At 39.8% G+C, this 72,089-nt stretch overlaps 1 protein-coding gene and 1 long non-coding RNA gene across 6 annotated transcripts; both read right to left on the minus strand.

Annotated features, from left to right (window-relative positions):
* Window positions 1-8,285: 8,285 nt before the first annotated feature.
* LOC133804441 (uncharacterized) lies at window positions 8,286-11,240 on the minus strand. Its single transcript, XR_009878477.1, has 3 exons — window positions 8,920-11,240; window positions 8,650-8,799; window positions 8,286-8,508 (listed from the first exon to the last, which is right to left on the minus strand). It is a non-coding gene; the product is annotated as an uncharacterized LOC133804441 (long non-coding RNA).
* Window positions 11,241-16,507: 5,267 nt separating this feature from the next.
* On the minus strand, window positions 16,508-59,787 carry LOC133804650 (uncharacterized). Of its 5 annotated transcripts, none has more exons than XM_062242794.1 (4): window positions 59,386-59,785; window positions 59,218-59,307; window positions 16,966-17,035; window positions 16,508-16,784 (listed from the first exon to the last, which is right to left on the minus strand). In XM_062242794.1, the coding sequence occupies exons 1-4, from the start codon at window positions 59,650-59,652 to the stop codon at window positions 16,771-16,773; spliced, it is 441 nt and encodes a 146-aa protein (XP_062098778.1). In that variant the 5' UTR covers window positions 59,653-59,785; the 3' UTR covers window positions 16,508-16,770. The 5 variants fall into 5 exon arrangements, with proteins under 5 accessions (XP_062098778.1, XP_062098777.1, XP_062098775.1 ...); XM_062242793.1 differs by having other exon boundaries at window positions 16,966-17,044; XM_062242791.1 differs by lacking the exon at window positions 16,966-17,035 and adding an exon at window positions 58,507-58,575.
* Between the last annotated feature and the right edge of the window lie 12,302 nt (window positions 59,788-72,089).

The raw sequence follows: 72,089 nt of genomic DNA on the forward strand, positions 1-72,089 counted from the left end.
GTTTCACCAAGAACCTCAAGTGCTAAACTTGACCCAATCCTCCTCTGAACCACAACTCCAAGAATTCACAGGAAATGATGCTAGAAAATGATAAACCGATAGAGAGAAAAGGGTAAGTCCCAAGTGTTTTGTTTTTCCTTCTTTCTCTCTTTTGTCTTTTCCCTTTTTCTTTCAGTTTCTCCCGTTTCTAAACATTCCACCAAGTGTATAAAGGCTGAAACAACTCTTATCCCTTATAACCAAATGACCATAATACCCTCCCATTAAATCTAAGCCTTTAAATCATTCCAAGGGCATTTTAGTCACTTACTCCCAATTCCCGCTAATTCCTCGAGTGTCCCTAATAATTACCGCTTACATCCTGACACTTAACCAATCACCAATTATTTTCCTCAATAACAAATAGTCTCCAATATATTCTCTAAATTCTCATATATACCCCAGACTCACCCCAAGCCGGATATAAATCCCCGCTGTGACTTTCCCGCTAAACCGCTTGCTAGGATCGCCTCGAGTCACAAGCTAAAAATATATCCACATAATAAAGTGGTCTCAACATTTTTTCACAAATATTTACATTTATGCCCTCAACGGGCAAAAATTACAAATATACCCTTATAACCTAGTCAGGGCCTACATGCATACTAATAAACGTAGTCATGCATCACATTTATCCAAATAATCATATAAGCATGTTTTTCACATAATCATGCATTTTCACCATTAATTCATATAACTTCCAGTTGTGCCCTCCCGGCACACTAATCAAGGCCCTTAAGCCTTATTAGTAATTTTGGGTCGTTATAGGTTTTATATCAGACAAGGGCACTAAGAGTGCTAAGTTATGATTTGAGGGTTTGATTAATGCTGAGTTGTTATGATGGATTAGATGAACAGAATATTCAAAGATTCTCTTAATTGGATTTGTGATCGTCTTGATTGATGGTATTGTGGTATACTCTCAGTTGGAGATTTGCCGATGTCAATGAATGCCTTAGAGGTTAGGAGTTTCCTTGGATGAGCAGGATATTACATGTGCTTTGGGAAAGAGTTTTGAGTTTTCTTACAGATCAGAATCAGTTTGTAGGTTGTTATGACACCTCAGTGACAGGGAAAAGTGATTGCCCAAGAAGCATGTTAGTTAAAGGATATGACCAGAACTATAGTAGAGTTTCTGGTGGGCCAGGTGGCCAGCTGTACACTTGAGTTTACTCTTTTAGAGAGGATCAAAAGGAAAACAATTAAGTGAACCACAGATGAGAAAATTGAGGGCAATGTCTTAGCTGGATTAGCTAAGGATTATGCATATTCATGTATGAGTTATTGAGGTAAAAAGGGATCGGACTTGGGATTTGATGGACACTGGGATTAAACAGGAGATTCTAGATGAATCTCATACTACCTCTTTTTCTCTTCATCCAGGCATCATGTGAAGGTAACAGAGTCTGAAAGCTTTATAATGATGGCTTGGGATGGAGAGGGACGTAATGGAATATATGACGAAGTTCTTAACCTGTTAGTAGGTCAAATCAGAGTAATAGAAACTAGTAAGGTCATTATAGCCTTTGTGCATTCCATAGTGGAAATAAGGAAACATCGTGATAGGTTTCGCAGTGGAGCTGCCCAGGATAGTGGGCCGGCGTGATTTGGTTTGGGTCATTATGGACCAGTATTTAAAGTGAGCCCACTTCTATCAGTAAGGACGAGTAATACAGCTGATTAGTATATAGACCACTATATGAGAGAGGTAGTACGCCTTCATGCAATTTGGGGTCTATCTTATCAGATGAGGACTCTGTTTTTACTTCTAATTCTTGAGGAAGATTGCAGAAGGCAATGAGTATATAGATGGAGTTTAGTACAGTTGATTATCCTCAGACTGATGGTAAATCAGAGAGAAAGTTATCCAGTTATTGGAGAGGCACCTTATGAGACGATGTATGGTAAGGAATGTTTATCACCATTCATTGGAATGAGATGGGTGAGATGTTGTATTTGGATCCTAAGGTAGTTCAGGTGATCATTGAGATTATTAAAAGATTAGAGCTTGGATGCTCGCTTATCAAAGTAAATGGAAAAGTTATGATAATCTGGAATGCAGGAACATGGAGTTCCAAGTGGAAGATTGTATCTTCCTTTGAATATCACCATGGAAAGGGATGAGGAAATAAGGGCAAGTTGAGCTTTAGATTAGTAAAAACCGTGTGAAATCCTGTAAAGGATCAATCAGGTTGCCTTTGGATTGGCCTTATCATTGGCATTGTCAGCAGTATACATTGTATTTTATATTTCCATGTTGAGGACATGGGTTAGAAGAGACTCATGTGTTGAGTTATGAGAACCTGGAGATTGAGGCTAAGTTATCCTGAGAGGAATAGCCATTTCAGATTTTGATAGAAAGAATAAGGTTCTGAGGAACAAAGTTGTATCTTTGAATAAGGTATTATACAGAAACAGTGAGGTCGAAGTAGTGACCTAGGAACTTGAAGCAGATATGCAGAATTTATATTCCGGGCTGTTCATATAAATTTCGAGGACGAAATTTCTGTAAGGAGGGGACAATTATAACGTCTCAAATTTCCTAATAAGGCTTAGGGCCTTGAGTAAGGGGTAGGATGGTAAATCTTAGAATTATGTGATTATGTGATATTTATGTGTATCATTATGTGAATATGTGAGTTATATCATAATATGACTAGATATGCATGTTTAGGTGTATTAAATATGTGTGTGGGCCCATTTCTGTTTAATTGGGCAATTTTCATATTTTGGCCATTTTGGGTATATTTGGCATATATGTGGTATATGTGTGGTGCTTCATTATTATTTGGTTATGCTAGGGTTACTCAACACGAGACGATCCTAGGAAACAAGCTAGTGGGAAAGTCACAATGGGATTTATACTTGACTCAGAGTAAGTCAAGAGGTATTTAGCACATTATCGGGATATTGGATAATGGGAATAAATATTTGATGATAAATTGGGAGTTAGTGAGATCGGGGGGAATTCTGGGAGTTTTGACTATTTTACCCTGGGGGCGTTTTCGGGACCCCAGGCATTAGGATTTGCTTGAGGATACTTAAGCTTGAGGTAACCAATTAAGAAATAAAAAGAACGTTCAGAATGTTCTCTCTCCCTCAAAGTTCCATTTTCGACACCCGATCACATTTTCGAAGGAAACTTGAGTTTTAGGACTCGGATTCAAGCAAGGATTGAGGCATGTCGATTCTAGGGAAGATTAGAAGCTTTTAGGCAGAGGATTTAGCTGGGAAACAACTCAATCGGAGGTAATTCAAATTTTAAGTTCTAAGTTTTTAAAGTTTTTGAGCTTGGATTGGATTTTGTGTTTTGATGAGTTTTTTATTTGATTGAGGCTTGGGTTTTGTTGGTTTTGGATCATGGGGATGTTTGGGAACTTTGATTTTGGGATTTGGATATGTTTGGGTAGGTTTTTGGAAGGTTTTTAAATTGAGAAAATGAGGTTTTTGGCTGGGTTCGTGGTTGGGTCGTGGCCTTGTTCTTGGGCGCCACGGCCCAGGCTTGAAGAAGGAGGAGGCTGGTTGTTGAATAGGTCTGGCCGCGGCATAGGATAGGTGCGCCACGATGCTTGGCATAGTCAGAGAAGAGGCTGGCTTCTGTCTGGAGGCGGGTCACGGCATATGGTTTGGGGAGCCGCGACGCTTAAGGAAAATTTTGCTCATATTTGGTTTTAGTCTTGGGAACTTAACTCTTAGGGCCTGGGATCAATCCTACTACCTAGTTGAGTGGGATTCGACGTCCCGAAGGCTTGGATTTGGTTTGGAAGTATTTATTTACTCATTTTGATGAGGTTTTATATTATGGTTGTGACTAAGTTATCGCTATGGGTTTGGAAATAGGATCGTGCTTGCGGCTCGTTTATTGGTAACATGTGCTTGGACCAAAGGTAAGAAAAATGCACCCAGTATGTGATGCATGAGATACATATGATTAGGGCATGACATAAATATTGAATATGGAATTGATCAGAGCTTGAGTCTCTGTAAATGTGCATGATCATCATTATGCTAGTGATTGTTAAGTAAGCATGTTGAATGCCCTGCATTTGGATATTTGACATATGATATATGCCTGGTTACATTGCTTACTTGTGTATGGCACTGACCCATGAGTCAGAAATCGGCACGAGTCGTAGGGTATTGGCTTAAGAGTCAAGAACGGCATTGATGTGTTCAACACAAGCCAAAATGATTAGATCTAATCAACATAAGCATTGAATGAATCATCATGAACATTAATGCTTGACCGACCTCAAGTTCGATGAAAATAAAAAGTGCTTGTGTAGTCTAAAGGCTAGTTACTTAGAGCAAGGGCCAAAAGGCTCAGGTGACCGCAATGTCACATGGCTATGGGTGTTGAGCCCAAGTTCGTGACTCACTCATCAGTCACTTATCTGATTAGGTGTGGAGCCCAAAGTGTGACTCTTTAGTCACCTATCTAATTAGGGTGCAGAGCCCAAAGTGTGACTCACTCATCTGATTAGGGCTACAAGCCCCAGTATGATTACCAAAATCATAAAGTTTTATTCACTCATCTGATTAGGGTGCAGAGCCCAAGTGTGTGACTTAATTGTCACTTATCTGAGTCACTTATTCTAAGATGGACACATTAACCATCTATTCTCAATATGACTTGATAGTCATCTATATAAAGGGCAGGGTCCCAATCATTATTTGTACTTATTTGCATGCATGAATAGGGTTATTATTGCTAGGCATGCCTATTATGATTTAGTAACATGTTATTATCTGTTCATGAGCATATTGAGTTTTCTTGCTGAGCTTCGACTCACAGGTGCTATGTGGTGCAGGTAAAGGCAAAAGAAAGCTAGACCATCCTTGAGTTGGAGAGCTTAGGTGACGATGTGTACATATGTGGCTGCTCGACCACCACGGCCGAGGGTTTAAAGAGGAACTAGGGTTAAACCCTATTTTGCCGCTTAGGACGGCTGGCTGTAAATATTTTACTTAATTAACATTTAAATTATATTTTGGGATCTCAATGTATACAGTAAATGTTTTAGTGAAACGTTGTATCTTAACCAAAAAAAAATTATCCTAAACCGTTAATCACATTTAGTTACACGATTATGGCCAAATGACTCGATTAGCGAGTTTAGCACTGTTTAAAATGCACACCGTAACGGTCTCTGGGTAGTAGGGTGTTACACTAGCCATGGCAGTCAGGTAGGCCGAACATGTACACGCCACTTCACGCTCTCCAACTCATGGTTGGTCGACTTTTCCCTTACCCTTACTTGCACCATAGAGCACCTGTGAGTCGAGGCCCAGAAAGAAAACTCAACGCATAATATATCACAATTCAATCCAATAATATATAGCTTAAACAAACAACAGATTAAACATATAGCGGCCTATGCCAACCCAGGTGCTTTACCAGGCACTGGTTTCACGATCTTCACCGAGCGAGTGAATACAGCACCCTTGGAGGGTCTCGCCCTAGCAGCCTGCACTCAACATGCTTAACGTCGATCCCGGCCTTTGTCGTCCCTGGCCCTTGCCATTCCCAGCCTTCGCCATTCTCGGCCTTCGTCATTTGTTCACAATCATGCGCAACATAGCATAAAAAATCATAACACTCACATAAAACAGTAAGCACAGATAATTGGGCCATGCCCTAATTTAGGGGCACAAACAGTTTTCTTACCTGTGTCTCAAGCTGATAGATTAACGCGATCCCGAGCACGATCCCCTAAACCCGAGCCTTGACATGAAATCTAGTCACAACACATCAATAACAACAATCCATAAAGCCTTAAACCAAATAAGAACTTCGGAATATTATTCTAGCCTCTGCTTAGAATCTAACCAAACGAAGATGCTACTCGTGCTCTGTCTCTGACTGGGAGTACACCAGTATATCATCGATGAATATGATCACAAACTTATCCAAATAATCCCTGAAGACATTATTCATCAAGTCCATGAAGGTTGTTGGGGCATTGGTTAAACCAAAGGATATGACGAGGAATTCATAATGCACATACCTTGTACGAAATGCGGTCTTTGGTATGTCCTTCTCTTTACTCCTTAACTGGTGGTAGCCAGACTGAAGATCGATCTTAGAGAATACTGTCTTCCCCTGTAGCTGATCAAAAAAGTCATCGATCTTGGGCAGTGGATACTTATTCTTAATGGCCAACTTATTCAGCTCTCTGTAGTCAATGCACATCCTTAAGGATCCATCCTTCTTGTTGACGAACAACGCTGGAGCACCCCATGGCGAAAAATTGGGTCTGATGATTCCTAGATCTAGTAACTCCTGCAAATGAATCTTTAGTTCCTTCAACTCTGCTTGAGCCATTCTATAAGGTGTCCTAGATACTGGCTCCGCCCCTGGCGCTAACTCTATGACAAACTCGATCTCTCGGTGTGGTGACAACCCTGGCAAGTCTGCTGGGAATACATCAGGAAACTCACACACCAGTCTGGTCTCATCCGGTCCAACTAAAACAACCCTAGAGGTATCCACTATGTTTTCTAGGAATCCTATGCAACCTTCTTGCATTAGGTCTCTAGCCTTCAGTGCAGAGATCATAGGTACTCACTCACTGTTCCCACAAATACAAAGGGCACCTCTCCTTCCGGTTCAAAGGTCACCATTCTTTACTTGCATTATATCGTTGCCTCATACTTTGATAACTAATCCATCCCAAGAATCATATCAAAGGCATCCATCGCTAGCTCAATCAGATCCACAGACAACTCCCTACTATTTATCTCTACTGGTAATGCTCTAACCCATCTTCTAGAGACTACCAGTTCCCTTGTTGGCAACAAAGTTCTGAATCCCCTAGCATACATATCACAAGGTCTACACAAACGATCTATCACTCTAGCAGATTCAAACGAATGAGTAGCTCCTGAATCAATCAATACAGTAAGTGAAGAACCGACACTAGAAATTTGACCTGTCACGACCGAGGGACTAGCCTCAGCCTCAGTCTGGGTCAAGGTAAATAATCTGGCTGGAGTAAGGTTGTCGCTCTTCTTCAGTTCTTCTTTCCTCACTTGTGGGCAGTCCTTCCTCAGATGACTGACACTCCTACAAGTGAAGCATGCTTTGACTCTGCACTCCCCCTGATGTCGTTGCCTCCGTGCCATATCAGTAGGCACCAAGTCCAGCGCGAAATTCGCCAACCAGTCAAACTTCAGCGCATATTCTGTACCGGTCATTCGGTTCTGAGTCAGATTGACAAACTCATCCACCTTTGCAACTCATACTGCAACACTATAGTATTTCTCGTTGAAGATGTCTCTAAATTCCTCCCAAGTCATAGCTGCCACATCCCTCCTCTGGGACACAACTTCCCACCAGATACGGGCGTTCTCTCTCAGCATGTAACTGGCACAGGCCACTCTCTCGTTCCCTTCCACCCTCATAAAATCCAGGATGGAAGATGACATATTCATCCACTGCTCTACCCATAGTGAGTCTGGACCGCCCTCAAAGGTGGGAGGGTGTTTCTTCCTGAATCTTTCATACAATGGCTCCCACCTACTTTCCATCACAGGCTGGGCTGGTACTGGTGCCACAACCTGTGGAATCTATAACCCAATACCACAAGGAGGGGCCTGGTGCCTCAGTTCTCGGAGCTCCTGTTTCGTTCACTAAAGTCTTTCTTCCATTTTGGAAAACAGTTGTTGCCAGTTCGGTGGGGCAGGTTGAGGGTCCTGACCCTGGTTGTCATCTTCAGCCACATTGTCGTGGAGTCTAATTGATCGCTGAGGCATAGCTTCAATATGCCTGTAATCAATGACGTTGCACATCAGGCACGATAACAACATCCAAAAACCACCTCTTAATCCCATCAATCAGTCACAAACAACATATCAACACATTGCACATATTGCATAAGCATATAGCAATCAAGGGGTCGTGCCCTGACATCATACATAAATAAACACATTCATCATGCTCTATCTATAATATTCAGGAGAAAAAGGCAACTCAAACAAGCAGTTAAACACATAGTTCATTTAATATCGACCAACCCTTAGTCGAGCTTGTCTTTGGCGATAAATGTACATGTTCGGTCGATCTCCAGGAACCATAAACCTTAGCATGCTCTGATACCAAGTTGTAATGCCCTACTACCTTAGAGTTGTTACCATGTGATTTATAAATGTGCCATTAGCTCGCTAATCAAGATTTTAGGATAAAGAGTGTGATTAAATTGAAAGAAAGACTCATTTGATAACACTAATTATAAAAGATTTGGACATTCATCAAAATTCATAAAAGTTATACATTGGGATCCCAAAATAATGTTTCAAAAATGTATTACAATTCAAAAGTCACAGTATAGTTGACCTAAGCGACAAAACCAACCATTTACAGTAAATTCCTCAAAATAACCCCGGTCGTGGCAGCCAGGTAGGCCGAACATGTACATGTCGCTCCACGCTCTCCAACTCATGGTTGCTCGACTTTTCCCTTGCTCTTACCTGCACCATAAAGCACCCGTGAGCCAAGGCCCAACAAGAAAACTCAATGCATAATATATCACAATTCAATCCAATAATATACAGCTTAAACAATACAACAAATTAAACATATAACGGCCTATGCCGACCCATGTGATTTACCTGGCACTGGGTTCACAGTCTTCATCGATCGGGTGAATAGAGCACCCTTGGAAGGTCTCTCCCTAGAGGCCTACACTCAGTGTGCTTAATGCCAATCCCGGCCTTTGCCGTCCCTGGCCCTTGCCGTTCCCAGCCTTCGCTGTTTTCGGCCTTCGTCGTTCATTCACAATCATGCACAACATAGTATAACAAATCATAACATTCACATAAAATAGTAAACACAGATAATCGGGTCATGCCCTGCTCTACAGGCACCAACAGTTTTCTTACATGTGTCCCTAGCTGATAGATTAGCGCAATCCCGAGCACGATCTCCTAAACCCGAGCCTTGACGTGAAACCTAGTCACAATGCATCAATAACAACAATTTATCAAGCCCTGAGCCAAATAAGAACTTCGGAATATTATTCTAGCCTCTGGGACCTTGAATCCTACTAAATCGGGTAGTAGGATCCTTCCCGAGCCCTAAGATTTGGGTTCTTGAGCTTAAAACCCTAGATTGGCCATAATCCTCTATTTGCGCGGCGACACCCCTAATTAGAGCCGTGGCGCCCCAACAATTAGGGTCGCGACCCTCTTCAAGTCAGAGAGCCTAGCTTTAATTTTTTTTGGACATGCGTCCCAGCGCGCCTTGCCCAGGGCCGCGACGCTAAGGCGATTCAGTGAATCCCCAAGGCCTCATGAATTCATGCAGGTCGTGGCATTCAAGAACAGCACCGCGACGCGACTCCGCGAACCCAGAATTTTCAGCATTTTTCAGAGTTCTAAACTTCCTGTAAATCGATCCAAACATGATCTAACGCCAAAACTGAGTCCCAAAACACTTACACTATACTCAGAGCAGTACATAAACCCAAACAAACTGAATAAAACCTCATTACAACTTAAATTCAACCACTTAAGTTCAAAAACCCCAAAACACTAAAAACCCAGAGAAATTCATAAAAAAAATAAAAATAACTTGCTCTAAACCTTACCTCTGTGTTGATTTCGACCCTGAGTTAATTCCCCAACACTTCTAGCCTCAAATCCTCAGCAATCTTGGCCTTGATTCCATAAATTACAATGATTTTTCCCTTAGAGTTCCAAAACCTCACCAAAGGGAGTGAGAGAGAGAGAGAGTGGGCTGAGAGATTAACTTGGGTTTCTGGTTGATTCTAGGTTACCTAAGTCTAGCCTAACCACCAAAAGACCAACATGCCGCTAGATAAATGCCTACCCCTTTAATATCACCAAGGGCAAGCCCGTCATTTATCACATCCCGCTAATTCTTTGAGCATTCCTATAAATCCCCATTTACTCCCAACATACCCAAATAATCGCTAAATCACTACTCGTTACCTGGTAACCCCGAACACGAGTTATATTCTCAAAATACCCCTAGGCTCACCCCAAGCAGGGTATTCGACCCCATTGTGACTATTTCGCTATTTCACTCCCTAGGACCGTTTCAGATCACGCATCACAAATATATCACCACAATCTTGTGGTATCAAACACAACACACATATAATTCACATTTATGCCCTCAACATGCCAAAATTTTAAATATGCCCCTATTAACCAAAATGGGTCCACATGCATATTTAATTCACCTAAACATGCATTTATAATCACATAATCATGTAATCCACGTATTAACATAATTAAATCAGTTATTTCCCTCCCGGCACGCTAATCAAGGCACTAAGCCTTATTAGCAAATTTGGGACGTTACAAAGGGTAATGACTATATTCTCCTCTTAAGTTGCATTCACCTTAGGTCCTTATTAGTCTTTTCTATGCCTACACTTTCTAGCATAGTGACCATTTCCCCCACACACAAATCAAGCACCTGTCTCGCCCTTAAACTTGTTTTGGTTGGTTTTCGGACCCAAATGTTTCTCATTACCCTTCTTGTCTTTCCCTTTATTTTTGGGTTGTTTCGGTTGTGACACCGCATTTGCTTTGGATGTCTCTCCATTAGACTCACCCACAAGTTTATCTCTACATATCGATTCCTCCTCGATTTGAATTTGGTGCTAGATTTCCTCCAAAGAATAATCCTCATTTTTATGAAGGATTCTTTTCCTATAGATCCTCCAAGTTGGTGGTAATTTTGCCACTATTGCACCAACTTGAAAGGCATCGGGAAGCTTAATCTTCAAAACTTTCAATTTGTTAACAATTATTTGAAGCTCATGAATTTGAGGAATAATAGGTTTTGTCACCAAAAAAATTGAAATCAAAGTATTCACAAATCAAAAACTTTTTGGTACCTTCCTCTTCTGCCTTTAATTTTATCTCAAGTGCATCACAAATCTCCTTTGCCGACTTGGTCTCGATATAGAGGTCATAGAGCCTATCGAATAGGGCATTGAGGATATGACCCCTACAAAGAAGATTGTCCTCCTCTCTCTTCCTTCTTTTTCTCCACCACCTCGGGAGTGTCTTTGTCGGATGGCACCGGGAGAGGTTCAAGGGTGGACTCTAGGATGTAGGTTATCTTGAGAGTGGTCAAGAGGAATATCACCTTGTCTTGCCACCTAGTGAAATTGGATCCATCAAACCTATCCAATCTCACTAGGTCTTGGTTCATGATCTTGATTGTCTCATCTTCCATTGAAACAAACAAGGGTTAAAGTTTTGAATGTTATATATATATATATATATATTGCCTCAATGGATAAAGTAAGACTCTTACAAAGTAAGACTCTTACAAAGTAAGACTCTTACAGCTCTAAGCAAAAGAATACAAAAGACAAAGTGATTGATTAAATAAATTACAACTCTATTGCAAAAAAATACATGTAAATATAGAAAGATGTAGAAGAAGAGAGTAATAGAAAATACAACTCTGTAACAAATGATACAAATAAACTAAAGGATGAAGAACAAGAGATAAAGATGGAAGTACAACTCTATACCATAAAAATACAACTAAATATGTAAATAGACAAATAAAGAGATGAAGATACAAAGCAATAAAAGAAAAGAAGAACAAGAACAAAAGCAAACACTCTCACTCATACAACCAAAGTGAAGAGCATTGGGGATCACCAACTTGGACAAGGTTTACAACCTTTGTTCAAGAGCTTATTTCCCCCTATCTCAAGCACTAAGGGATTCTCTCAAATGTAAATAACTCTATAGAATAAACAAGTCTCTAGGTGATTTTCTAGCCAAGTGCTCTAGTGGATAGAAAATAGTGTGTCAAAGAAGTGAGCAATAGGCTCCTATTTATAGAGTTTTGAGACACCCTTTGAATTTCAAATTCCACCAACCTCCATGGATATTACCAATGTTTAATTGGATGTTTTATGGAAATAAAATAGAGATTTGAGAGTTACTTGGTTGTTAGAAACGTTCAAAATTGGATAAAATCGAAGTTGGAAAAAAGGTTGTCAGCCTCTCTGGCCGCGGACTGGGATATGCCTGGTCGCGGCCACTAGCTTCTGTTCCCCAAGCCGCGGCCTAGGACAAACAATGCCGCGGCCACTGAGCATTTCAACCACCCAATTTTCCAAACTTTTCTAAAACGTTCCAAACTCATTCACACTTGATTTTGTAACTTTCATACACATTATGGGAGTTAAAATCACATCTCCAACATCCATATCACTTATGGCTTTGTGAAATTCAATACAAAAATGTGTAACATATAATCTACACATTATTAGATAATATTTGAGAGTTACAAAATTGTAACTGATTTTGTAACCCCAAATATGTTACACTTTTGGATATTCACACTATTCAAAAAATGTAACTCTCATGTATATTATTTTACAATATGTGACACACTTTATCACATTATTTAATCTAAACATTATATTATAAATAATATAACATAATCTATATATCTCTCTCATCAAGTGAGCCATCATTGTCTAACGAAGGCCATGTATTTTATGTCTGAGTAAAAAAAAATTCCATTCATCTTAAGTTGCATTTTTTCAAAATAGTAATTATGATGAGTTAATAAGTTTAAAATTTAGTAGAAAAATTAAAACTAATAAGAAATTTAAAATGGCAATTACATAGTTCCGCAGCCTTGTTGACAAATATGATCTTACGCTTATAGTGAAAGTCATGTCAAGTTCCAATTACGCCTGGCAACTCCTTAATATCAAGATTAGCTAGTAAATTTTTTTAACATAGTTATTACTAAAACTATTCAATAATAACTAATCACCCTAAATTATTATCATTATTATCTTACTCTTTGATGTCCGGAAGTTGTATATGATTGAGATCCATGGAGGTTTGGATATTTCGATTATTTGAGTTCTTGATACTTTTATTTGCTTATTCAACTTTCTTTAGATCAACCAAAGCTCTATATTTCTTCCAAGTATCCACTAGTAGAGGACTCGAGTAGGAGTAGTAGGGAAAGATTCTGACAACGATGGCGGTGACGTTTGATTGAAGAAAAAAAATAAAGAGGTGGAGTTGGATGAGAGAAAGAAAGAGAAGAAGAAAATAAAAAAAGTTGTTGCTAGAAAGAGGAGTGAAAACTCGTTTTGCTCATGTCATCACAATAAAGTATTATGTCCTGACAATAGCAATTATCTACATTAATTATTTTAGAACGACTCACTTATTGTCACTACTATAATAAGTATATATATTTTTTCTCGAGTAAAAATTTGGGTGCGAGAGTTTATCCATCCAAATTTTTAGAAACAATATTACAACGACTAATATAACATCATAAACGGAGTTAGATATTTTTTAGGATACCCGCCATTTGTTTATAGTCTATTGTGACGACAATTTTTTTTTAAATTTATAAAGTAAAAAATAAAATGCGTTTTTTTAGAAGTTTTCGTGTTGCATTTGGGTATCTATTGGCTATTGTGTGGTCGCAAAAAAATATCGCCGCAATAGACTCTTTTTCTTACACTGATTTTATTTGATTTGAGGCCACGTATACATTTTATTTTATTTTTTCGTTTTGAGAAAATAAATAAATGGAACTTCCAGATAATGTTTGGGGCATAATCACAAGTAAATAACACGAAAAAGTTGTGCCCTTTATTGTGATAAACGTTATATGTATTATTGGGCTGTCCTTGATTATGCATTACAAAGACGAATTGCCTTTATTTGAAAACTTCACCTCACCTGCTCCATCCACCCATAGCCTTTCTTTTTTCCCGGCTTTGAAATTCTAATAACAAATGATGTTATTATTTGATACGACTCTTGTTTGTTTCATTCTCCAGCTTTTTATTAAAGTTTTGGAATATGAAAACCAATAATATAAACACCTTAAACTTTTGGTAACAATGACCATTTTGATTAGTTTTTTCATTAATTTTTCTTTATTAGCATCACCATCAATGTAAAGGCACCACCTTTTTAAGACTTTTATATTGTAATATGCATGCATACTATAAAATGATGTCTCAGCCTATTACTTTGCAAAAACAAAAAGAAAATCGCATCTTTGATACGATTGGATTTGATTCAAGCGAACATATAGACTCAGCTTCATGGAATCTAAAGTTACTATATCGTAGAAAATGAATTTAAAACAAAGTTATACTCGAGGCTTTCATTTCATTGATAACAGCCAATTGTAGATCATTCTAAAGAAGTTAAAATTAAACACTATTAAATGGTTTCTGTAACAAATAACTCATTTATATAAATATATATATTTATATTAGTGACTGATCAAAACTCGAACGTATTATTTTATTGGAACCATTAATTGATTGAAAATTATTCAAGTGAGAGAGAGGTAGTGACTCCACTCTAATTTTTGTATTGATTATTTTTAATGTAAATTAATTAGTGTTATTTTCACTTTGGACCCCCACAAAATATCTTTTTTTTTTTAAAAATATATATATATATATATATCTTTACTATTTTTTTGTCCCCACTAGACCAAAGTTCTATATAAAATTGTGTAATATCTGGAATCTTGTGTAAGATTCTGGATGGGGGTCTACTTGTAAATTAATAAAAAGATGCTAAAACACAAGTTGAGCAAGTTTTGACCAACAACCATTATATTTCTGGTTCAATTTCTAAAAGCTAATAATCAATACTCAATATTAAAGCATATTCATTAATAAATAAACCAAATATAGATGAATAGCAAACCAAATTTGGTAAATTCTGTCGATATGTACTATTGTTTTCACGTAAACTTCTTTTCTTTTAAAGTTTTTTGTGTCCACACTTCATTGCACATCTTTACTATATGCTAACCTATGAAAATAACACTTCATTTTAATACCAACATTTGGTAATGTACCAAGTCGATATAAAGTGAAGGGGAAATAAAGTAGTAGAAATATATCTTTTTGAAAAGTAAAAAAGGGACCCTAAAGTGTATATTGCACTTTACAAATATACAACACGGTACTCTTATTTACCGAAATGACCAAAATGGAGAGAAAGAGAGATCAATGCAAGTATATGAACTTGTACTAAATTAGAGCTTTCTTTTTTGTAAAGGAAAAGTGGCCATGAAACGTAGTGTATCTGGCACAGCATGATCATGCAATTATTAACACACTTATTATCATGCTAACGTTAACAAAAAATGTTCATAGAAAAAGAAAAAGAAACTTCATAAAATGATTTTGAGTGCCTTGTTGGATAACCCAACCAATAAAGCTATGCAAGATCCAAAAATATAGTGCCCTTACAAAAGTGAGAAAATTTTAGAAAGAAATTTGCATGCAAATTAAATATTAATAACGTGGTCAAAGTTCATGATTGTACCAACAAAAAAGATTGCGAAGAAAGACCCAGTAATGGCCTTGTGGGAGTGTGCAAGAGGGGAAAATAATTAACAAATTATAGCAAAAGTTTGCTTTATACAAAATGATATTCAATTGAATGATGTAATAAAAATCATATCATGTTGGAACCTGTAAGGAGTGGAGAAGCCATATCAAGATACAAGCTAGCAAATTGTGTCCTCAATCATACATATATACATCCATATAATGTAAAATGAGTCACAATCATGTGGAATTGTTCTATGATTTGGAGGAGTTTAGTACATGTACCTTCAGCTTCATGTAAGCAAGTGAACTCGGATGTTCTACGACTCTTTAATATTAAGGAGTTTTTTAGGAGAAAATCATGTTCAGTGAAAACCAACAAATATCTTCAATTTTGAAGTTACCAAAAGTCCAAACAGTGAAGGGAATGATAAAAAATTTACTTGAAAATGAATCACCGATCTTGCAAGTTGTCACATTTTGCAATAACTATCTTTGAACACAGTATTCAATCTTAAAACACACATTATTGTAATAACTATCATAGTTTGCTGATCTCACTACCTAGAATAGAGAACATCTCTGCACTCAATTCTTGGCCTCGTACTACATGAGTGTCGCAAACAACGGAGCCATAACAAATCTATAGATTTATATGAATATATGTATGCATATCAAGCGTATTATCACATAACCAAATTTGTTCTTCAATTTCCTTCTTGTCATTCCAGTAAATGGTCACTAGCTACAAAAGTGTTGTATCCAAAATGCGTCATAAGTTTGCGTGCTTATCTAAAAAAAACACCCAATAACTACTTGGAGAATTATTTTCTTCAGTGAAATTTGTAATTAACAAACAAAGAAATTAATAAGTATTATTGGGTTCGAACTTGAAGGAGCTATTATTACTCTCATGCTCAACAAGTGCCTTTTCCTATTGAAAAGGCTTAATCACGAAAAAGAAACATGCGTGAAAATTAACACCAGGGTCCCAATGTATTTTGTTGCATCACTTTCCAACACACTGAGTGGTCAATTATAGTCAAAAGAAAATTAGAAAGAAAAGATAAAAAGGAATACAAGCGAAAAGAGAGAAGCAAGAATTCCAGTCAAAGCAAAAACAGTGATGATGGTCGATTGAAATTCTTTGATTTGAACTTTGAAGTATTGTTTTCAGTAGTGGTACAAACCTTTTTGGAGGAATAAATTAAGGCATAGGAGAAAGAAAAGAAACTTGTTGTCTGGTCATTTAAAGACAATGCAGGACTTATAATTTGACCATGCATTGGAATATACTCCTTACCCAATAAGCCAAATTCATCTTCTAATCTATTCTTCCCACGCTGCAGCTATTTTCTTCTGTACAAACTCCACTCCAAGCCGAGGAGATAATCTAGGTAAAGTTACCTGAAATAGGAATTACCGTAAACTAAGATACGGACAAATGAAGTGAATAGATTTTCAAACTTGTTTACGAGCCTCTGCTGCAAAAATAACTAATAAATACAAAAGGTGAGGAAACGTAAAGCAACTAAAATAATGCTCCTCCGAGATATCCTAATAAGGAAAAAAGCAAAAGAAAGCTAACCTAAAACAGCAGGTAATCTTAAAGTAAATGTAGGATTGAAGTTGGTCTTTGATTTGATAGTCAACCAGCCCTGAGAACTCTATTAATTGGTGAAAATTATTTAATTGATAAGAATCCATCTTGACTGCACTTTAATGAAAGACCCAACTGAAACCATATACTTCCACTCGTAGAAAGGGAAAAAAGCAAACCAACAGAAAACAGCAATAAAAAGGTCTTTGCAATCAAGAGAAGTCTGACCAAAAATAAATAATCTGATTAAGAGATAAGCTGCAAAGGGAACCTGTATCTTTCAACAGGTATTCTTAACAGGGCTTGATAGCTATGCCCTGTAAAAGATGATCATTCCATGTAAATATTTATGTACCAAATGAATTTTTAAGTCACAATGAATAACTTCATTTATTTTTCATCTGCAAAGCACCAACCATATTTCACTCTTTTAAAAAAAGTAAAACTGGTACATCAGTTGGATGATCAACTGGGTACTCAAAAGCAAGGAATATCCATGAAACCAATTTTTGAAAAGGCTTTTTTGAGGCTCGCCTCAAAGTGAGGCTTTCAAAAAAAGCCTTAAGGTTTACGCCTTAGGGAATAGAAGAGAGACTTGTGCCTCTCTGTTCAGGCGCACAAAAAGGCTCGCACTTCACTTATTATTCTTATTTTGGGCTTGTTTGAAGTGTTGTGCCCGACAAAACTAGCTTACTAATAATTACATTATTAAGTTTTGCGCAACAAATGAGACGTTTCTAAGTATTGGGCCTAACAACAGTGTTTAGAATAGTGATTTATTCATAAAATCCTAGCATTAGAAAATACCACATGAAATCACTTTTTTTTTTCTTTTGACTTGCACATGAAATCACTTTAGGCTGAAATTTCAAACATTTAATTGAAGTTTTTTTTTAGAATTTTGTCTTAGTTTTTAGTGTTATGATTTGTTTTAATGATTTATTAGTTTTGATTACTAGTGTTTAGAAGTTTACAGTTTAAAAAATAAATTTGTAATATAAGATTTGAGGCTTACGCCTCAATACGCCAATCACCCCGAGGCTTAAACTAGCCTTTTTAAACATTGCATGAAACCAATATATAACAAGAAAAGTTTATGCAAGACCTGTTGGTTTAAGAGGATGGTACAAGAAAAAACAAGAAATTGAGATCTGCACCAGAGCAATTGGGTATTGAATTTTGAAGACTAGTTAGAAAGGGCCAGATCCAAAACAAAGAATGTGCAAGAAGAGTTTACAATTTCTATTCCCTGGCCATCGATCTGCAAAAGTAACGTATTACTTTATTTATATCTCACATTCTATTAGCAGGAAATAGTCTTGACACTCTGGAAATTCCTTTTAGCATGATCCAACTATTTTTTTTTTTTTTAAAATAGTCAGAGAACTTTGTCGCTCTCACTAAAATAGAAAGCCCTCACTTATGGCGGAGGAAAACCGTGGTAACAAACAAAAAAAAAAACACAAAAGAGAACAAAAACACAAAAGAGAAAAGAGAAAAAAACAGACAACTATACAACCCCACTATACAATCAAAAAACTACTCCACTCCCTAGTGAGATCTAAGAAGGATAACTATTAGTGCAAGAGCAAATAGGAGAGAACCAGTGGAAAACAGAGAAAAAGAACTGAATGTCTCTTTATTGATCTGAACCATCTTTTTTATACAAAAGGAGCTACTGTCATATATATAGACAGTTGGTACAACAGTAACTAAAAACAACTTAGGCTAAAACAGAAATTAGTTATCACTAACTAATCAAGAAGCTAATACAGTTATGCTAACTAACTGGGCTAACTGACTTAGTGATACTCTAATAGGCCCCCTCAAGATGGAGTGTATATGTTAATTACACCCATCTTGGATACCATTGTTTTGAAAGGAGCTGGAAAGAGAGCCTTTGTGAAGACATCAGCCAAGTTGTCTTTGGTGTTGACATGTATTAATTTGAGTGTGCCTTTGGTGATCTTTTCCCCAACGATATGGCAGTCGATATCAACGTGTTTTGTCCTCTCATGAAAGACTGGATTTTCCGAGATGTGGATTGCCGCGCTATTGTCACAATATAATATGGCTGGTTGTGGGTGACAGAGGCCAAAATCCTTAAGTAACGCTAATATCCATTTGACTTCACATGTTGCATTGGCCATTGCTCGGTATTCAGCTTCAACAAAGGATCTAGAAACAATTTGTTGCTTTTTGGACTTCCAAGAGACAAGGGAATCACCAATGAACACACAAAAACCATATATGGAATGACGAGTGTCAAGACAAGCACCCGCATCAGCGAATAGTTTGACTTGAATGTTTTGTGCACGGAGGTTGGTCTCGGCATAGGCAGGCACCTGAGAAGAAGAATTAGCAGAAAAGAAAAGGCCTTGGCCTGGGGTAGTTTTTAAGTATTGTAAGATTTGGTTGGCAGCTTGTTGATGAGGAATTCTAGGGGAATTGAGAAATTGACTTAGCCTATTGACAGCAAAAGATATGTCAGGCCAAGTGATAGTGAGGTAAATGAGCTTCCCAATCAAGCTGCGATATGAAATGGGATTTTCTAAGAGATCACCACTAGCAGTGCTTAATTTTAGATTAGGTTCTATAGGAGTAGAAGTAGGTTTGGCTCCTAGGAATCCAATATCCGAGAGTAGCTAAAGAGTGAATGGACGTTGAGATACTGAAATGCCCTTTGGAGTGCGAGCAATCTCAAGACCGAGGAAGAAACGAAGTGGTCCAAAGTCCTTGAGTTTGAATTTACTATCAAGGGCTGTTGTGAATTGAGAAATGGTAGTGGAATCATTACTAGCAACTAGGATGTCATCAACATAGACTAATATTGCTAGAAAATTGTCAATTTTATTTTTGGTGAAAAAAGAATGAACGGAGGGTGATTATAAGAAACCATGAGCAAGTAAAGTGGAACTTAGTTTGACATACCATTGTCGTGAAGCTTGTTTTAAGCCATATAGGCTTTTTGAAGTTTGCAAACTGAATTTTTGGGAAAGGAAGATGAGGAGTTATAGCCTTTTGGGAGGGCCATGTAAACATTTTCTTCCAAATCACCATGAAGAAAGGCATTGTATCCATTTGATGGAGATGCCATTTTTTTAAAGCAGCAATGGCAAGTAAGATTTTGAGGGTATTGAACTTAGCGATTGGAGCATAAGTTTCTAAATAATCGATCATTTATTGTTGGGTATATCCTTTAGCAACAAGGCGTGCCTTATATCGATTTATAGTACCATTGGGTTTGTATTTGATTTTATAACCTCATTTGCCACCAATAGCCTTTTGTCCAGGAGGTAGGGAAGTAATTGTAGCGACCCAAATTTGCTAATAAGACTTAGTGTATTGATTAGCATGCCTGGAGGGCAATAAGTGATTTATTGTTATTATATGTGAATTTTCAAGATTATGTGATTAGAGATGCATATTTAGTTGAATTAAATATGCATGTGGGCCCCATTTGGATATTAGGGGCATGCTTGTAATTTTGGCCCGATGAGGGCATAAATTTGATAATTGTTATAATTGTGATATATCTACGTAGCATGATCCGAGACAGTCCCTGGGAGCTGTTAACCAGAAAGTCACAACGAGGTTGAATATCTGACTCGGGACGAATCGAGAGGTATTTCGGGTATTAGATGTTTTTATGGGGTTATCGGGTTATGGAAATAAATATTTGGAGATATATTTAAGATTAGAATGTCTAGGAGGAAAAATTGGGAAAATTTACCATTTTGCCCTCGGGGACGTTTTTGGCACCCCAAGCCTTGAGGTAACCTTAGAGACTAAGTTAAATAAAACAAAATATAGGAATCACTCAGAATTCTCTAAACCGACTCTTTCCTTCTCTCTCTCTTGAAGTTGTCTTCTCTCCTTTGGAAGCTTTGGGAAACCTTGGTGAATCTAATTAAAGACTAAGGAATTTCAGCTGGGATTTTGGGAGCTAGAGGCTTGGAGCTTAGGAAACTAGTTCAGGGATTTAATTCAGCTTAAGGTAAGCTTTAATCTTAGTGAATTTTATTGAGTAGCTACTGGTTTTTCTTAAAGTTTGCATGTGTGTTGTGTGAAGAATCATCTTTGAGTTTGATGAGGTTTTGAGTTTGAATTCTTGTTAGGTTTTATTGCTGAATCCATGGTATAACATCTGTGATGATTAGCTTGAGTTGTTGGGTTGATTTTGGGATTAATTGGATTGGTTTTCGTGGCAAAAATGAAGGATTTTTCTGGGTTCGAAGGGTTGGGCCGCGGCATTGTTCTTGCTGAGCCACGACCCTCTGAAGCAGAATGGTGGCATGGAAGAGGGGCGGGCCACGACATGCCCTAGCTAGGGCCGCGACACGCCTGCCCTGTTTTAGAGTGGCTCTCAGGTTTGGGGGCGGACCGCGGCATGTTTAGGCTCTTAGTGCAATTTTAGGCTTTAAAGTGTGTTTAGGCTTGGGAATTCAAAGGTTAAGGCTCGGGATGGATTTTATCACCCGGATTGATAGAATTCAAAGTCTCGGAGATTAGAATTATGGCTCAAAGTTATTTAATGGATTAGAACTTGATGGATAAATATTATTAATGCGTTGTGACTAGGGTTTCGACGAGGCTCGGATTAGGGATCTGTGCTCGGGACACAGGTAAGAAAATTGCTGTACCCGTAGAGCTTGTGTGCAGGGCACGACCCGATATGATTGTGTTGCAGGGCGTAGCCCTTTGATTGAGTTTATTCGTGTTAAGTATTTGCTTTATTATGCTATGTGTGCGTATATGTGAATAAACGGCAAGAGCCAGGAACGGCGAGGGCCGGGAACGGCGAAGGCCGAGAGCGGCAAGGCCGGGAGCGGCGAGGGGCCGAGAACGGCGTTAAGCACATAGAGTGCAAGGCCGAGTGTGGCAAGGGGCCGGGAGCAGCATTTAGCACGCGGAGTGCAAGTTGCCAGGGCGAGACCCTAAAAGATACATGGGATATCCTTACGATGTGGACCGCGTACATGTTCGGTATCAGAGCGAGCCAAGGTTTATGGTTTCTGGAGAATGACCGAACATGTACGCTTGCTGTCAGTGACAAGCTCGACTCAAGGTTGGTTGGTAATAATTAAATTGTATGTCTGATTATGTGCTTAAATGCCCTGTTTGCCTGCTTATTCCATATAGAGCATGATGAATGAATCATATGCATGATGTCAGGGCATGGCCTGTTGTGTGTTATATGCTATCTGTGTGTTATGTGGATTGTTGTCTATGGTTGACTGATGTGATTGGGAGGTGATTTTGGATGTTGTTATCATGCCTGATGAGCGGCGTCATTAATTGCAGGCATATTTGTTGAGATGCCTCGACAATCATCGAGAGGCCGAGGATGATAATCAAGGTCAGAACCCTCCACCTGCCCCACAGAATTGGCAACAGATGTTTGCCGAAATGGAAGCAAGATTGCAACGAACAGAGGAAGAGCTTCGACAGTTGAGGCAGCAAGCCACTCCACAGGTCACTGGGTTGCCAATTCAGCAGGTTGTGGCGCCAGTGCCGGTTCAACCTGTTGTGGAGAACAGGTGGGAACCTTTATATGAGAGGTTCAGGAAGCAGCATCCTTCCACCTTTGAGGGTGGACCAGACCCACTACGGGTAGAGCAGTTGATGAATATGATTTCCTCTATTCTCGAGCAGAGTGGGTAGCTTGTGCTAGCTACATGTTCAGAAAGGATGCCCGTATCTGGTGGGATGTAGTAGTTCAGAGGAGGAATGTGACAGTGATGACTTGGGAAGAGTTCAGAAACATCTTTAACGAGAAATACTACAGCATTGCAGTCCAAGCTGCGAAGGTTGACGAGTTTATCAACTTGACTCAGAACCGGTTGACCGTGACAGAGTATGCTCTGAAATTTGACCGATTGGCGAAGTTTGCGCCAGATTTAGTGCCGACAGATGCGGCAAGAAGAGATAAATTTGTACGGGGATTGAACGTTATGATCATCCGTGATGTTAAGATCACTTTGGATCCAGAGACTACTACCTATGCTCAAGTTGTAGACAAGACCCTTACAGCTGAGGGGGTCGAGGACCAAATTTGGAGAGAGAGCGCTGTTAGGCATGATGCCAGGAGGACGGTGCCTCCTTTTATTGAATCCAGTCGGGGTAGTGGCTCCAGTGTCAGAAGAGGAAGGCCCCAGATTCTTTTGTTCCTCCTAGCTCGGATAGGAGGGCACGGGGTGCTTTTGGTGGCCCTCAAGGCGGAGGTGACAACTGGAGGAGTTTTCCAGTTTGTTCTCGGTGCAAACGACGACACTAGGGTGAGTGCAGGATTAGAGCCTGCTTTGTCTGTGGGAGTGCCAATCATCTGAAGGACTTCCCACAAGCCAAGAAAGATGAGCCGAAGCAGAGCGACAGTCTCGCTCCTGCCAGGGTGTTTACCTTGACTCAGACTGAGGCGGAGGCTAGCCCCTTGGTTGTGACAGGTCAGATTTCTAGTGGTAGTTCTTCTTATACTGCATTGTTTGATTCGGGAGCTACTCATTCGTTTGTGTCTGCTAGAGTGATAGATCAACTGTGTAGACCTAGTGTTCTGTATGCTAGGAGTTTTCAAACTTTGCTGCCAACTAGGGAACTGGTAGTCTCTAGGAGATGAATTAGAACTTTACCAGTAGAGGTAGATGGTAGGGAGTTGTTTGCTGATCTGTTTGAGCTTGCGATGGATGACTTCGATATGATCATAGGGATGGATTGACTATCGAAGTATGGGGCAAAGATTGACTGCAAGCGTAGGATGGTGACTTTTGAACCAGAAGGGGAGGTACCATTTGTATTTGTAGGGACAATTAGTGGACCGCGAGTACCTATGATTTCAGCACTGAAGGCTAGAGACCTGATGCATGGAGGTTGCATAGGATTCCTAGCAAATGTTGTGGATACCTCTAGGGTTGTGTCGGTTGGTTCAGGGGAGACCAGATTGGTATGTGAATTTCCAGATTTATTTCCAACATAACTGCCAGGGCTGCCGCCGCAGCGCGAGAAAGATTTTGTTACAGAGTTGGTGTCAGGGGCAGAGCCAGTATCTAGGACACCTTACAGAATGGCTCCAGCAAAGTTAAAAGAGTTGAAGATTCAGTTGCAGGAGTTACTTGATTTGGGGTTCATCAGACCGAGTTTCTCGCCATGGGGTGCTCCAATGTTGTTTGTCAAGAAGAATGATGGATCTCTTAGGATGTGTATTGACTACAGAAAGCTGAACAAATTAACCATTAAGAACAAGTATCCACCGCCTAAGATCGACGATTTATTTGATCAGTTACAGAGAAGAACAGTGTTTTCCAAGATTGATCTCCGATCAGGTTACCACCCGTTAAGGATTATAGAGGAGGACATACCAAAGACCGCTTTCCGAACGAAGTATGGATACTATGAATTTCTGGTTATGTCCTTTGGATTAACCAATGCCCCAGCAACTTTTATGGATATGATGAATAGGGTTTTCAAGGACTACTTCGACAAGTTTGTGATTGTGTTCATTGACGACATTCTGGAGTACTCTCAGTCAGAGACAGAGCATGAGCAGCATCTGCGGTTGGTATTGCAACGGTTGAGGGAACATAGGTTGTATGCTAAGTTCAGCAAGTGCGATTTCTGGTTACCGCAGGTTACATTTCTAGGTCATATCGTCAGTAAGGAGGGGATTCTGGTTAACCCAAGTAAGATTGAGGCAGTGAGAGATTGGCCTAAACCGAGCAATGTTCCTAAAATGAGGAGTTTTCTGAGATTGGCAGGATATTATTGGTGTTTTGTTGAGGGATTCTCCAGGATAGCTACGCCGTTGACAGAATTGACAAAGAAGAAGACAAAGTACGTTTGGACAGACAGATGTGAGAACAGTTTCAAAGAGTTAAAGCGACGACTGATCACCGTGCCAGTGTTGAGTCTACCGACAGATAATGAAAAGTGTGGTTTATTGTGATGCTTCCAGACAGGGTTTAGGATGTGTGTTGATGCAAGCTGGGAAGGTGATAACCTATGCATCGAGACAGTTAAAGGAGTATGAACAGAGATATACCACGCATGATCTGAAATTGGCAGCGGTGGTGTTCGCACTTAAGATTTGGAGACATTATCTGTATGGTGAGAAGTGCAAGATATACACCGACCATAAGAGTTTGAAGTACTTCTTTACTCAGAAGAATCTGAATATGCGCCAGAGACGGTGGCTGGAGTTGGTCAAGGATTATGATTGTGACATCCTATACCATCCTGGGAAGGTTAATGCAGTGGCTGATGCATTGAGTCGGAAAGGCCCAGGACAGTTGTTCAGTTCAAGACAGATATCTGATAAGCTAGCTGAGGAGATGACTAGAGCGGGTATAGAGTTGGTGGTTGGCCGGTTAGCCAACATCACTCTTCAGTCTACACTCCTTGAGAGGATCAAGGAAGCGCAGGGGAAGGATTCCCAGTTGAGGGGTTACAGGGAGAACGTCTTAGTCGGAGTGGTTAAGGACTTCTCTATCTCAGAGACAAGGTTACTACAGTACAAGGGTCGAATCTGTGTTCCGATAGATTCTGATATCCGGCGGAAGATCTTAGATGAACTGCATACCACTCCCTATTCCTTACATCCAGGTACGACGAAGATGTACCAGGATCTGAGAGCTTTGTATTTGAGTTTGATGAGGTTTTGAGTTTGAATTCTTGTTAGGTTTTATTGCTGAATCCATGGTATAACCTCTGTGATGATTAGCTTGAGTTGTTGGGTTGATTTTGGGATTAATTGGATTGGTTTTCGTGGCAAAAATGAAGGATTTTTCTAGGTTTGAAGGGTCGGGCCGCGGCATTGTTCTTGCTGAGCCGCGACCCTCTGAAGCAGAATGGTGGCCTGGAAGAGGGGCGGGCCACGACATGCCCTAGCTAGGGCCGCGACGCGCCTGCCCTGTTTTGGAGTGGCTCTCAGGTTTGGGGGCGGACCGCGGCATGTTTAGGCTCTTAGTGCAATTTTGGGCTTTAAAGTGTGTTTAGGCTTGGGAATTCAAAGGTTAAGGCTCGGGATGGATTTTATCACCCGGATTGATAGAATTCAAGGTCTCGGAAATTAGAATTATGGCTCAAAATTATTTAATGGATTAGAACTTGATGGATAAATATTGTTAATGCGTTGTGACTAGGGTTTCAACGAGGCTCGGATTAGGAATCTGTGCTCGGGACGTCGGTGCTTGGAAAGCTCGGGACATAGGTAAGAAAACTGTTGTGCCCATAGAGCTTGTGTGCAGGGCACGGCCCAATATGATTGTGTTGCAGGGCATAGCCCTTTGATTGAGTTTATTCATGTTAAGTATTTGCTTTATTATGCTATGTGTGCATATATGTGAATGAACGGCAAGAGCCGGGAACGGCGAAGGCCGAGAGCGACGAGGGGCCGAGAACGGCGTGCAAGGCCGAGTGCGGCAAGGGGCCGAGAGCAGCATTTAGCACGCGGAGTGCGAGTTGCTAGGGAGAGACCCTAAAGGATACCTAAGATATCCTTACGGTGTGGACCGCGAACCCAGGGCCTGGTAAAGCGCCTGGGACGGCATGACCGTATGTGTATAGCCTGTTGATGACTTGTTTATATGCTAAGTGTTAATATGCATATGTTATCTGCTTGTGACGGTTTTATTGCTGGGCTTCGGCTCACGGGTGCTCTGTGGTGCAGGTAAGAGCAAGGGGAAAGTCGACCAACCATGAGTACGGAGAGCGTGAAGCGGCGCGTACATGTTTGACCTACCTGGCTGCCACGGCCAGGAGTATTTTGGGAGATGGTTGTACTAAACCTAGATTTTGTCGTTTAGCCGACTTTAGTTATATTTTTTAGTTGTAAATATTTCTAAACAATATTTTTGGGATCCCAAATGTTAAATGCTTTATAATTTTCAGTAAATGGTTTATTTTCAAAGTTTATGACTCTGATTATGGTTTAATTATACTTTTGTCCTAAAACCTCGATTAACGAGTTAATTACACGTTTTAAACTCACTTAGTAACGGTTCTAAGGCAGTAGGGCATTACAGTAATAGTCCATGTATTATTATGCTCAAGAGCATATAATTCTTCTTTCATGGCTTGTTGCCATTCAGGATATAGTGATGTTTGTTTGTAAGATTATAACTCAAGGATAGTATTAGTATTCAAGGCAGCAGCTCAAAAAAAGGTGTGAGCTTGCTGTAATTTAAGTAGTTAGATATAGGATGTGAGGTTGATATGGAAGCATGAGAGTAGTGGCACACAAAATCAGTAAGATGATCTGGTTTGGTTATAGTGCGTCCTTTGCGAGTGATAGTTTGTTTTGTTGGGGACTTTATGGTTTTTGTCAAAGTCAGTTGAGTAGATTGAGGAAGTATCATTGATGGTATGATATTTGGTGAAAAAAGATCATCAATGTCTTTATGTTGTAGTTGACTTTGAAAATGATATATGGTTTCATGAAATTGAGTGTCCCTTGAGATGAATATTTGGTTTGTTTCTATATCTAATAAGTAATAGGCTTTCATGCCTTTGGGGTACCCAAGAAAAACAAAGACCCGAGATCTAGGAGAGAATTTATGCCTTGAGCTATTAAGGGTGGATCCATAAGCAAGGCAACCAAAATTTCGAATATGATCATAAAGAGGATGCTTTTGATAAAGGACTTCAAAAGAGGTTTGGCCTTTTAATAGAGCCGAAGGGGTTCTATTAATGAGGTATGTTGATGTTCTAATGATATATGACCAATAAGCTAATAGTATGTGAGATTGAAATAATAGTGCTCTACCAACATTTAAAAGGTGTTGTGTTTTCTTTCAACTACTGAATTTTGTTGGGGGTATCAACACATGAATGATAGTGTATGATCCCTTTAGTTGCATAAAAAGATGTTAAGTTTAGCTCTTTTGCGTTGTCAGTTATTATCGCTTTGATGTTGATAGAGAATTGAGTGTTAACCATTTGGAAAAAAGAGGGAATGATGTCTTTGACATAAGATTTGGCTTTGAGAAAATAATTCCAAGTAAACCTTGATTTATCATCAACAATAGTTAAGAAGTATTTGAAGCCTTTAATACTTATGATGGGAAAAGGTCCCCAAATATCCAAATGTATTAAATCAAAGATTTTTTTAGCAAAATGGTTATTTGATGGAAAAGGTAATCTTTTTTGCTTTGCCAAATGACATATTGAACAATGATAACTGTGAGTTTTTGGAAGCGAAAAAGCAAGTTTTTTATTGATTGAATTCGAAATGTACAAAGATGGGTGCCCTAGGCATGTATGCCAAAAATTTACACCATTAGAAGCAGTACAAGTAATAGAAAAATTTGTGCAAGGTACATGGGTAACATCTTGCTTGAGTATGTAAAGATTGTAAAGTCTTTCAGCAATCCCAATCTCCAATTTCTGGGTTGGTGCCTGGATTATGCATGATGTAGCAGTGAAAAATATGATGTTAGAAGTGGCTTTGAGAAAATCATTGACAGAAAAGAAATTAAGCTTGAAGTTTGGAATATAAAGAACTTTAGTAAGAATAATATGTTTGTTAATATGAACAATTCCAACATTATGGACAGCAATGGTTCCTCCATTAGGCAAAACAATATTTGGAGGAAAAGAAGAATTGCTAAAAGAGTGAAACAATGAAGAATCATGGCATATGTGGTGAGTAGCACCACTGTAAACAACCCAATAAGCATCAGATTTTAAAGAAGGCTAACCAGAAAAGTTTGATGCAGCTTGTGCAGGAGTAGTTTCATCTTGGTGAGTCTCTATGACCCGAGTGGATTCAGCCCGAGGAGCATTGCTCTGAAGTTGTTGACTAAGTAAGAAAATGAGTTGTTGGAAGTGATTGTTCAAAGCTTGGTTTGATGTAGAGGCCGAAGGGGAAGAATGAATCTGACTTGTGCTAGCGTGATTGGCAGTAGAGTTGGATTTATCAAATTTCTTTTTGTCACCATAACCAGAAGGGAATCCATGTAAAAAGAAACACTTGTCCACCAAGTGACCTGGTTTGTTGCAATGAGAGCAAGTGGGTCTTGGTTTCTTGTTTCTTGAGGGATATGGTGGATTGGAGACAGCCAAAGCAAGACTTATGGTTTGTGAAGAACCAATGGTTCTCTGTCTTTCTTCCTGAACAACCATTGCAAAAACCTTGGAAAGAGACGAAAGAGGATCAAGGAGAAGGATTTGAGCCCTTACCGAGTTGTAGCTTTCATTTAGGCCTGTCAAGAATTGGAGAACTTGTTCTTGGTTGAAGTAATCACTGAATTTCTTCAAAGCACCACAAGAACAGTGGGGAGCTGGTTGGAATTCCTTCAATTCATCCCACATGGATTTGAGTTTGGTGAAGTAAGATGTGACCGAGCGATCACCCTGATGAAGACCTTGAAGATTGGTCTTCAATTGGAAAATTCTGAGTCTGTTCCCTTGGTTGAAACGTTCAGCAAGGTCACTCCACATATCAGAGGCAAGATCAAAGAACAGGATGCTTTAAGCAATGTCGGAAGAGACCGAGTGTAGCAACCAGGACATGACCATGTTATTGCACCTGGTCCAAGAATTGAAAAGGGGATTAGAAGAATTAGGTTTAGAGAGAGTACCATCAACAAACACTGTCTTGTTCTTGGCAGCAAGAGTCGTGGAAATGGCTCTCTTCCAAGACTGAAAGTTAGGGCCAGTGAGGAGTTCAGAAACGAGAAGTCCGGGGTGATCTCCTGAGCTCAGAAAGTACGGGTTGGAGACATCTTTGTGAGCTGGTCAATCGGGTTGCTGGAGAGTTGTGGAGCCGTCTGCCATGGTCAATTGGAGATCACCATTGACTGGGGGATCACGAGCATGGATGTTGTCAACAACTTCTGGGTTGGAAGATCGATTTGTTCGTGCCATTGATACAGATCTTTGGAGAAGATCTTAGATGAACGTTGATACCATATTAGTGCAAGAGCACCGAGAAGAGAGAACCAGTGGAAAACAGAGAAAAAGAACTGAATGTCTCTTTATTGATCTGAACCATCTTTTTTATACAAAAGGAGCTACTGTCATATATACAGACAGCTGGTACAATAGTAACTAAAAACAACTTAGGCTAAAACAAAAATTAGTTATCACTAACTAATCAAGAAGCTAATACAGTTATGCTAACCAACTGGGCTAACTGACTTAGTGATACTCTAATAATAACCCCTCAAAATCCTGTGTACGATACACTCAAGTGGCCACCCAAAACTTAACCCTCTCCCAAATATGATCGCACGAAGATGATTTATCATCAAAAATTCTGCTATCCCGCTCTAGCCAAATTGCCCAAAAGCAGGCCAAGATCGTAGACCTCCATAGCTTATTCAGCCGCTTATCCCCTTCTAAACCACATGACAGCTGATAGCAGGAACGCAAACACCAACTTAAGCCAAACTCACCCCACACTCTTGACCATAACATCTGAGCCAAATCACAAAACAGAAACAGATGGCTGAGAGATTCAACCCTCCTTTTACAACAGACACACCAACTGGGAGAGAGGCACTGAATAAGACGACGACATTGAAGAACATCGTTAACGCTAAGCTTCTCAACAAACAACAGCCAACCAAACACCTTGACTTTAGAAGGTGCTCGACTCTTCCATAATATCTTAGCCCACAACACAACAGCCTGCCCATCCGCAAGACTTAACTTCTAAAAAGCAGACTTACAAGAGAAAAGCTCGCTAGATTTAGGCTCCCAAACCCTTCTATCATCCAAAATCGCTGGCAAATAAACAAACTCTAGGATCCTTAACAACTCAACCAAAGAAGGCACTTCTCTATCAAAAAGGGGTTACCACCAACTCCGCTATCAGAGCGTTTTTAGCTTGGGAAATAACTGCCAAGTCCGGAAACCTATCCTTCAGAGGTTGCCCTTCAATCCACACATCCTCCCAAAACCTTACTGAATCACCACGCCCCACTTTAAAATGAACCAACCTCCTATACTCACCATAAAGGGATGCAATGTCCTTCCACGGCCCCTTGCAGTAATTCTCTCCACCACCTTTGTATCCCAAAGATTTTCAGCCCGTCCATAACGGCTCGACACCACCTTATGCCACAGAGAATTACGCTCTAACGGGAATCTCCATAACCACTTCAAAAGGAAGCTTTATTCCTTACTTCTAAATTTCCAATCGCAAGTCCTCCTTTAAATAAAGGTTTACAGACCACATTCCAGGCCACCAAATGCTCAGAACCCGCAATATCAGCTCCATCCCCCAAGAAATCACACATCATCCTTTCCAACACTTTCAAAACACTTTTAGGAGCTTTAAAAAGCGACAATTAATACACTGGGAGTGACGAAAGCATCGATTGAATTAAGGTAAGTCGACCCCCTCTAGAGAGAAGCACACTTCCCCAAAGCACTTGGTACTCCTCAATGGAAGACAATAGTTCTCGAAGAGATAAAAGCTCTTGAAAAAAAATGGAACTTGGAGCTTAATGGAGTTACCACCAGACAAGAAAATAATAAGGTGCAAATGGGTGTTACAGTCAAATATAATGCAAATGGATCTATTAAGAGGTACCAAGCTCAGTTAGTTGCTAAGGGTTTTACTTAGATTTATGGAATTGACTACATCGAAACATTTGCTCCAATTGCCAAACTCAATACCATAAAAGTATTACTCTAGCTAGCAGTTAACTTGGATTGGAAGTTGCAACAACTTGACATAAAAAAAGGTGAGCTAGAAGAAGTGTACATGAGTCAACCTCCAGGTTTTGAAGAATCTCCCAATACAACCAAAGTTTGTAAGCTAAGCAAATCACTCTATGGTCTAAAACAATCTCCTCGAGCTTGATTTAATCAATTCTTGAAAGTAGTCAAGAGACTAGGATACAGGCAAGGTCAAACTGACCAAACTTTCTTCATTAAACACTCAAAAAAAGGGAAAATCTCAGTACTGATCGTGTATGTTGATGATATCATTGTTACTGGCTACCATACCGAAGAGATGTTGGCAAAAGAGTTCGAAGTTAAGGATCTCGATGCACTCAGGTATTTTCTGGGAATGGAATTTGCTAGAAGCAAGAGAGGGTTTTTTGTATCCCAAAGAAAATACACTCTTGATCTCTTAAAGGAGACGGTGATGCTTGGCAGTAAGCCTAGCAAAACTCCAATCGAGCTCAGAGACAAGAAAAATGTTTGACGGAAGTCTTGTTGACAAAGGTACCAACACCTAGTTGGAAAGCTTGTCTACCTCTCACATACCAGACCTGATATTGTCTTTGTGTTAAGTCTCGTCAGTCAATATATGCATAACCCATGTCAAGGACATCTCAATGCAGTATATAGAATCCTGAGGTATCTCAAGCAAACACCAGGAAAATGGCTTTTCTTCAAAAAGACAACTGAGAGGAAAGTTGAAGTGTTCACAAATGCAAACTGGGCTGGGTCAATTGATGATAGAAAGCCTACATCTGGGTATTGTACAATTGTATGGGGTAATGTGGTAACATGACGAAGTAAAAAGCAAGCAGTGGTTGCAAGAAGCAGAGTAGAGCCATGGCCCATGGAGTGTGCAAAGCAATGTGGATAAAACACCTGTTAGAGGAGTTGAAGATTGAATATGAATCCCTTTACTGTGATAATCAGTCTACCATCAGTATTGTACATAAATCCTTACATCATGATAGGACTAAACATGTGGAGGTGGATCGTCACTTTATTAAAGGGAAATTTCATGTTATATGCATGATAATTTAGTGAAACTTTTTAATATGCCAACATATACTATACCAAATATATGACAATTTTAATTTTTTGGACAAAAATACCCCTAACATTTACACTCATTTTCTCTCTCAGTCCAAACTCTCTCTCTCTAACGTCTCTCATTCTAATTTTGTAGATCTCGAAAAAATACCAAAAATTAAAATAAAAATCATTTGAAACAGACATTTGAGTGAAAAAATATAAACTTCCAAAGTTTTCGTCAAATTTTAGAGCAAAGCATCGAAAAAGCATTGTTTTGGCCAAAAATCAAGTTTTCATAATTGCATCACAAGGCATTGAAACACCATTGATTTTGCATCGAAAAAGCATCGTTTTGGCCAAAAAACAATTTTTCATGATTGCATTACAAGAACATCGAAACATCATCGATTTTGCATTGAAAAAGCATCGTTTTAGCCAAAAATCAAGTTTCATGATTACATCGCAAGAACATCGAAACACCATCGATTTTGCATTGAAAATGCATCATTTTGGCTAAAAATCAAGTTTTCATGATTGCATCGCAAGAGCATCGAAACACCATGCATTTTTTATGCAAAATTGATGGTGCTTCAATACTCTTGCAATGCAATCATGAAACTTGATTTTCGGCCAAAACGATGCTTTTTCAATGCAATATCGATGCAAAATAGATGATGTTTCAATGCTCTTGTGATTCAATCATGAAAACTTGTTTTTTTTGCCAAAACGATGTTTTTTCAATGCAAAATCGATAATGTTTCTAAGTTCTTGCGATGCAATCATGAAAACTTATTTTTTTGCCAAAATGATATCTTTTCGATGTAATTTTGATGACCTTACGATGCAACCATGAAACTTGATTTTTGGCCAAAGCAATACTTTATCGATGCAAAATCGATAGTGTTTCGATGCTTTTGCGATGCAATCATGAAAATTTATTTTTTGGCCAAAACGATAATTTTTCGATTCAAAATCAATGCTTTTTCAATGCAAAATCGATAATACTTCGATGCTTTTGCGATGCAATCATGAAAACTTGATTTTTGGCCAAAACAATGTTTTTTCAATGCAATTTCAATACTCTACACTGACGAAAACTTTGCAGGTTCATATATTTTCACTCAATTGTTCGTTTGAGATAATTTTTTTTTAAATTTTGGTATTTGTTCGAGATCTACAAGATTAGAATGAGAGATAGAGTAAGAGAGCGATGCAATGAGAGACTTTAGAGGGAGAGAAAGTTCAGACTGAGAGAGAAAAGAGATGTTTGAATGTTAGAGGTATTTTTGTCCAAAAAATTGAACTTATCATATATTTAGGATAGTAACTTATGTTGGCATATTAAAAAATTTCACTAAGTTATCTTGCATATAACATGAAACTTCCCTTATTAAAGAGAAGATTGATGGAAGAATTATCAGCATTAGTTATGTTCATACGGATCAACAGCTGGTTGATATTCTCACAAAGGGTTTATCTGAGCAAGTATTTGATTTCCTAGTTAACAAGCTTGGACTCATATAGCCCAGCTTGAGGGGGAGTGTTGACAGATAAGAGATATCAAATCCCTTGATTTGATTGTAGCTGTCATTGTATTAGTTTCCTAATTTATAGGATTTGTAGTTAATTGGATTTATTCTGTAATTAAGGGCATAGGTTTTCTATATATATGTACTGTTTGTATACAGAAAATATAGAAGAAATATACAAATTTTTCTATATATATACGAAGATCTTTCCCGATTTGGAAAGTTATTGTTTTGGGAGATTTTATACCCAAACACTCCCCAAAGAGTTTAACTCTTCTCACTTTTACAAACTATCGATGCCCCAATAAAAAAGGTTGCTGAGGTATCTATAGGCTGTCACCCAACTAGATTCTAATAGAAATAATTCCCTCACCAACAACTAATACAACTGAGCCAACAACTAGTACAACTCAGCCAATTAGAAATAACATATGTGACAGCTAGGCTTAGTATAATTAAACATTTGTGGTCTTTTGTCTCCTAGAGAAGGTAAAGCTAATTAGTGGTCTAACAATTAATCGAGAGCCTGGCCTCTCCTTGTTACAAATTCTTCGACAAAATAATGTAACATTCTCCCTTCCTTCTCCCACGTTTTATTACACTCAACAGAATAGAGAAACAAACAGAACCTTTTAAACACTCAGCTTCCCCATTGGCCCATAAAGCGGATTTTGTGCTGAAATGTCGGCCGAGTTGGCTGTTCTAGCTGTGAAGTCTTTCCTTGGATGTTTACGAGTATAAGTATAAGTATTGGCAGGTCTATCACAATTCTTCTGGGTGATGCCATGCTATCCTCATACTTAATCAAATTCTTTCCCCAAACACGTAGCTTTAATAACTCTCATAGGTTTTGGCTGTACTTCCTTTATCCATAATTTCTTATTTTATTTTATTTTATTTTTTGGGGATAAGAAACAAGCTTTATAAAATATAAAAGAGAATAAGGACCTCATAAGAAACAACAGTGCAAAATCTAAAACAAAAGGGAAACAAAAAAGATACTAACACTGCTTAAAACAAATTATTTTTCTGTTTTATTTTTAAATAGAAATGAAACTTTGAATTAATTATGATAGGATAATACAAAGTAAAGGGAACCTGGCTATAATAGACAGGTCCAAAACCCAACTACAAACAACAACAGCACATAAAAGAGCATGTACAGATAAACAAAAATACACTAAACTTTCACAGAAAATAGTTCCAATCTCTAACTAGGTCTAAGAAAGGAACTCCCTCATTAGCCTTGAAAACCCAAGTTGCGACCCAAAATTTTAATTTTTTTTCCCCCACAGAATTTCTGCTGTCAATTCTCAAAAAATTCTGCTATTTCTTTAAAGACCCAGCTTGGTTTAAATCAATGCAGGAAGAATACAATGCTCTTGTCAAAAACAATACTTGGACTCTTGTGCCATTTGATCCCAACATGAATTTAGTTGGAAATAAATGGGCTTTCAGAGTTGAAAGTGAAAGCTGATGGAACTCTTGATAAGTATAAATCTCAATGGGATGTTTGCAAACACTAGGAATAGGAATTGATTATGATAATACTTTCAGTCCCGTAGTTAAACCTGCAACAGTTCGGGTGGTACTTGGTCTTGCTGTTCATCTAATTGGGAAGTAAAACAGTTGGATGCTAGCAATGCTTTTCGCAATGGTGTTCTTAATGAGACAATTTACATGATTTAACCTAAAGGTTTTATTGATTCAAGAAAACCTAAACGTGTTTGTAAGTTCAACAAAGATTTGTATGGCCTAAAACAAGCTCCAAGAGCTTGGAATGATAAGTTGAAACAAACTATGTGCGAGTGGGAATTTCATGCATCAAGGTCAGATAGCTCCTTGTTTATATGTGGCTCAGGTGATTAGCTGGTTATATTGTTTGTATACGTTGATGATATTAATTACTAATCCAAATCGAAGGATAATTTCACAGTTGATTAGAGATCTTATCAAGTCATTTGCTTTAAAATACCTTGGTCTAATTAATTATTTTCTTGGAGAGAAATATAGGAATACAAATGGAACGTACTTGTCTCAAAGTAAATGCAAAATTGTAGTTTTTGGAATTAATTCTTCTAATCTGATTTTATTGAAGAATAAAAAGGCCAATTTAGCAGAAAACAATGTACAAGAAAGCTAAAAATGGAAAAAGGAATAAACTTTACAACCTAAGTTTAGTTGTACAACACACTCTAGGTATTTACAAAGAGATAACACCTATGCTATCAATATTTCTATACTCCCCCTCAAGCTGAGTTGTATATGTCATACAAACCCAGCTTGGAATTAAATTCTTCAAAAATCATTCTTGGTAGGTCTTAGTTAGGATGTCCGCAATCTGTTTCTTTGTATGAAAGTAGTTAAACTCAACGACCTTTGAATTTACCTTCTAAAAAATGAAGTGTCAGTCTATTTCAACATGTTTAGTTTTGTCATGGTGAACCGGATTCTTAGCAATGTTGATTGCAGCTTGACTATACTATACATTTTACAGAACTTGGGAGAGTCGATTCTCAACTCATTCATCAGCCTTTTGATCCACATCCCTTCACATATACCTAAGGCCAAAGCACAATATTCTGACTTTGCACTACTCCTTGAGACCACAGACGGCTTCTTACTGCGCCAAGTGACTAAATTACCCCATACATAGGTGCAATAGCTATTGACAGATAGGAAATCATGTGTATATTAGTTGTGTATACTTAGTTTCCATATTTAGAAATAGATTTATTTTGGTATTTATGTTAGAATATTTTGAATAGCCTATATATTTTGTAACATGTTCATCAGAAATAAAAAAAAAAAAAAACAGCAATTTCTACCAATCTCAAGTAATTCTATAATAACTTGATCGTCTCTCAGTCAGCTCTCCAGCCCAGCTAGAATCTGTGTAGACTTCTAAGTCTCAATTGTTGTATTTCCTGAAGTGCAAACCGAGACCTGGTGTCATTTTCAGATACCTCAGATTATGATGAACTACTTCCAAGTGCTCCTCGAAAGGATTGTGCATATCTTGGCTTACCACGCTTACAGAGAAAGCGATATCAGGTCTAGTATGAGAAAGATAGATTAGTTTCCCCACTAATCTTTGATAACTCCCCCTCTCTACTGGAGTTGAATCCTCACTTCAAATTGCTTTCAAGTTTGGATCCATTGGAGTGTCAACAGTCTTGCTCCCAATCATTCCAGTTTCTTTTAGAAGATCTAGGATATACTTTCGTTGAGATATAACAATTTCATCATTGGATCGGGCTACTTCCATTCCAAGAAAGTATTTGAGGGGTCCTATATCTTTGATTTCAAACTCTAAGGCAAGAAGTCTCTTGAGATCTAAAATTTCACATTAATCGTCTCCAGTTAGGATTATGTCATCCACAGACAATGAGAATTGTCAACTTCCCTATTGAAGAGAACTTAACAAACAGAGTATGATCAGCCTGGTTTTGAGTATATCCATAGGTAATAACTAACTTTCCAAATCTATGAAACCATACCCGAATTGACTGTTTCAAGCCATAAAGAGATTTGAGAAGTTTGCACATGACCACTGGAGTATTTTTTCATCCCCGGTGGAATTCCCATACAGACTTCTTCGAGTTCCCCATTCAAGAAGGCATTCTTTACATTCAACTAATATAAGAGTCGATCACAATTTACAACAAGTGATAACAAAAAACTCTTAATGTATTAAGCTTGGCGACGGGAGCAAAGGTCTCCTGATAGTCAACACAATATGATTGAATGAACCCCTTCGCGACCAACCGAGCCTTGAATCTGTTGATGCTCCCATCTGAATTATACTTGACAGTTAAAATCCACTTGCAACCAATTGTCCGCTTTCCTTGAGGTAACTCAGTGAGAACCCAAGTACCATTTTTCTCAAGAGCATTGATTTCTTCATCGAATGCAATCTTCCATGTAGGATCTTTTAAGGTAAAGAATAAAGCAGACCAAGACTGTGAGAGCTCTTTTATAGGGACTGTACAGAGTAATTATAATAAATAAAAAGAATCAAAAAACCTATAAATAAGGAAACATATAAATACAATAAAAAATCTACAGTTGTCACACTAAAATCATATATTTGTGAATTGATTTGCTAGCCGTCAACACTCTCCTCCTCAAGCTTGACTATAAATGTTAATAAGTCCAAGCTTGTTTGTGAGGAAATCAAAAACTCGTTTAGAAAGTCCCTTGGTCAGTATATCTGCCAATTGTTGATCAAGAGTGCACATGTTTAATACTTATGATCCCTCCATCAATCTTTTCTTTAATAAAATAGCGATCCACTTCTACATGCTTGGTTCGGTCGTGAAGAACAGGATTATGTGCTATACTGATAGTGGACTTGTTGTCGCAGAATAGTTGGATAGGTGCTTCGTATTCTATCTTTAATTCTTCGAGCAGCCGTTTTAGCCAAATCACTTCACATACCCCGTGGGTCATAGCTCTAAACTCTACTTCTGCACTACTCCTTGCAACAACGGTTTGTTTTATACTTCTCCAAGTGACAAGATTACCCCATAGTAGGGTACAATATCCTGATGTGGATCTCCTATCATCAATCGATCCAGCCCAGTCAGCATCGGTAAAGACTTCCACCTTTCTTTCATTTGTCTTTTTGAAGTATAGCCCTTTTTCTGGAGTTTGTTTCAGATATCTCAAGATTCTATATACCGCATTGAGATGACCTTGACAAGGATTGTGCATGTACTCACTTACAGCAAAAGCAATGTTTGGTCTAGTGTGAGATAAATAGATGAGCTTCCCTACTAGTTGCTGGTATCTTCCTTTGTCCACTGGATCACCTTCAAGCATTTTAATCTTGTCTCCAAGTTCAATTGGAGTTCCACTAGGCTTGCTACCGAGCATCCCAATTTATTTTAGGAGATCAAGAGTATATTATCGTTGAGATACAGAAATGCCTTTTTTTCTTCTGGCTCCATACCTAGAAAATATTTCAATGCCCCCAGATCTTTGACTTCAAACTCCTTTGCCATCATTTCTTTGATTCGAGTTATCTCCTCGGTATTACTTCCAGTGACAATAATATCATCGACATATACTATCAGGATAGTAATTTTACCTTCTTCTAAATGTTTAATGAATAAAGTTTGGTCAGTTTGACCTTGTGTGTAGCCAAGATTTTTGACAACTTTCGAGAATCGATCGAACCAAGCTCAAGGAGATTGTTTTAGGCCATATAGTGACCTATTAAGCTTGCAAACAATTTTGGCATTAGAAATTTCTTCAAAGCCTGGTGGTTGGCTCATGTAAACTTCTTCTGCAAGTTCTCCATTCAAAAAAGCATTTCTTACATCAAGCTGATGTAATTCCCAATCTAGATTTGCTGCAAGTGAGAGTAGGACCCTGATGGTATTGAGCTTGGCAACTAGAGCAAAAGTCTCAGTGTAGTCAATCCCATAGGTCTGGGTGAATCCCTTTGCTACCAATCGTGCTTTGTACCGTTCAATAGAGTCATTAGCATTATACTTGACTGTAAACACCCACTTGCACCCCCACAACACTCTTATCAAGAGGTAATTCCACTAAACTCCAGGTATCATTCTGTTTGAGTGCTTTTATTTCTTCCAGTACCGTTGCTTTCCACTCAGGAATTTTCAGAGCTTCTTCAATGTTTCTAGGAACAAATATATTTGACAAACTAGAAGTAAAAGCTTTAAATGAAAATGATAGTTTTGAATAAGATATAAATTTGGAGATGGGATGTTGAGGGCAAGACCTAGTACCTTTCCTCAATGCTATTGGAACATCTAAATCAGAATTAGTGTTTGATTGGGGATTACCTAACTCATTTGAAGATGGAGGCTCTATCACCAGATTGGTTTCTTGACTGTGCTGCGGATTCATGATTGGATTACTGCTTTGAGATTTATGTCTCCTTGAATATACACGCAACTCTGATTGTTGTTGTAGTTGTTTCGGAGGATCTGTTTCTGCTTCGATACTAGGAGTATGATCATGAGTGTGAGTAGAAGTAGGAGCAGACAGATTATTTGGAAGAGATGAAACAATGGTAGGTTGACTTGTAGGCATAGGTTGACTTATAGGCAGCTCTAGCCCCCATGACCACTAAGCTTCTTGCTTTTGATGACTATTGTTCTCCCCCTGAAGCGAGGTGGGAGAGAAATATGGAGTGTTTTCAAAAAAAAGTAACATCACTATAAACAAATGTTTTTTTAGTAAGTGGACAATAGCATTTATAGCCTTTTTGAGTTGAAGAATATCCAAGGAAAATAGTTTTGATGGCTCTCGGATCAAGCTTGCTACGACCTTGTGAATGAACATGTACAAAGGCTGTGCAGCCAAATGTCTTGACAGGAAGAGTGTTTGTGGAAATGTGGGGATAGGAAGTTTGAAAAATGGAATAAGGTGTTTTGAATTGTAGTGGCCGACTAGGGAGACAATTGATGAGATAGGTAGCAGTGAGAATGGCATCTCCCTAAAGATATTTAGGGACATGCATAGTAAACATAAGTGCTCCAGCTACTTCTAAGAGATGGCGATTTTTCCGTTCGGCCACACCGTTTTGTTGAGATGTATCAACACGAGCTTTGATGGATAATACCATGCTTGACTAGGCAAGGACTTAGAGTGGGATTAAAGTATTATGTGCCATTATCTGTTCTTAGAACACAAATGGATGTTTGATATTGAGTTTGGACCATTTGGTGAAAGTTTTGAAAAACTTGATATGTGTCAGATTTATGTCGAAGTAGATAAACCCAAGTGATGCGAGTATGATCATCAACAAAAGTTATGAACCATCGTTTACCTTGAGAAGTAGTGATTTTTTAAGGGCCCCAAACATCACAGTGAACTAGTGAGGAAGGAGTAGATGGTGTGTAATATTTTTGGGGAAATGAAACTCGTGTGTGTTTAGCAAGTTGACATACATCACAATGAAGAAAATCAGAGTTTTTATTGATAAATAAAGAAGGAAACAAATATCTTAAATATGAAAAACTTGGATGCCCAAGTCTATAGTGCCATAACATAATTTTGCTAGAAAAATCAGAATTAGCAACAAGGCCAGATACACACGGCTGGTGTGTTATTTGAGGCTGATTTTGGAAAAAGTAAAGTCCATCATGAAGCCTAGCACTGCCAATCATCCTCCCCGATGAAAGTTCTTGAAATTGACACGAGTTTGAGAGAAATTTAGCAACACAACGATTATCAGCAATTAACTTGCTAGCAGATATAAGATTACAAGTTAAGGACGGGACATAGAGGACTATTTAAGAGTAAGATCAGGAGACAAGCAGATATTACCAATACCAACAATTGAAGACAAAGTACCATTAGCAATTTTGACGCTAGAATTATTAGAACAGGGAAGATATGAATCAAATAAATGATATAAACCTGTCATGTGATCGGAGGCACCTGAATTGATAATCCAAGGTGTTGAAGAAATTTTTAGAGAAGTCAAAGCAGAATAAAAATTACCAGGGTGTGCTATTGAACATGAGGCCATATTAGATGTTGAAGTAGGAGCCAGAGAAGACTGATTCAGAAGTTTATACAATTGTTCAACTTGTTCCTTACTAAATGTCGGTGGAGTAGTGGTTGGTGGTGTATCAGAATTTCCAGTACCTTGAATTTGATAAGCCTTTCGATCATTTTGGCGCCGAGGAGTCCAATTGGCTGGTTTTCCATGAATTTCCCAACAAGTAGAACGAGAATGTCCATGTCGCTGACAGTGATCACACCATGGCCTTTCACCCATTCGATTTGGTCGAGGATCAGGATTAGACTTATTATTGGATGGATATTTGTACTTGTTAGAAGTCAGGGAAGAACTTGAAGGAAGTTGAGTATTCTGAACCTCAAAATCAGTTAGCATAACACGACGGCGAGCTTCTTCACGACGAACCTCAGAGAAGGCTTCCTCTGTATCAGGAAACGGTAAGCGACCAACCAAACGTCCGCGTACTTCATCAAGATTACTATTTAACCCGGTAAGGAACTCGAACACACGTTCCTTCTCGAGTTGTTGTCTTTGTTTCACACTACAGTCAATACACAAAGGAGTGGTTTCGAGATAGAGATCGAGCTCCTGCCACAAATCTTGTAAATCCAAAAAATTTTGGGTAACAAACTGAGTACTTTGCTTAATTTCTTTGAGTTTCGTGCGGATTTCAAAGATTTCTAATGCATTAACAAGGTCGGAGTACATACGACAAGCCGCATCCCACACTTCCTTTGCCGTCTTGAAGAACAAGTACCCATGACTTGTTTTCGGATCCATAGAATTAATTAGCCAAGCCAAAACAATTGAGTTTTCAACCTGCCATACCTTAGGATCGGTAGTAGGTGGAGCAGGAAGATCTCCAGTTATATATCCGAGTTTGCCACGGCCACAAATCACAATTTTGACAAACTGCGCCCGTTGTAAATAGTTTCTGCCTTCAAGCTTGTGTGTTGTAATGTGCAGAGAGCCACTATCATGGTTGTAGAGTGACTCGATCGAGCCGCTGGACTGGTGTTGAGAGGTAGTGTCTAAGTTTTGGAGAGGTTGACAGAACCAGAGTTGGCAGTGGAAGAGGAGTCTCCAGTAGGGGTGCACATAATACCCGCAAAACCCGAAAACCCACAAAACCCGAACCCAGAGAACCCGTTTTTTCGAAAAAACTGATAGACACCCCATTACATTTGTGTATGCTAGGAGGGATAAGGGGAAGGGAGCGGCTCAGGGGTAGTTGTGTCCAGGGGGTATTTGTCACTTAAAGTTAGTTATGAGAGCTGTTATTAGGTGGGAATGGGGTGCATAATAATACAGTGAGGTAATGATATATATAGCTGGTAAGAGTCAGTAGAAGTTTAGGCTGGAATTGGTGATTGTAACCTCTTTTGGGAGAGACCAGGCTCTCGAACACCTGGGTTTCAATGAAACAGAATTTCTTTCATTATTTCTGCATTTTGTTTTGCTGCTATATACCATTTTCTTGCTGTTTGGGTGCTTAAAAGTAGGAATATCCTATCAAATTGGTATCAGAGCCAACGATTTCTATGGGGCCGAAGAAAGATCTGCAGAGTGAGGTGCTTGAGGAGAGGATGGAGCTGATGCAGTCTCAATTTCAGAAGGAATTGGAAGAGTTGAGAGTGGAATTTCAGCACCTTCCCAGAGAATTGGAGACGATGAAGACTGAAGTGTTAAGGTTACCTGCGATGGAGAAGAAGATGGACCTTCTGGTGGTTCATTTGGCCCAGTTGCTTCAAGCTTCCGGGAAGACGGGCAGTGGATCTTCAGCTGGGGAGGCCGACTGTTAGAAGCCAGTTTTGGAGGAGGAGCATTGGTCGGGGGTTTGAACTCCACAACCTAGGGCACAAACTTTTTCTCCAGCACCGCCTATCATCGGAGAGCAATCCAGCGGCCACCACGAACAGCAGCAGCAGTCGTCAGAACCGTGGGGAGTTGCCCAGAATTTTGGCCAGGATTTTCGGCCACCTCGAATGGAGCTGCCTCTATTTTCAGGAGAAAATCCAGATGGCTGGGTTTATAAAACAGAACGCTACTTCTTGCTGATGCATCTTACGGAACCGCAGATGCTGGAAACGGCGATTATCGGATTGGATGGTGATGCCTTGACGTGGTTCCAGTGGGAGAACCAGAGAAGGCCGATTACATCTTGGGCAAGTTTAAAACAGCAGCTTCTTCTCCGATTCAGAGCGTCGCCGGTGGGGTCGGTCTCGGAGGAGCTCTTGTCGATCACGCAGACAACCACAGTTGAAGATTACAGGCTGCGTTGGGAGATGCTTGCATCCCGAGTCCCCGGTGTTCCAGACCACGTGCTGGAAGGGAGCTTTGTTCGTGGGCTTCAAGAAAACATTAAGGCTGCCTTGCACATACTTCAGCCTGTGGGCTTGGCCAGTATTATGGATACGGCCCAAAGAATAGAAGAAGGACACCAACTTATGCAAACGAGCCAGCCCATCAGACCAAATTTACCCAAGCAAACCTTAAGCTCAATAACTCCAAACAGAAACCCTTACCATACTGTTATCGTGAAATCAGTTGTAACGTCCCCTACGTCTTCTTCTTCTCAGGCGGCGGCAACCATCCGAAGCAACTCTGTTCAGCAGCCTAAACCCCCACAATTTCGCAGATTGACAGAGTCAGAGTACCAAGACAAGAAGGCCCGCGGGGTCTGTTTTCGTTGTGCTAAAAAGTTTCACCGTGGACATGAATGTGATCAAAAAATTTTGCAAGTATTGCTACTTTCGGATGAGGAGGATGCGATTCTAGCGGAGGAGTCGCCGCCTTTCTCCCTAGAAACCGAAGATCATTGCGAATCTGAAGAAACGTTGGCCACCCTTTCTCTGAATTCTCTGGTTGGAATTTCGTCGGCGCACACTATGAAGTTAGCTGGGCAGATTGCTAGTCGGCCAGTAACAGTGTTGATAGACAGCGGTGCGACCCATAATTTTATCTCAACAGAGATAGTGGCAGCAGTGGGTATGCCGATTACAGCCACCACTTGCTATGGAGTGCTCTTGGGGACAGGAGGAAAGGTCCGAACAGAGGGAATTTGTGCCAATGTAGAGCTGGATTTAGGAGCGTTGCGGGTTGTCACTGATTTTTTGCCATTGGAGCTCGGTGGGGCAGATGTGATTTTGGGTATTAAGTAGTTGGAGACGCTGGGGAACATGCAGGTTTACTGGCGATCAATGGTGATGAAATTCGAGATGGGAGGGTCTTGGATTACACTACAAGGAGATCCCAGCCTTTGCAAATCTCCCATCTCACTCAAGGCGATGATTTTATCAGTAGAAGGGGAGGCTCAAGGATTTTGGGTTCAATTGGGAACGCTGTCCACTGAAGTTGTAAGCGAGCAACAGGCCATTCTGCAAGCAGTAGCATCGGTTTTAGAGGAGTTCCAGTCTGTGTTTGATATGCCAGCGGGGTTACCACCTTTACGGGCACGGGAACACGCCATCATTCTTAAGGAGGGGGCGGGGCCGGTATCTGTCAGACCATACCGTTATGCTCAAGTTCAAAAGGATGAGATTGAGAGATTAGTCATTGAAATGCTTACTGCAGGAATAATTCAGCCAAGTAACAGTCCATTTTCGAGCCCGGTTTTGCTAGTTAGGAAGAAGGATGGGAGTTGGCGTTTTTGCGTGGATTATAGGGCCTTAAATAGAGAGACCGTGGCGGATAAGTTTCCGATTCCAGTCATAGATGAGCTGTTGGATGAACTTCATGGGGCTCAAGTGTTCACCAAACTTGATTTGAAGTCCGGTTACCACCCAATTCGGATGAAGGAAAGTGATATTGAGAAGACAGCCTTTCGTACACATGAAGGGCATTATGAATTTTTAGTAATGCCCTTTGGACTAACCAACGCCCCAGCAACTTTTCAGGCGCTTATGAATGAAGTGTTCCGCGATTTTTTGCGGAAGTTTGTGCTAGTGTTCTTTGATGACATTCTTATTTATAGCCCGTCCTTGGAGGACCATCTCACTCACTTACATTTGGTCTTGGAACGCCTTAAAGCGCACAAGCTTTTTGCCAATAGGAAGAAGTGCATGTTCGCACAAGCGCAGGTGGAGTACTTGGGCCATGTGATTTCGGAAAAAGGGGTGGCTGCCTACCCAAGTAAGCTGGCTGTAATGGAGACTTGGCCAACACCGAGGACTATTAAGGAGCTAAGGGGTTTTTTGGGGCTCACCGGCTACTATCGAAAGTTTGTACAAGGGTATGGGAGCATAGCGAAGCCACTTACAGACCAGCTGCGAAAAGATTCTTATGGCTGGACAAAAGAGGCAGATTCGGCTTTTATTCAACTAAAGAAAGCCATGTGTACGATGCCGGTCTTAGCGCTGCCAAATGTTTCAGTTCCATTTGTGTTAGAACCCGATGCGTCGGGGGCTGGTTTAGGGGCTGTTTTGATGCAAAATGGACGTCCCATAGCCTATTTCAGCCAAGTATTATCACCAAGAGCTCGCATGAAGTCTATATATGAAAGGGAACTCATGGCAATTGTTTTGGCAGTCCAAAAATGGAGACCTTACTTGTTGGGACGCAAGTTTTTGGTGAGGACGGATCAACGCAGTTTGAAGTACTTATTGGAGCAAAGGTTGGTGGCCCTAGAACATCAAAAGTGGCTTACAAAGCTGCTGGGATATGACTTTGATATTCAATTTCGACCGGGTTTGGAAAACAAGGCAGCGGATGCACTATCACGCCTACCGTGTGAATCGTTTTTGGCTGCCATCTCAGTCCCAAATGTCGTTTCCATTCCGGATCTTCAAGCTCATATTGCGACTGATCCAAATTTGTCCACCATAATGAAGCAATTGAAGGAGGGGCAGCAAGTAATGGGGTATACCTTAGTGCAAGATTGTTTGAAATATAAGGGGCGATTGGTCATTCCGTCTTCATCCCCTTTTATTCCATTATTATTACAGGAATATCACAGCAGTAACATGGGTGGACATTCCGGTGTGTTCAAGACGTTTCAGAGGATGGCCGCTGACTTATTTTGGCAAGGAATGCGAAGAGATGTACAGAAGTTTGTAGCGGAATGTGCGGTGTGCCAGCAGAACAAGTATTTAGCTCAATCTCCAGCGGGTTTGCTTCAGCCATTACCTATTCCAGACCAAGTTTGGGACGACATTTCAATGGATTTCATAGAGGGGCTGCCGAAATCTAACGGATTTGACTCTATTTTCGTTGTGGTGGACCGTTTGAGTAAATATGCTCATTTTATACCCCTTCGTCACCCATTTACAGCAAGTTCTGTGGCAGCCAGCTTTGTGAGAGATGTTGTCAAACTCCATGGCGTACCACGTTCTATTGTTTCAGACCGCGACAAGGTATTCCTTAGTTTATTTTGGAAGGAGCTGTTTAGGCTACAAGGCACAAGTTTGAAGAAGAGTACAGCCTATCACCCACAATCTGACGGACAAACCGAGGTGGTAAACCGCTGCTTGGAAACTTATTTGCGGTGTTTTGTTAGTGTTAAACCAACCCAATGGGCGAAATGGGTACCATGGGCAGAATATTGGTACAACACATCATTTCATTCAGCAGCTGAAATGACCCCTTTTCATGCCTTATATCATAGGGATCCTCCTCCCCTTATACGCTTCGAACCAGCCAGCACTAAGGTTTCGGCAGTGGAGCAAACGCTTCAAGAAAGGGATAATATTCTGGAGTTAATAAAACTGAACCTACATAGAGCTCAACAAAGAATGAAGACACAGGCTGATAAGAAAAGGAGGGATGTGCAATTTAAGGTGGGGGACTTGGTGTACTTAAAACTGAGACCATACAGGCAGAAAACAGTCGCTAAACGCGTCAATGAGAAGCTCTCTCAGCGCTACTTTGGGCCATTTCCTATCCTAGAACGTATTAGGACAGTAGCTTATCGTCTTCAGCTTCCACCGGACGCCACAATACACCCTGTGTTTCATGTATCGCAGCTCAAAGGGGCTTTGGGACAAACCCAGCAACCATCCAAACTCCCTCCTGAATTAACAGCAGAATTAGAGTGGAATTTGACACCAGAAACTGTTCTGGAATTTCGGCCAGGCACCCAGAAAGCAGCCCCTCAAGCATTAATCAAATGGAGAAACATGCCGGAATGCGAAGCGACTTGGGAGGATTTTCGGGTAATCCAAGAGCAATTTCCAGACTTTCACCTTGAGGACAAGGTGAAACTTGTGGCCGGCGGTAGTGATAGACACCCCATTACATTTGTGTATGCTAGGAGGGATAAGGGGAAAGGAACGGCTCAGGGGTAGTTGTGTCCAGGGGGTATTTGTCACTTAAAGTTAGTTATGAGAGCTGTTATTAGGTGGGAATGGGGTGCATAATAATACAGTGAGGTAATGATATATATAGCTGGTAAGAGTCAGTAGAAGTTTAGGCTGGAATTGGTGATTGTAACCTCTTTTGGGAGAGACCAGGCTCTCAAACACCTGGGTTTCAATGAAACAGAATTTCTTTCATTATTTCTGCATTTTGTTTTGCTGCTATATACCATTTTCTTGCTGTTTGGGTGCTTAGAAGTAGGAATATCCTATCAAAAACCGACAAAATCGGATCTAACCCGACCCGAACCCGAAAAAATCAGGTTGGATTTGGGTTTATAAAATATGTGCTGTCGGGTTCGGGTGTAACCCAAAACCCGACCGAATTTTTTTAAAAAATAAAATATAAAATAAATAAATAAAATCTGAAAAAAAAATCTTAGCCCTAAACTTTAGAACCCGACCCCTTTTTTTTTTTTTGGTCTTCTTCTCCTTTGGTTCAAGCTTCAGCACCATCAAGCCCGGCAGCCTCCCTCTTGGTTCAAGCTTCAGCACGGCAGCAAGCAGGAGAGAAGAAAAGAAGCCGAGTGCCACTGCCTGCCGACCCAACCCATCGAGACGAGAGCCCGGAGCCTCCCTCACCCTCAGCTCTCACGCGGCGGCACCACCAGCAGCGCGACACGCCTCGCCTCGCCAGCAGCGGTCCGGTAAGCACAGCTATATATATTTACATTTAGTGTATATATATATATGTTAGGCAGGTTTCGGGTCACCATTTCATTAGACCATTAAGTTAGAATTCATAATTCAGATTTCATATAATTCAAATTATGAGATTATGAAATCATTTCTTGGTAGAAACCATTAAGTAACCAGATGGAATAGTCAGTTGTCAAACCATTAAGAAATGGTCTAACAGTTAGGCAGTTAAAGTTTTGTTTTGGTTGGAAATAAGGGCAAGTCTTGTACACAAAAGTCAGAGATTTTGGGTTTGAAATTGGCAATATGGGTTCAGTTTGAACATTTTGTTATACAATTAGTTTAACTTTTGTTAGGCAATGAACATATGATGCATTAATAAGGACCAATGACTAAAACTTTATTGTATGCGATGGTCAAAGTATATTTTTTGTGTGTTTATCAGTGTGTGTTTTGTTCATAATCAAAACAAAGGGTCAAATTGTTTCATAACAGTATTGTGATTATTACTACTTCTTTTGTCTAGCAATAACAATTACTTGAATTTCCATTGATTTGTTAGGTAATGGATATTGATGAGGTAGATGAAACTCTTCCCCCAATAGATGATCAAGATCAACCACCTCTCACTCAAACTGAAAACCCTACTCCTCTTACTGATCAAGGTAGAAAAACTAGAGCTAGTAGAAAGAGGGTTAGACCTCCCCCCATCCCTAGTGCTAGTAGTACCGGGAAAATAAAGGGAAAAGGGTCATCTATTTGGGATCATTTTACTAAGGAAGATCCTCCTCCACCCTCGACAGATCCTAACGAAGAGTCTCCTCCCCCCAAGTGCATATGTAATTACTGTGGGTCTGACTTCTTGTGTGACAGTAGAAAACATGAGACCAGTCATTTGTGGAACTATTTTAAGAAAGTATGCGGCCTAAGTCCGTATAAGATTGATGAGCAGAGACAAAAGACTTTAAGCTTTCCGCATGTAAAGAGAGGGAAAGAGGGGGAGACAAACTTAGTAGCGGTAGCTTATAACAAAGAAGCTTGTAGGGTAGCCCTCACACAATATATTGTGTTGGATGAGTTGCCATTTAGACGTGTCGAGGGTGAAGGGTTCAAAAGATTTGTCAAAACACTCCAACCTAGGTTTGAGATCCCTTCTCGAATGACTGTTACTAGAGATGTATTGAAGTTATATAATGAGGAGAAGGCAACATTGAAAAATATTTTGAGTCGTGAGAGGATATCGATTACTACCGATAGTTGGACTTCCATTCAAAATTTGAATTACATGGTCATCACTGCTCATTGGATTGATAATTCTTGGGAGTATCAGAAAATAATTATCAATTTTTGCCAAGTGGTAGATCACAAAGGGGAAACCATTGGCCATGAGATCGACTTATGTCTTTTAGATTGGGCATCTCTAAGTTGTTTACCATTACGGTAGACAATGCTTCGTCTAATGATGTTGCCATTAGATACTTGAGGCAACAATTCAAGGAGAGAGAGAGGCCTAATTTTGGATGGAAAGTTTTTACATATGAGGTGTTGCGCTCATATTGTGAATCTAATTGTCACTGAAGGGTTGAAGGAAAAACATGGGTCAATTGCAGCAATTAGAAATGCTGTGAGGTTCATTAGGTCTTCTCCTGCTAGGCTAAAAAATTTTAAGGAACGTGTCATGTAGGAAAAGATTAAATGTAAAGGGCTTCTGTGTTTAGATGTCCCAACAAGATGGAACTCCACATATCTAATGCTCAATTGTGTAATGAAATTTCAGAAGGCATTTGACAAGATGAAAAGAGATGCTAATTATATGAAATATTTTGATGAGGTTGACAAAGATGGAATACCAAAGGAGGGCCCCCCCACTGTTGATGATTGGGAAAATGCTTCAGTGTTTTTGAGGTTTTTTTAGACTTTTTACGAAGTAACATTAAAGTTTAGTAGGTCTACTTATGTTACTGCTAATAAGTACTTCATTGAGATCTCCAATATGCAACAAAAACTGTGTGACTTAGTAGCTGACGATGATGAGAATGAGTTATTGAGGACAATGGCAATGAGCATGAAACTAAAGTATGACAAGTATTGGGGAAAACTTGATTATTGCAATGAGGCACTTCTAATTGCCTTGGTCCTTGACCCAAGATACAAGCTTGACTATCTCAGTCATTGCTTTAGTGCTACTTATGATGAGATGACGTACAAAGAGATGGTGAAAAAGGTAGAGAAGACAATGCGGGCAATGTTTGATCAATATAATGAGACAACATCAAGTCTTCATCCATCAGCATCTATGACTCAGCTACAATCAACCTCTATTGTTAGTTCTTCATCCACATTCGTCATGCCTGTTAGTGGTCGACCTAGTGCCAACAAGAAGTCACGAAATTTGCATGATGAGTTTGTGGCACGAAGATTGGAGAAGGATGATGGAGTGACAAAAAATGAGGTCGATAAATATTTGGAAGAGGAACCTGAGCGACCAACTGAGAATTTTGATGTTTTGGAATGGTGGGCTAGTAGTGGCTGCAAGTACAAGATCTTGTCACTCATGGCTCGTGATGTGTTAGTTAGCTATACCAGTTACCACCGTTGCTTCTGAGGCGGCATTTTCTATAGGAGATCGAATTTTAGATCCTTTTAGAAGCTCACTAAGCCCAAGGATGGTCGAAGCATTAATTTGTCTCAATAACTGGTGGAGCGGATCACATCAACCCATCATTGTTCGAGACTACATGGAAGAAAAAGAAGCGCTTCAAACATCAGAGTATCTTGAGTCAGGTAGTTTAGTACATTTTAATATTTATTTTAAATGTGTGAATATTTTTTTATAATCTAATATTTATCTTTTATATTAAAAATATTTGTAGAGATGACCAATGATCCTACAAGTGCTGGGCCTGGGCCAGCTTCATCCTCTATCAATTTTCAGTCTTCAGCCTCATCTGCTGCACAACAATCTACAAATTAAAAGAATTGCAATTGCTTGTAAGAATTTATTCATGCCTACCTGCCTTTATGTTATTTATTATCCTTGATTTCTTTTCTTTACTAATTTTTCTTATTTGAATTTTGAAAGGAATGAAGGAAAGGAAAGAAGGAAAGGGCATGAACTTTTGCTTTTCATGTATTTTGAATTTTTATAGACTTAGTTTATGGTTGTACACGACTTATGGACTTTATTTTGGTTTTGTGGTTAACTAGTTATGTACTTAAGTTTATGAATTTTATCGTTGTTTATTTATGGTTGTATTTTGGAACTTTGACATTTTTAATGTTTGTTTTGTATTTGATAATTTGAACTTTGTATTTTAAGTGTTTGATTTGATTGACATTATATTTTAACTTCTTTTTTCTTTTCTCATTTTTTTTAAATTAAAAGATGTATAATAAGTTTCAGCTTTACAATTTGTTGAGTATCTTTTTTTCCTTTTTGTTTGTGCCTTGTTCCGATAACTGAACTCCAATCCAAGGGTAGGTTTTATGCTGGTATTAAAAAAAAAATGGTGATATTGGTCAAAAAGAAAAGAAAAAAAAAAAGGGAAAGTACATAAAAATTGATAGTACATTTTCCCAACTATTCTTCTTTTCTTAGGAGCTCTCTAAATTTAAGATTTGTAGTAACAATTTCTTCTTTATGTTAGTAGTCAAGTATTAATAAATTAGTCATGTATTTATATACATACATATTTTTTGAAAAAGATGATATTTTTGAAAAAAAAAAATAGTATTTTTGAAAAAAAAAAATGGCATTTTTGAAAAAAAACGACATTTTTGCAAATCTGGGCTTTTCGGCCCAAAATCACAAATGGCTCATCAAACCCGAAATTACACCCGAACCCGAACCCGAAAAAATACAAGAATTTCGGATCGGTTTCGATACCATTTTTCTTAACCCGAAACCCGCAAAACCCGAACCCGATGAACCCGAAACCCGAAAATCCAACCAGTGAGCACCCCTAGTCTCCAGCAGGAAGGGTTGCGTCACCTGCAGAGAGAGTTGTATCTGCCATTGTTGCCGGAGAAGAAGACTCGAACATTAGAGAAGAAGAAGAGGAGTTTTATGGCTTTGATACCATAAAGAATAAAGTAGAGAGAATGTTTTGAATTGTATTTTCTTGTGTTATCGATCAAGACTATGAGAGCCCTTTTATAGGGACTATATAGAGTAATTACAATAAATAAAAAGAATCAAAAAACCTATAAATAAGGAAGCATATAAATACAATAAAAAATCTATAACTGTCACACTAAAATCATATATTTGTGAATTGATTTGCTCGCTGTCAACATAAGGCCTCATAAATGTCTGCAGGAATCTAAATAAGATCAAGGGAAGAGACAAAGGCTCGGTAAATAGGTGTTAATTTCCCATAAGCAACATATTTCTCTATTGGGTGATTAGTACAAGTTCTAACACCCTTTTGAAGAGCAATAAGCAGGTAAGTATCATCAATAGTAGGAGAAACTAACTCATGAGTCATAGTTACCTTACCTTCATGATTTTCAAGGTCGTGAGAGCTCGGATGAAAGTTTGAACAGTTTTTGTCTTGCATGTCGACCTCTATATTTCCAGCTTTTCTCCTGCTATAAACACAAAGTTACTTGTTACCTATATCAAATTGTGCTTGAGTTTGAAGTGGTGGTATGATTGAAAGAGTGTTTGGATTTTCATCGGAGGAAAGTGAGGTCGGACTGACTATAGGAAGTGAGGAGGACGGGGTGGATGTCTATTCTGGACTGAGATTTGGTTGTATAGGCAAAGAAGAAGGCAAGGAAGAACCAATTGATTGTGATAACACAAGTAAAGTTTGAGCAGTTTGATGATGTTCACGTGTCAAGACATTGGGTTGAAAAAATGCAACCTGATGATCCTGAAGAGTTTTCCAAAGTTGATATTCCTTTGAATACTCCCCCTGAATATCAGGTTTGGGAAAGAAAGATTGGTATTCAAAACTGAATTACATACAGTGTTATAGACCCTCTTTGTAACTGGGGATTAACATTTGTATCACTTTTAAGTACTAGAATATCCGATGAAGAGACATTTGTGAGATTTTGGATCAAGCTTTGTGCTTTTAAGATCATAAATATGGACAAAAGCTATACAGCCGAAGACTTTGAGTGGAAGAATTGAGAAGGTTGAGATATGAAGGAATGTTGCTAGTAACAGATTTCTTGGGGTTTTGAATTGTAGTACTCGGCTAGGCATACGATTTATGAGAAAGGTGGTTGTGAGTACGCCTTCCACCAAAACTGTTTAGGAGCATGATTTGAAAACATGACGGATTTTCTTCCACCCACCCCATTTTGTTGTGGAGTATCAACACATAAACTAATATGAACAATTCCTTGCTCTAACAAGTATGGACCAATAATGGAGTTAAAATATTCCTTCCCATTGTCAATTTTCAGAATTTGGATTTTTTGTTTGAATTGATTTTGAATCATGGAATGGAAATTTTTAAAGCAACAAGCGGTTACTGATTTATCTTTCATGAGAAAAGTCCATGTCCTAGTGTGATCATCAATAAGGATACAAAACATCTAGATCCATTGATATTTGTTACCCGTGAGGGTCCCCAAATATCATTGTGTATCATTGAAAAAGGTTGTGAAGGTTTGTAAGAAAAACTGGGATAAAAGTTTCGAGTATGTTTAGCAAGTTGACAGGCTTCACAATGAAAAAAATTTGGTCGTTTGTGAATAAATAACTGAGGAAATAGTTTTTCAAGATAACCAAAATTTGGATGTCCAAGGTGAAAATGCCAACATGATAAGATTGTCATTCGAAATAGACTCAAAATGAGAAACAGAATCCAAATGGTTACCACAACTTGATTTGTGAATTTGTTTATTTTAGGAGAATCCTTGAGAATATAGAGTTCATCATGCATTTCAGCACTGCCAATCACCTTCGACGAGCCCACAACCTGAAATTCACAAAGATTTGGATAGAATATAATCACACAATTCAGGTCTCTTGTGAGTTTGCTTATTGAGAGAAGATTGCAAATGAATTTATAGAACAAATGAAAGGAGAAGGTCATCTAACAATTTTACAAAACCAATCTCTATCACTTTTGAGAGGGATCCATCGGCAATTCTGACTGTGGGGCAATGAGCACATGGTTTGTGGTGTTGAAGACTTGTAAATCACCTACCATGTGGTCGAAAGCCCCTGAATCCACTATCCAAAGACTTTTGTTGGAGGATGCAGTGAATGTGTGAGACGAAAAACCTTGATGACACATTATACCGACATTTGCCTTGGTTGAATGTGGTCTTGCTGTTGCATAAACTGTCGAAGAGGTTTTGGAGGTACTTTGAGAAGTGGTTGACTTTGTTCCTTTGAGACATGGCTGAATTTGTGGCAATTGGTTGGTAGAGGACTCTCGTGAATTTGAGAAGATTTCTGAGATTGAGCAGCCATTAAATTTTGAGATTGAATTTTCGCGATGAATAGCAGAGAATAGTGTATGTGCATGTAGAGAAATATGTGAAAAAAAATTGATGCACTCAAGACAGATGGAAAAACTTAGCAAAAAAGGTGCAGCTGTTTGATGAAATCGTGAGAGAACCCTAGATGAAGAGTCACAGCCGAAGCAGGAAGTGCTGAGGAAGAATACGCAGGAGACGCTATCACGCACCTACACGCGCTCGGCGCATGTGCGAAATCGTCGGGGAAAGGGGCAGCGCGTGTGACTCACGCGCCACTTTTCTGGACTTCGAACTTCGAACTTCGAACTTCGGGGTTTTGTCGATTGGTGGAGCAAGCTTCCTGGTCAAGAGGTGAGAATAGAAGATGACTCTCAAATGTTTTCTAAGATTGAGCCTCAAAGAACCAAACCATAATTTTTTAAGAGCAGAAAAAAAAAATTGGAAAGATTTCCCAATTTTCGGACTACAAATGCTCTGATACCATATAGTTTTTAGGATTAATTCTTCCAATCTGATTTTATTGAAAAATAGAAAGGTCAATATATAGGCAGAATACACTGTACAAGAAAGCTAAAAAATAGAAAAAGGAATAAACTTTACAACCTAAGCTTAGTTGTATAGCACACACCTAGGTATTTACGAAGAGATAATACCTATGCTATCAATATTTCTACAATTACTAATCTCTTAGTCAAGCTTCACATGGAAGGTGCAAAAACTTGTCCTAGTCCAACATATTTAGCTCACAAACTGTCATTAACTGAAGGTGTCCATTTTCAAACATAGCTCTATACAGCAATACTTTAGGAAAACTCTAGTATCTCACCTTGACAAGACCTGATGTTTTCATTGTAAACAAATTGAGCCAGTTCATTCATGCACCTACTATTGTGTACTGGGAAGCATGTAAAAGGTTACTTAGGTACCTAAAAGGATCGATTACTAAAGGATTATTGATCCCACCTTCCCCTCATTTAAGTCTTGAAGCATACTCGAATGCGGATTGGGTAAGCTATCCATATGCAATGCTCTTGGGTGAAAAATTGTTGTCCTAGTCTGCTAAGAAGCAGCAAGTTGTTGCTCAATCAAGCACATAGAGTGAGTTAGCTGAAATCCAATGGCTAAGTTCTTTACTCATAAAGAACTTCGAGTCAATTTGCCTCATTGTCCCATCCTATGGGTTGACAATCAAAGTGCAGCTACTCTAGTTGACAATCTGGTGTTTCATGCTCAATCTAAACACGTTGAGATTGATTTGCATTTTGTCAAAGATCAAATCATTGCTAAGGAGCTTGACGTTAGATATGTGACGTCAATTGATCAAGTTGTGGATGTGCTCACTAAGGCCTCGCCAATTAACATAAATGTGTATCTCAAGTCCAAGCTCAAAGTGGTCTCTACCCCTTTTCACTTGAGGGATGATAGAATAGTTAGTTGAGCTCAAGATTATTTTAGTTGTATTTTCAGTTAGTTAGTTATGCTTTGTTGTATTCAAAGTCCTTTCTGTTACTTTCAGTTACTGATAGTTTCATGTATATCCTTGAGCTTAGCTCCTTTATAAAAAAAGTCCTCTTTTGAAGATTTTTTCAACTTTTGCAAAATTCAGAGAGTTCACTCTTGCAAAGTTTTCTCTCCAAATAGCCTTGCTTAGTTCTTTCTTTCATACAGTACAATAATACTTTTTTTCCCACAATGAATCCTCACCCAACACTTTTCCTTGAAAAATTCAGTTAATTATTTTCAACCAAATGACCCATAATGTTGCTAAAACTACACAATTCAACATAACAAATGCCATGTTAGACTTAAAAAAAATAGATAGTATCTTTGGTAGAGAACCTTGGACTCTCAACATTTCTCACAAAAGGATATAAACTAGATTAGGTTTATTTCCTAAATTATAGTACTATTGTTACTTGTTTCTTTTATTTCGGATTGCTAGCTGTAAATGGTCTGAAGCATCTTGATTCTCTCCATTCGATCTAGTTTATTTCTTTCCTAAAATAAATGGTTATGGGTAATTTCTTTGTTCTCCTTTCTCTAGTGTTTTTTATTTCCTATCAAGATCTAGTTGAGACAACAAATGTTAAAACAACTTTAACCAATGAGCGCAGTGATGCACTTCTAAGATCTCTTCAGAGACTCCTCAACTCGTCCCAACAAGTTCACCCACCCTCTACATCTATTCCTAAAAAATTATATGGGTTCATTGAACAGTAGACAATACAAGGCAAGGCTAGTTGCAAAAGATTTTACCTAATCCACTGGAATTGACTATCAAAAAACATTTGCACCTGTGGCAAAATTTAACAATGTTTGAGCACTCTTACCCTTATCTTTGGCGACAAACTTAGAATAGAAACTAGAGCAGCTACTTGATCCAAATATGAATTGGGAGTGTGTGTGGATGATAGCCCAATTGGTATTGGAGAGATCAACATCTATTGGAAAAGCTCATTTATCTTTCTCATACTAGCTAGTCCAAATATTGATTTTATGGTTGATGTAGTAAGTCTGTTCACCATGTAAGTGCATATGAAAGTTGCCACCGGATTTTAAAGTAATTCAAAGAGACTACTGTAGGGAAAGGAATATTCTTTAAGAAGAATGCTTGAAGAAGTATTGAAGCATTTAAATATGTGGATTGGGATGATTTTGGTCTAGGGAAATTTAGTAAGTTGGAGGAGCAAGAAATAGTTGGTATTAGCAAAAGCAGTGTTGAAGCAAACATTAGAGCAGTTTCTCAAGTAATTTGAAAGCGATTGTGCCTAATAGTTTGCTATTTTAACACATGTTCCAGCAAAAGGTCCCCAAATATTGATTATTTAATTTTTGAATACTTAAGGATCATCTTTGACACAGAAAGTCAGAAAGCTCAGTATTGTACTTAGATCTCAGTTGAATGAATATATATATATATAAGGAGCGACGCACCTACTTTTTTGACAATATTGATGCATACTTTTTCTATTTTCGGCACCTAGATAAATATAATCCTAAAAAAATTTATATGACAATATACATTGTAGTTATTTAAAACTTCCCACAAATTTTCAAGAAATTCTTAATAGTTTACGAAGCCGAAAACAGGGTTCAAACTATCAATTTTTACACACGTACACAAAAAACCAGACACACGTGCAACAGACAGTTTGAACCTTGTTTTCGATCCCATAATTTATTTAGAATTTTTTGAAAATTTGTAAGATGTTCTAAATAGCTACAATGTACACCGTCATATAAAAAACATTGAGAATATATCTATACAAGTGCCAAAAATAGAAAAATGATGCACCGGTGTTGTCAAAAAAGTGGATGTGTTGCAGTTGCTATATATATATATATATATAGGCATTTCAATATTACTAACCAATAGAAGCAGATACACTTGTCCTCCAGTTGAAGAACATCTAAATAGCTCTTCGCTGGTTAGATTTATCTAGAAATGAGCTACAGTAGTTGATTAGCCATTTAGCTCATGAGATTAATATCATAAAATGTCACGAAACTACATTTATATGGGATATGTCTGTCATATCGAGAATGTGACATGGCATAGAACAATGATAAACATGAAATAAAACCTAGATAAATGTTTGGAGAAAATTATAATTGTACGAGTCCATATTTCAATTCCTCAAGATGCATGCCTCCAAAAAGTTAACATGCTCTAACACTGTATTGGTCATTCCCTAGGCACTAACCATTCTTAGATTCCAAAACATAGGAAGAAGAAAAAAAATTGCTTCCATTTTCCTGAAAAATTCCAGGTTGTTAAACATGTTTTTATGTGTTCTAGTTTATAACAACTAGCGGGACCTGTTTCTGATTCAACGTTAGCCAGAAAAAAGGTTATTTCTCCAGCAATAGCTGAACAAATACCAAACAGATTGAGTAGGCTCACTTGCTATCTTTCAACATCTAATGTTAATAGGGGCAACTTGAAGAATATATGAACACACACACACACTACGATTAACCCAATTGGAAACATTCCAACACAAAAGGATTTTAAAAAAATAACAATAAAATTAAAAAGCCAAAGCCCCAAATAACATAAACTCAAAATGAGCAAACTAACCTCTGTTCCATCAGAGAGAAGTTTAGCTAGCACGGGTATCTCATACTGGTAAGCTTTCTCCCACTCAGGATTACTGGTAATATCCCTTATCTGATCAAAACCCAAAACACTCAATTTTAAGTTAATTAGTCAAAAGGAAACATAACCCAGAAAAGATAGGAATGGTACCTGCAAATCAACATCGTGGAGAGAATCTGGGCCAGACAATAAGAAGGCAGCCTGAAGTTTTTCTTTGAGGCCATCACACAAACAGCACCCGGGCTTTGAGTAAAGGACTAGCTTTCTTGGAGAAGAAGAAGAAGAAGAAGAAGAAGATGGTGACGACGAAGAGGGACACGAAAGAGCCGAAGGAGTAAAGACCCACTTAGCTCTACATCTTGTCATGTACATAGCAGAGGTGGGTCTTCCCACAGCCACCGCAAATGCAATCGCCATTTCTCCCAACTCCGCTCGGGCCACGGGCACTATTTTTCAGTGAGAAAATTTATCGAAGCACCTAGGAGTGGTCCTAACGATCAGTTTTAGAGATAACTACCTAAGAACCCAAGACACCAAATACAGCTAAAGGGGATTCTTAACCAACTTTTAGTAGCAGCATTACATTAGGAGCAAATTTTGATTAAGAAACCCCACTTTTCTAAAAATTAATATAAAATAGAATAAATAGTATTTTTAACCCATGAATTTTTGACAATATCAAATTGTGCCTTTAAAATATACAATAACATCCTCCTAATTCAGGACCCTTACACCATGTAATTAAATAGTGTTTAACTCACTAAACAAGTCATTTGGACTTAAAACGTGTAATTGAAACTAACCATATGTTTAGATACTAAAAGTCAGTCATTTCATTAAAAGAGTTTGATCTCAATACATGGGATCCCAACAGAGTTTAAAACTGCTACAAACTCAAAAATGTATACAGAAGTTGACCTAGGCGGCAAAATTAGGGTCCAACCCTAATTCCATCGGATAACCTCGACCGTGGCAGACGAGCAGGCCGCAGATGTACACTCTGCCCCTGAAGCTCTCCAACTCATGGCTGGCCTAGCTTTTCTTTTCCTTTACCTGCACCATTTAGCACCCGTGAGCCGAGGCTCAACAAGAAAACATAATCATGCTTATAAGTAATAAATCATCATATCACCGAATCATAATCAACATGCCTAGCAGTAATAATCCTACTCGTGTATGCAATCAATCCAGATAAGTGACTATAAAGTCACGCCAGGGTCTATTGCCCAATTCCTCGTATAATCAGCGTTAGAGCTAGCCAAGCGTACTTAGCGCTTCTTATTTCAGGCGGCCTTAGGACCGTCCAAGCATATATCACGCTTCTTGGTTAGCTTAACCACATCGGTCGGCGTTCAGCACACTATAGCCGCCCTTGACTCATAAGACAAGCCTTTAAACCCTCGACTGATAAGTCGAGTCTTATAAACTTTCGACTTATAAGTCGAGTCCTTTAAACCCGACTTATAAGCCAAGTCTTTTAAACCTCCGACTTATAAGCCGAGTCTTTTAAACCTCCAACTTATAAGTCAAGTCTTTTAAACAGATATACCCTTGACTAATAAGCCAAGCTTTTCATCAGACACCATAGAATGACCTTGTAACGTCCCAAATTTCCTAATAAGGCTTAGGGCCTTGATTAGGGGATCTGGATGGCAAATTATGGAATTATGTGATTATATGATATTTATGTGTATTATTATGTGATTATGTGAGTAATATTATAATATGACTAGATATGCATGTGTTTTGTGTATTAAATATGCATGTGGGCTCATTTGTGTTTAATTGGACAATTTTCATAATTTGGCCTGTTATGGTTATATTTGGCATATATGTGGTTGTTTACCCGGAAAACGGCTGCTGATGATGTGGCAAGAATTTCTCACACGTGGTTGACACGTGGCGGAAGTGATGTTCGACTATCGACCAGAGGCACATCGCTTCGTCAGGGCTTAACTATTAGATACGACCAGGCTGGTCGTATAATTTGATTTATTTCCTTCTAAGATTGTAATCCTGTAATAATTGCATTGAATATTTCCTCTTTATTACCTTGATACGCAGTTATTAAGGAAAGTTAAGGCCCATTGGCCCATGTAACCCTCCTTGAGCCTATAAATATGCATGAAATAGCTCAAGGAGGGGACTTTTTGATCTCTGAATCTTTTTGCTAAGTATTGAGAGAAAGAGAGCTATAGTGTGATTATTCATCGTTTTATTATAATTCTTTCAAGGTTTGTGAAACTCAAGAACCCTAGTTCTTTGATCACGGCTTTGAGATTCAATATTAATAATAAGCACTAAGTGGACGTAGGTCATTACCATTCTTTGGGGTCGAACCACTATAAATCCTTGGTGTTTTCTTCTTTTCCATTAGATTAAATTCTTAATTGTTGTTTAATCTTTTGTCGTACATTTGACTCCATGTCGTTGGCCAAATCTAGGGTCAACATTTTGGTGCTTTCATTGAGAGTTTGACGAAAAACTGTAAGAGAATCTAATGGCGAAAACATCCAAGAAAACTGGACAGGCCGCTAGCGCTGCACCATCCCAACCTCCTCCCCCAAATGTGGCTGAGAATGAACCACATTTGGAGTTTGAAGAGGAGGAGTTAGATTCTGAAATGCTGAGGGCAACGCTAGGGGTGTTGCAGGATGAGTTGGCTAATCTGAGGGCCAATCAGGAGAATGCTGCGGAGACAATGGCGCTGCAGCAAAGAGAAATAGAATGCCAGCGCCAGGAGCTGAGTGAGCGACAGGTGGAAATGGATCATCGGCAGAGGGATGCCATGGCCGCTCTTGAAGCAGCCATCCAATTGGCTTGGAGACAGGCTGCGCCAGCCTCCCATCCAGATCAGCCGCCGAATGTGCCACCTCAAAGAAGTCCTAATCCTAGCCCTCCGCTCCAGCCGGCAAGCCCTCAAAGGCCGGAGCAGCACCTAGGGATCCTGAGCAGCAGCCCCCATCTCAGGCTGGTCGAGGCAATCCCCAGCGCCCGAGGCAGAATAGGGCCGGGCATCCACCCCGCAGGCCTAGACGCCCAGGGGATGAAGAGCCGAATCTACCGAGCAGGGGACAGCGTCCTTCCGCCAACAGAAGGAATATCGAATCAAGCTCTGCGATCAGGGCCCCCCACGGCATAGCAATGCACGGGGACCCAATGACTAGCGCAGGCCTCCCCCTGACGCTTAGGAGATGCCAGCCCGAAGAGGAAATAGCGTGAACAGCCGGTCACGTCGTAGTCAGCCACAATTTAGAGATGGGCATGACTATAATGAAGTTGATTCCAGCTAAGGAAATGCTAGTTGGAGAAATGAAGAAAGAGGTGGTGGCAGAAGCCCCCCATCTAGAGAAAATAGGCCAGCTAGCCATAACGCTCGGGGGCAACCCAGACAGCAGAACGTCTTTAGTCGGCTAGGAGTTAGCGAGCAGAGACGTAGAGATGATGATTTAAGGGACGTACTTAACGACCGTCGTGAGAGGCACGACGAGTATGCTCCCCCAGCACTGGTGGCCCCAGCAGTCCTAGAAGCTATTCAGGCTTAGATTGATGCTCTGAACCAGGCGGTACAACAACTGGTCGGGGGACGAACGTCCCATATTGAGTACAATAGGAGGAGGGGCACCCCCTTTGTACAGAGGATTGCTGCGGCTGAAAACCCCCAGTAAGTTCAAGATGCCAACATTGCCGAACTTTGACTGGTACGGAGACCCAGTATCTCACGTTAATAAATTTGAGATACAAATGGATATACAGAAAGTGTTGGAAGATGCCCGCTGCCGGATCTTTCCAATGACATTGTCTGACACCGCCCAGGAGTGGTTCTTTAAGTTCCCTCCTACTAGTATAGTATCTTGGGAGATGTTCGTAAAAGAATTTTACGGACAATTCTACGCGGGTCGCTTACACCCCACAGAGGCCAACGAGCTGGTTGAGATACGCCAGAAGGAAGGAGAGCCCTTAAAGGAATATGTCCAACGTTTCATGCGAGCAGTAGCTGGAGCCAAGACAGTGGGCGATGAAGGTAAGATGATGGCTCTAACTGCTGTGTTAGGCGCCATTCACCCCTTTGGAGTAGCCTCAGAAAGAATGTGTCAGAAGTACCCAGGAGTTTTTAGATCAGGCTGATCGATATATAAAGCTCGAAGACGCGATTGCCAATGAAGGGAAATTGCCAACAAAAGACAAAGGGCCGAAGGAAGAACCCGCCAAAGCCGCCAACGGGTCGGAAAAGCCCAATGGCAACGACAAGGGCAACAGGAATGGCAATGGTAGGAACGGTGGAAAACGAGCAAACAATGAACCCTCAGCTTCTGAGAGTAAACGCCCCAAAGGCAGTCGATACGAGCCGAGATTCACCAACTACACGGCCCTTGTCGAAAGCCAAGCTGAAGTCTACCAGGTGACCAGCTCAAGCGTGCCTTACAAATGACCCGCAACTATAAGGAAAGATATCTTCAAGAGAGATACGACGAAGTTCTGTCATTTTCACAATGACTACGGGCATGACACCAATGAATGTAACCAATTGAAAGATGAGATTGAGTTCCTGATCAGGCAAGGACATTTAAGAAGATATGTGCGAGCCGCAGGAGGGTCTCAGCGAGAGGCTCAAGGTGGCAACGAGCAAGCTCCTGCATGCCAACGCTCGCCACCTCTACAGCCAGCTCCTGTGGCAGGCACTTTACTCACCATCTGTGGAGGCCCACATCTTGCAGGAGACAGTGGGAAAGCAAGGGAACGATATGCTCGAACCCTACGCCACGACCAAGACATCGAGATGATGAGTGTGGAGGATCGAGCACCAAAAAAGGCTCAAACAGAGGAGGAATTGATAACCTTATCTGAAGATGATGCCCAGCATGTGCGATTCCCACACTCCGATCCGCTGGTCGTAGACTTACAAATTGCCAACATGATGGTGAAGAGGGTGTTGGTCGACACAGGAAGTTCAGTCAACATCCTGTACAAGTCTCCGCTGGAAAGAATGAAGCTGTCCGTCAAGGACCTAGAGCCATGCAACCAAACCATCTATGGTTTTTCTGGCGAAGGGCTCGCCCCAACTGGGTCAATTAGGCTTCCAGTTACAGCAGGTACTGCACCTGCTAATAAGACATTACTCACTACTTTCATAGTAGTTAATTGTCCTTCGACATACAATGTTGTAATTGGGAGACCAATTCTGGTCGACTTGCGAGCCGTCACTTCAATATGGCACCTTGCCATGAAATTCCCAACAGACGCAGAGGTAGGATGCGTATTGGGAAATCAGCGGGAGGCAAGGGAGTGCTACAATGCCTCGATAACCAAGGCAAAGAAGGTGTGTCGAGAGATGTTCCCGGAAAAGAGTTGCAAGTGGCAATTGATGCTCAGTCCCACTCAGGTGATAATGTCACCAAATAGGGCGTTGCCCAAAGCGAGGATAGAGACTTGGATCCTCGCTTTGGGGATTTTGAGGAAGAAATAGGACCCATCGAGGACCTTTAAGAGGTCCAACTCGATGAAGAAAATCCGACCAGGGTTGTGAAAGTCGGTAAAAACTTAGCCACAACAACAAAACAAGCATTGGTGGAGTTTTTAAGGAGGAACCAGGAAGTCTTCACCTGGTCTCACAAGGACATGGTCGGAATAGAGCCTACAATCATCAGCCATGTCCTGAACATCGACAAGAGTTATCCACCGGTGCAACAGAAAAGAAGGCTGCTCGACAAAGATAAATCAAAGGCCTTAAAAGAAGAAGTCGAAAAGTTGAAGGAGAATGGGTTCATCAGGGTGGCGTTTTATCCATCGTGGGTCTCTAATCCCATGTTAGTTCCCAAGCTGAATGGCAAATGGCGAACATGTGTGGATTTCACAGACCTCGATAAAGCCTGCCCCAAGGATTGTTTCCCACTCCCTAGGATCGACCAACTGGTCAATGCCACTGTAGGGCATGAGATTCTCTCTTTTATGGATGCATACTCCAGATATAATCAGATTAGTATGCATCCCCTGATGAGGATCACACTAGCTTTCAGACTGATACAGGGCTTTACTGTTACAAAGTAATGCCTTTCGGTTTGAAAAACGTTGGTGCGACTTACCAGCGACTAGTCAACCACATGTTTAAGAAGCTGGTCGGCACAAACATGGAGGTCTACGTTGACAACATGCTGGTCAATTCGAAGAAGGCAGAAGGACATATAGAGTATTTGCAAGAGTGCTTCAACGTCTTGAACAAATATCAGATGAAGCTTAATCCCCTCAAATGCTCCTTCGGAGTAGGATCAAGGAAGTTCTTGGGATTCCTAGTTAACTCGAGAGGAATTGAAGCCAATCCCGAAAAAATCAAAGCCTTGATCGATATGAAATCGCTAGCAAAGATTAAGGATGTTCAAAGTTTGACCAGAAGGATTGCCGCTCTCAGTAGATTTATTTCGAAGTCAACAGATAAGTACGTTCCATTTTTTAATCTACTTAGAAGCAACAAAAAATTTGAGTGGATGGAGGAGGGCGAGCAGGCTTTCCAAGCATTGAAGATTCACATGGTGCAACCACCCATCCTATCGAAGACGGTCGATAAGGAAACTTTGTTCATCTACCTAGCGATCACAGAATATGCTACTAGTGCTGTTTTAGTAAGGGAGGAAGAAGGCGTGCAGAAGGCTGCTTATTATGTAAGCAAGAGGCTAATTGGAGTGGATCTGCGATATCCACCAATTGAAAAGTTATCCTACTGCTTAATTTTGGCCTCAAGGAAGCTGCGGCCTTACTTTCAAGCTCACCCAATCACGGTTTTGACCGACCAGCCTCTACGGCAAGTTCTGCAAAAACCAGAGGCTGCGGTTAGATTGTTAAAATGGGCAGTCGAACTTGGGCAGTTCGATATCTCTTACTTGCTGCGAGCAACGATAAAAGGGCAAGCCCTGACTGACTTCATTGTAGAGTTCACTGAACCTACAGATAGCGAGCAGACTGAAGAGTCTGATGAGCCTGAGTCTCAAAACCAAGCTCCCTCGTGGAAATTATTTACAGATGGTTCTTCTAACGAGTGCCACGCAGGAGCAGGAGTGATATTGATAACGCCTGAAGGGCATCGATTTCACTGCGCAATCAGGTTTGACTTCACTGCTTCTAACAACGAAGCCGAGTATGAAGCATTACTCGCTGGGTTACGATTAGCCAGGGACATGAATATAAAGGTGCTCGACATCTACAGTGATTCTCAGCTAGTGGTGAATCAGGTCATGGGAGAGTACCAGGCACGAGGTTTAAAGATGGTTGCCTATTTAAACAAAACAAAAGATTTATTGGCTCAGTTCGACAAGTACACCCTCCAGCAAGTACCTTGCGACCAGAATTCCAATGCCGATGCTTTGGCCAAGTTAGCAAGCGCAAAGGATGCTGATACTCTAAATATAGTACCAGTTGAGCAGCTATCTGTGCCAAGCATCTGAACAGAGGAGACCACTATGGTGATCCAGATGGAAAATACATGGATGGCACCATATATGGAGTATCTGACGCAAGGCGTATTACCAACGGATAGAAACAAAGCTAGGACCCTTCAGCGGCAAGCTGCCAAGTATATCCTGGTCGATGGAATCTTGTACCGAAGAGGATACTCAATGCCACTCCTCAGATGTATTTCAAAAGAGAAGGCCAAAGAATTGATGAAAGAGGTACACGAAGGCTTTTGCGGGGACCACGCTGGGGGGCAAAGCTTGTCAAAAAAGATCCTGAGGCAAGGGTATTTCTGGCCAACAATGAATGAAGACTCGATGGAATTCGTACGGAGGTATGACAAGTGCCAGAGATTCTCCAAAATCCCACGAGCAGCCCTAATGAGCTGAAACAGATGCAAATTCTGTGGCTGTTTGCTGTGTGGGGGATAGACTTAATCGGATCTTTACCCACAGGAAAGGGTGGCGTCAAATATGCTGTGGTTGCCATCAATTACTTCACTAAATGGGCCGAAGCTGAGCCACTCACAACCATAATGACCAAGAAGGTGTTGGATTTTGTGGTCAAAAACATCGTTTGTCGCTATGGATTTCCAAGGAAAATCGTCTCAGATAACGGCACACAGTTTGATAGTGATTTATTCACGGACTTTTGCGACGGCATGGGATTATCAAGAGATTTTCTTCAGTCAATCATCCCTAAGAAAATGGACAAGTCGAAGCAGTCAATAAAACGCTAAAGGATACCCTGAAAAAAAAAAAAAAAGACTAGAAGAAGCTAAGGGTGCATGGCCAGAGCAATTGCCTAAAATCCTTTGGTCGTACAGAACTTCCCACCGAACAGCAACATGCCATACTCCATTCTCTTTGGCTTATGGGTACGAGGCTATGTTGCCTGTTGAGTTAGATCCACCTTCGCATCGCAGGATAACGTACGATCAAGGCTCTAACAACCAACTAATGATGGAATCCCTGGACTTGATCGATGAGAAATGTGAACAAGCCCAACTCCAAGTAGCTGCGTAACAGCAAAAAGTCACCCGGTATTTCAACTCTAAAGTACGTGAAAGAAAGTTCAACGTCGGAGATTTAGTACTGCGAAGAGTTTTTTTAAATACCCGCGATCAGGCTGCTAGAGTACTCGGACCTAATTAGGAAAGACCATACCAAATTGAAGAAGTCCTCCATCCAAGCACCTACAAACTTGCTCGCTTAAATGGAGACCTCATTCCTCGCTATTGGAATGGAGAACACATGTGCAAGTACTATCAATAAACAATTCTTATTAAAGAGTTGGCTTGTATTAATTTTACTTTTTACAAGTTATGAAAAAGGGTTGATCATTTTATGTGACTAATCGCTTATAAGTGTAAGATCTTATTGATCACTCGTACAGACACGTTTTGTCCATTTATTACGAGAAATATAAGGGACTGTGTGTAGCCAGACATTCTTGCCAATTATTGTATTTATTACAAGTATTTGCTCATTACGTGTGTTGTTTTGCTGCATTATCGTTTTAAATATTTGCTCCGAGCAGTAATGTTCAAACAGGTTTTGGTCAAGGCAAGTGACTAAGGACCTAAAGCTCCTCAATCACTTGGGGGGCATATAAGGCATCTAGTAAGCAAGGCATATCGAGAGGTATGCAAACACATGAGCAAAATAAGTGAAAGCATGCTAGGGTACTTAGAGTATTTTTCAAAATTTTGTATTTTGTTAAATCACACCAAAGTACTATGCTAAGTTCGGTCATGCGAACAGATGTTATAATAAAAGGCAAATATTATAATATCAAAAGGAATCCCTTTACACCGCGAGCAGTAGCTCTCGGATGTAATTGTTTGTTAAAAGAAAAAAGTAGTTGCCCGCGCAACAATAAAAACTATATTGTCTTTACATCATGACCCATAGGTCGTGTATTTAAAAGATAAAAGGACAAAAGAAAAATATCTGACTACGAAGCAGGAGGATCTTGAGGGGTGTCCTGGTCGACGACAGTTGTAGCTTCATTGTCCGCCCCGTCCACGCCAGTGGCCAAAGAGATTTCGGGCGAGGTAGGTATCCTTGCTCTCTCTTTTTTCGCCAAGCAAGCAGCGCAACGGGCAATCTCAGCATGCCTTGTGCGTTCGGGAAGATAGCTGAAGTTGGCCTCCTGGTTATGTTTCCAGAAGTCATAGAAACACTTAACCATGGCATTCCTGTACCTCTCCAAATTGCTAGCGTTGGCTCTTTCAAGCTCCTCGATCCGACCTTCCAGCTTTGTAGTCTCCTGTCTGCTCACAATCAGGTCCTCCTCGAGTATTTTAGCCTTGCGGTAGTTGACGCGGTTAGACTCCTTGAACTGGTCTCTTTGCTCAACGGCGCAGTCTGCTTCTCCCTTAAATCCTCAGCCAGATTGTCCTTCTCATTGAGCAGTGCTGCGTTTGTCTTTTGGGCCGCCTCAAGCTGTTCAGCATATTCTGCTTCGGCAGCTTTGAGTTCTTCAGTGTGCCATTGCTCAGAGGTTTTGGACTGTTCGGTGATAGCTCCCGAGCAAAGACGGCCGACAGTCACGGTTAGCATTGCCTGCAATTAGCACGAAAGTTAAATTGACTGATAAATCAAAGGACTTAGTCTCTACAGAAAAAAGACAACTTACACTTGCGAGCTCATTTAAAGCACGGGTTAAGATCTGGTCGATGTCCATCGTCTTTGTCCCAGCCATCGCTTCTTGGCAACGTTCGTGCTTCAAAATCTTTGCCATCTTGTCCTTGGTTGATCTTAGGGCACGACTCGATATGTCGCCCCCTGTGGAAGCAGGGGCAGCCTACTGTGTCTGGGCAGCTGGGGAAGGTGTCGACCTGACTAGAGCAGGTGGAGATTGCTGCTCAAGGGGAGAAATAGGTAGTGTGGCATTTTTTGAGGGTACGTTTGCTGGAGGGTCTATGGTACGGGATTTCTTGGCTGAAGGCGCTTTACTGCTTTCCCCTTGATGCTGCCTACTCACTTTCTTCTTGCTCGCAGGAGCTTCAGGAACCTCGGGAGCACAGTGCTTGTCAAACATGTTTTCAGAATCCATGTCTGCAAGAAAGAAAATACACGAATAGTGAGATAGTACAAACGATTGAGTATGTTGTGTCAGGAAAAGAAACAAAGAAAATCGTAAGTAAAATGCCCCAGCTATCATTATTGGTCGCTACATTATATACTTTACTAGTGTTACACTCACTCTCTGGCATGAAGAAGTATGAATCTAAAGCAGGAGGATATCTAAAATTGCCATCCTCGTCGAAGAGGTGACAGGGAATAGGCAGGCTATCTAAAAGCGTAAAATCAATATCATTCTCATCAGACGACTCAAGAATAGGCTCTGCGACCTTCTTCTTTCCCTTCCCTGGAGGGGCCGGTGCAGCAGCAGGTCGGGGGGCACCAGTTGGCTCGTTGATGGTCACCCCAGTTGCCCTCGGAGGAGGAGGTTGTGACGCATCTGGCTGTTGTTCGGGGACTTCAGTGCTAGTAGCACTCCCCGCAATAGATTCCCTCACATCCTGGTGAGGAGCCAAAAGGCTGACCAGTGTCAGATTGGCCTTTTTGAAACTTTTCTCTATGTCGGTCATGCTGGGCAGGAGGGCTGATCGGATCACCATGTCCGGAGTAGGGTCTGGTCGCAACCATGGGCCTGAAACGCACTAAATTTCTAAGGGAAATGCAGCAAAAAATTAAAGAAAAATAAATGACCAGTGGTACACAGACTTTACCTCCTTGTGTGAAGGCCAAGTTGTTTGCGACCATGTCAGGCGTCAGAAAGTAGTCAAGATGGTACTTCCCCACGTTTGAGATAAAAGTAGTATCAGCCAGGAAAATGCAACCTGTTTCCTGGTGAAAGAAGTGGAAGAACCCCGTGTTTTCCTACTTGGGGTTGGATTTTAGATCGAACAAGTAGTTGACCTCATGTGGCGTGGGGACGGGCCATTTCTTATGGCTATAGAGGATTGTTGCGAAAATTATAGCAATTAAAATACGCAAGTATACGTAGTCGGCAACAAGTAATACAGTGATAAATGAGTATCGTCTCCACAGGGATTTTAAACTAAATAATTGCAAAATCAACTAAAGAACAATTTAAAAATAAGATAACAAAATTAAGAACATGATTGGAGTATGAATCTGAAATTAAATGGGTATACGTAATTTAATCTAAAATAAAATGAAGAACTCAGAAAAAATTAATTCAGAGAAGATCTATGTGAACAAATAGATCTGGATGGCTATTTCCCCCTATGTTAATCTGCCCAGTTGTTATAGCAATCGTTCAGCAATGGTTCAGCAATCAAGCACAGAGTTAACCGATTTCACAAGAGACCAGTAAGCTTTTTCCAAAACCCACTGATATAATTCCACAACTTAATTCAACATAATCCTATATTAAATCAGGTTGTAAAACACGTATTTAATCACCAAATCTCAGGTTATACAAGGTAGTAAAATATTCCTATTTCACTACTAAGAATTACCTAAACATGACATTTCTCTTGCATCATTTAAGTGGATTCAGCTAGACAAATTCTTTCCAAAATCAGATCTAGCTAGTTAATTGTTAATTATGGCCAGTAAACAACAATCATTGAGCATTAATTACACTTAAATGAACAATGGCAAAATTACTGAACTCATGCATTGAATTAATACTTCATCTTATAGGGTTCACAGCCACCCAAATCTTAAAGAAATTAGTTCATGTCTGAACTGAAAATTACAATCCAAAACAGAAATTGTTCATCCATAACAAGTATTCAGTTCACAAGTATAGAATCAAGAGTATACACTACAGAAAAGGGAATATATAAGAAAGAGAAGAAGTAGAATCGGGTTCTAAAGTCCTCCTCCTTCCTTGACCATGACTCTCCTCCTATGGGTACTGCCTTTTTCTGTGTATATTCTCCTGTACTTCTCTCTTTTCTCTGTTGTGATAAAAATGGTATATCCCCTCTATTTCGGCTGGCTGCCCTCCTTTAGGGTACTTTTTCCTTACCCTAATTAGACAGCCCATTTCCAACTTTTGTCCCTCTCTTGCCACCTCAGCCAGCTGACTTAATTCATTAAAATAGATGCCACATAGGTGCTGAGGTAATTACTTAAGTACAACTGGCTTTTGTCCACGTCATCTGTCTTCTGCCCAGGATTGCTATGCGGCTGGTCTACAGCATCGAAACAGCAATGCTCCCCTTTCAGTCCCCATTTTCCTTCTGCTCCCTTTAATTCCCTTTGGCAATTTTAAGCTTCCTTTCCTAACAACACAGAACAGAAATTAACATAAAATATTTACAAACAATACACCAAATAAACAACTCTTAATATGGACTCACTACCTAGAACAAGAAGGATAAAAATTAAACAAAATCACATTAAACACACTTCCATTACTCTTTT

The sequence above is a fragment of the Humulus lupulus genome, chromosome X (genome assembly GCF_963169125.1).
Source record: "Humulus lupulus chromosome X, drHumLupu1.1, whole genome shotgun sequence".
NCBI classification, from domain to species: Eukaryota; Viridiplantae; Streptophyta; class Magnoliopsida; order Rosales; family Cannabaceae; genus Humulus; species Humulus lupulus.

What these genes read in the sequence shown, in the direction of transcription:
- LOC133804650 (XM_062242791.1), bottom strand. Translation starts at nt 59,652, where the DNA reads ATGGCGATTGCATTTGCGGTGGCTGTGGGAAGACCCACCTCTGCTATG. An exon ending in TTCTCTCTGATGGAACAGAG is followed by an intron (nt 58,576 to 59,217) that starts GTTAGTTTGCTC and finishes GCTCATTTCTAG; the next exon opens with ATAAATCTAACCAGCGAAGA. An exon ending in AAGTGTATCTGCTTCTATTG is followed by an intron (nt 16,785 to 58,506) that starts GTTAGTAATATT and finishes TTCCTATTTCAG; the next exon opens with GTAACTTTACCTAGATTATC.